The 72,089-nt window shown below is 38.1% G+C and overlaps 1 protein-coding gene across 2 annotated transcripts; it reads right to left on the bottom strand.

The window, feature by feature from the left end:
- Positions 1 to 17,295: 17,295 nt before the first annotated feature.
- Positions 17,296 to 68,739, bottom strand: CRISPLD1 (cysteine rich secretory protein LCCL domain containing 1). 2 transcript variants are annotated; one of them, XM_004011749.5, is made up of 15 exons: positions 68,337 to 68,739; positions 67,070 to 67,389; positions 38,193 to 38,311; positions 37,709 to 37,841; positions 36,480 to 36,595; positions 35,606 to 35,706; positions 33,745 to 33,885; positions 33,512 to 33,572; positions 33,341 to 33,407; positions 33,031 to 33,161; positions 30,837 to 30,880; positions 30,669 to 30,741; positions 26,833 to 26,908; positions 21,410 to 21,540; positions 17,296 to 18,402 (listed from the first exon to the last, which is right to left on the bottom strand). In XM_004011749.5, the coding sequence occupies exons 2-15, from the start codon at positions 67,325 to 67,327 to the stop codon at positions 18,351 to 18,353; spliced, it is 1,503 nt and encodes a 500-aa protein (XP_004011798.1). In that variant the 5' UTR covers positions 67,328 to 67,389; positions 68,337 to 68,739; the 3' UTR covers positions 17,296 to 18,350. The 2 variants fall into 2 exon arrangements, with proteins under 2 accessions (XP_004011798.1, XP_012039278.1); XM_012183888.2 differs by lacking the exons at positions 36,480 to 36,595; positions 38,193 to 38,311; positions 67,070 to 67,389; positions 68,337 to 68,739 and having other exon boundaries at positions 37,709 to 37,776.
- Positions 68,740 to 72,089: the final 3,350 nt, after the last annotated feature.

Genomic DNA, 72,089 nt, shown 5'->3' with positions numbered 1-72,089 from the left:
CTTCTATCACCAGTCACATCTACAACTGGATATTGTTTTTGCTTTGGCTCCTTCCCTTCATTCTTTCTGGAGTTATTTCTCCACTGATCTCCTGTAGCATATTGGGCACCTACTGACCTGGGGAGTTTCTCTTTCAGCATCCTATCATTTTGCCTTTTCATACTGTTCATGGGGTTCTCAAGGCAAGAATACTGAAGTGGTTTGCCATTCCCTTCTCCAGTGGACCACATTCTGTCAGACCTCTCCACCATGACCTGTCTGTCTTGGGTGGCCCCACTCAGCATGGCTTGGTTTCATTGAGTTAGACAAGGCTGTGGTCTGTGTGATCAGACTGGCTAGTTTCCTATGATTATGGTTTCAGTTGTCTGCCCTCTGATGCCCTCTCCAAGACCTACCGCCTTACTTGGGTTTCTCTTACCTTGGACTTGGGGTTTCTTCACAGCTGCTCCAGCAAAGCGCAGCCACTGCTTCTTTCCTTGGATGAGGTCACCCCTCCTGAATGTGGAGTAGCTCCTCTCGGCCCTTCTGCGCCCATGCAGCCACTGCCCCTTTAACGCAGGTTGCTCCTCTCGGCCGCCACCCCTGACCTCAGACAGGGGTAGCTCCCCATATTCTGTTATCTAGACAATGACAGAAAATAAATGTTGTTTCAATATTTATGTTAATTATGGTAATACTCTTAGAAATTCAATTATGTTTTACTTAGGTGATTATCCTATAATATTCATAAAATTTAAATTGCCTAAATAATAGCATATAGGCTAAATTTTGGCTCATAAACTTTAGAACAGACACTGTGCTTCCTTGTTTATAATGGTGGCATGTTTTCCAGGAAGTAACCCTTCATTTTGCTCTTGAAAAAGTTCTTCTAAGTGCAAATAACTTGCAAAATGTCAATAGTGTTGATACTTCTATCTAAACATTTTTCATTGTATTGTTTTGCTTTTAACATCTTTGGAAGCAACTGTTGTGTGGCTGTGAATTACACAGGAATGTTTCTTTGATTCATCATTCTAAAATTTTTTTAGGTTTTATTTTCATGGAAAAGAATTCTCAAATCCTTTCCCCTTGTTTTTCCCTGAACTTTTCCATTTCTCCTCTTTCACTCTAGCCCAAGTTTTCACATCTATATCTGTTTCTCCTTTCCAGTCAAGTGCTCCAACCGGTGGGCAAGGCTTGCCAGTAAGCAAAGATTTACTCAGCGTGTGAGGACGTGGAAGAGTATTTGGCTGGTGTGTGCCCAGGCTAGCTTTCTCTGGCAGTGCTAACTGAAGGCTACTGTCAAACAGAATGTCATATTGACCAAAAGAGCTGGGGAAGCGCCATTAGAGCCAGCAGAAATTATCTGTGGGTTGGTCTAATTTTTTTTTCCCCCACTGTGGAGGAACATTTCTTTTTTTCTTTGTGGATTGTTATACTTCTTCAATTGCCATAAGAAAAATGCTTAAATGTTTTAAAAAAGATGACTCATATAAAGAAAAACAGTATGTGCAATAAAGTTGATATTTAATAATACCTGTTGATAAAGAACACACAACAGAGTTCCTAATTTATATTCTGATTTCTCAAATGTTTGTCAGGTTTCACACTGATTGTATTACATGTCAAATGCTATAATTTTAACACTTTGTCATCTGTGGTATTGTAAGGCAACAGAGTATGTGAAGACAAAAAGAAAAAATGCATACATAAGAAATAAATTTATTGGTGTGGTCTTGTGATCATACATAAATTGTTTTTAATATGCACATACTATGTGTGTGTTCTTGTACACAAACCAAAAATGTACATGTATTTATAAGCTCTACTCTATGAATAAAAAATTAATGATTACAATATGTAAGTATTCAGTGAATCCCTGATTTATAATTAACAAGTCTCATAAAGGTTGAAATATCAATCATCAAAGTAGATACTACATAGCAATAGACTAATATCCTCTTAGATGATCTTAGGTGGGTCCACACCAGATCACATGCATCACTACTTCTTTTATACACAAAGCAATTAGAAAGTCAAGCATTTTGGTTAATAATACTATTTCAACAAGGAAAGGTATAGTGATAAATACTCCTGGAGTAACATACAAAGTTCAGTTTAGTTCAGTTCAGTCGCTCAGTTGTGTCTGACTCTTTGCGACCCCATGAATCGCAGCACACAAGGCCTTCCTGTCCATCACCAACTCCTGGAGTTTCACTTACCAACCTGGGGAGTTTCTCTTTCAGTATCCTATCATTTTGCCTTTTCATACTGTTCATGAGGTTCTCAAGGCAAGAATACTGAAGTGGTTTGCCATTCCCTTCTCCAGTGGACCACATTCTGTCAGACCTCTCCACCATGACCCATCCGTCCTGGGTGGCCCCACATGGCATGGCTTAGTTTCATTGAGTTAGACAAGGCTGTGGTCCATGTGATCAGATTGGCTAGTTTTATGTGAATGTACACAAGGTACACGTTTACACACTTACCTTTGTTGCACATGCATTTTCAGGGCTGCTGAACCATGCATTTTTTTTTTTTTTGACACCACAGACAAATAAACCTCTCCAGACTATTATCCTTTTCTGCATTATCACTGTTTTTGTATTTCAATTATGTTTATTTTACTTTATATTCCACACACTGGCCTAATTCATCAACCACTTAATTTCCCAACACTTTTGATCTTCCAGATCTTGGGCTCCCCCTATGACCTGAAACTATGAAAGCTCTCCACTGTTAACCTGTTGTCAGCAAAACTTGATAACTCATTGACTTTTCAACCTAAGTGTCCACCCTATTTAGCTGACTGCAGTAACCCTGTATTTTAATATGGCATCTATCAGACGAATAAAGGATTTTCTCCATGCACTGATAGATATTTAAAATAGTCTCTAGTATATATCTGTTAACTCTGTGAAAAAAAAAACAGATATAAATGCATGGAAAATTTCAGAATCACTGCCATAGGTTCTTAATAAATGTTTTAATAAACAAAATTAGTAGCAATTACATTTAAAACAGAAGTGTTTTATTTTATTTTCAAATCATTTTGGAGTTCAGTAAGTAGAGTTTTAATCTAAAATCACCTAAAAAAATCATTTAACATCTCTGTTTCTGCTGTTTATAAAATGGAAATATAAACATCTATTTCATGGTGGTTTTGTCAGACTCAAATACTATAAGGGAAAAGAACCTGTAAGTTTTAAGACATTACTGGAATTTGAAGAATTATTATGTGATGCATTCATAAGACTAACAGAAATCAAATTAAGATCATTTTCCTCTATTAAAATATGTAAAAGAAAAATTAAGTATTAAATGAGCTTTTTGGTGTTTACTGCTTTCATAAAATATAGGTTGGAATCATAACTTAAAAGATTCGAGCTGCAAAGTTTTAGAATTTGTGTATATCCCAATGCAATGCATATTTCCAGAAGACAGAATGAGAGCCTGACACTGAGTGAAAACATTTGCTAAACAATTCTCAGTATTGAAAGATACTTGGTTACCTTACTCTTCTTGGTGCTGACTACAACTTCTTGTACAATATTTGTATCATGTACTCCTTTGTAACATGTTTTATGCATTCATGTCATCTAAGTTCAACTTGGGGCTTCCCTTGTGGCTCAGCTGGTAAAGAATCCGCCTACAATATGGGAGACCTGGGTTTGATCTCTGAATTAGGAAGATCCTCTGGAGAAAGGAAAGGCTCCACTCTAGTATTGTGGTCTGGAGAATTCCATGGACTGTATGGTCCATGATATTGCAAAGAATCGGACACGACTGAGCAACCTGCACACTCAAGTCCTACTTATAAGGGTCAGAGTTATTGTGTAACAAGACAGAAAGAGAAAAGGATGATCTCTCCCAAAAGGATTCTGCTGGGCAATGAGGATGTGTACAGGGAGAGAAAGAAAGTCACCACATCATGAAATGCATATGACATATGACCTCCCATCACAGGCTCTGGGGATCCCCAGAATCCTTTTGGGAGAGATCATCCTTTTCTGTTCACGTGAGACTAGCTGGGAAATTTTTTAAAAACGTGAGTAGTAACCCACACCAAACATTAAAATATATTACAAAACAAATTAATAAAACATGTTAGTACTGGCTGATAGATAGCTAGATCAATAGATCAGAAGATACAGGCAATAATTATATCAAATATTTATGGAAATTTAGTTCAAATAAGGCAGCATTTTCAAATTTATGTGGGAAAGGTGAATTATTCAAACAACACTGGTAGGAAAAATGGATAGCCATTTGGAAAAATATAGTTGGATTTCTCCTTCCTCAGTCCTTATACCAAAATAAATTTTAGATTGATCCAATATTTAAACATAATAAACAAAAACCTTAAAATGCTAGAAGAAAACATTGAATTTTTTTTAATATATGTTTGAAGTAAGAATTTCTCTTCTAAGCAGAATATCGGAACTCATTAAAGACAAGATCTGAGAAATTTAACAACACACAAATCTAAGTTTAAAAGTAAAAAGAAAAATGATTGGCAAAAATGTTTCAAATTAATGAGGAAATGTTAATTTCTTAGAGTAGCACAGTGGTTAACAGTTCACACTGCATGTATGCACAAATCCACAAATACAAACAAAGACTTGCAGAGCTATGATTGTTAAGCCATATGAGGCCTGGCTGAATTTATAAAGGGAAGCTGGGTGTCAAAATAATATAATTTTCATGATATAACTTTAGAAACTTTCAGTTTCTTTTATTCTTGTCATGGGTTACATTGCCTCTTCCAAATAAAATACAGTTTATAAAAACAAACATTTGTAACTTTTTGGTTCCAGCCAAAGTAGAATACCTCTTTTGGACTAACCTTCCAGCACAGAATAACTATAAAAGTGGGAAAAGATCTATAAAACATGGATTTGAAAGTTTTGGAAAGCATCAAACATAGACAGGGCTTGAAGGGCTAAAATCTTTGGGAAAAGAGAAGTGTGTAATGAAATAGTAGACCAGGGAGATAGCAGAAGCCCCAAGTGCAAGTCTTACTATCCGAGAAGACTGAGGCCAGAAGCTGGTGCTACCATACTAGCTCAGATTTAGTGGGCAATCACCAGGGGAGAAGAAAACCTCAGAGACACGGCTCAAATATTAGTATACAAATCTCCCCTAAATAACTGGCTGACTTCTACCGTGCACTCACAGAGTAAGACTCAACAAAAATTTTTTTAAACTTAGAAATAGCATCTGGGAGGTTAAAATGCTAAAGCAGAGATAGCAGTAGCCACATGATTTAGAGAGAAGAGGTGGAATTCAAACTCTGCCAAGGTAGAGTGGCTCTGGTTACTACCCAGTGCTTTAATTTGAGACCCCAGGAAGTCTATATTCTAATAGTAAGGGACACAGAGGATGAGATAGTTGGATGGCATCATCGACTCAATGGACATGGGTTTGGGTAGACTCCGGGAGCTGGTGATGGACAGGGAGGCCTGGTGTGCTATAGTTCATGGGGTTGCAAAGAGTCAGACACGACTGAGTGACTGAACTGAACTGAGAATAAAATGAAAAATAAAATAACTAGCCCTAACAAAGATAAACACCAAGCCTCAATAGAACCAAGGTGATCCAAGGATGCTCTGGTTATTTTCCAAAAGAAAATTTAGCCTACCTGGAGGAAGAGAACATCACTTAGAATTTCTACTATATTCCTCCAATCCAAATATATGAAGACTGCAAAAAAGAAAAGAAACAAATGACCCCAGATTGAATAAAAATAGGGAAAGATAAATCTATAGGTGATTTAGATATTTTAGTTACCAGTTAGTTATTAGTCTGACTGCCAAAAAATAAATATAAAGAGAAAATTTTAAGAGCAGCCACATTTTGCATTCAAAGGAACAAAAATAAAACTTAATGGACATCATCACTATGGAAGGCAGAAGACAATGGAATATTTTAAAGCGATCAAAAAGAAGAAAGACAAGTTACCTAGAGATTTCTCTCTAGCAAAAATGTCCTCCAAAAGTGAAGATGAAGTAAAGACATAAATAAAAGCTGAGCAGATACACAAGCAGTCAGCCTATACTACAGGAAATTATATTTTTATATTAAATAAATATAACCATATATGGAAACACAGAATTTCTGAAGTGAACACAAATACTGGAAAAAGTAAATACAAATAAACATTTTCTACTTCAGCGAATAACAATAATGTCCTGTAAGAGAAATCACAAATGCAGAAGTAAAATTTACAACAGCATGAGCACAAAAAGCAGGACTGGTGTTAAAGGAAGTTAAACTCCTGAAGGCACTGGCATTTAGAAGTGACAAATGAGCTCATTGAAGGCAGATGGTAATATAATAAAAAATGCATATTAGAGTCCCTATACATTTCCACTATGAGAAAGAGCTAAAAATGGAAAAGGAAAAATGGAAAAATTAAATACACTCAGCTTATCCAAAAGAAGACAAGAAATGAAGAATAAGGAATAAAAAACATGATCAAATGGAAAATATGTATCAAGTGTAGGGCATTTCAGAGCTAATCAAGGAACAATAACCACAAGGTGGCAGAAGCACACATACACTTTACTGGGCAGAGCATGGGTAGGTTTCCATGGGGTGGGAAACCATGCTCACAACAAGAAGCTTTTGAGTGGCTAAAATATGGGAGAGAAAAACAGGAAACTTACTTGTCTAGGTGATGTCCCTCACAGCCCGGTGAGGAGCTCGTTGGCCTGGTTATTGAAGCTTCCTCTACAACAGAGGACTTTCCAGGGCATTTGCTTACGACAAAAGTTATCTTTACACTTGGTACCCATTCTGAAAAGTGAAAGTGAAAGTGAAGTCACTGGATCGTGTCCAACTCTTTGCAACCCAGTGGACTGTAGCCTACCAGGCTCCTCTGTCCATGGGATTTTCCAGGAAAGAATACTGGAATGGGTTGCCATTTCCTTCTCCATCAGATCTTCCCAACCCAGGGATTAAACCCAGGTCTCCTGCATTGCAGGCAGACACTTTACCGTCTGAGCCAAAAGGGAAGTCCTCTGACAAGTATATGTGCACGAAAAGATTAGGCTGTCTATACACCTAATAAAAGATGCTGACTGAGGGAGAGAAATAAGTAATAAGAGCACAGAATCTAGAGCCATATTTTAGGAGTTCAGATCCTGGTTCCAATATTTATTTTCTGGGTGATTTTGAGGAATTTACTGACCTCTTATCAATCTATAAAATGACCATGATAATAATGACCCTTTCCTCACTGGATTGTAATATGGATCCTGTGAGTTTACATATGAACTGTTTAGGAGTGTGCATGGCACAAAATAGCTATAAAAATGGCTATTACTAGTACTACTCATAAAAGCACTTGCTAGGCCTCTTAGTATTTCACATAGCAGTATCAGTGGTCTGGCAGGTTTTTAATGTCTTAGAGTCTGAGTGTGCATGTTGTAATTTTTTTACCCTCCAAAAAATACGTTCTGATGCAACAAATGAATATGCTTCTAAACTGACACACTAAACTACTAATTAGGTTTATTTATTATTAGTGTGGTGCTCATCCTTACAGGCAGAGTGCTTGTAATATTAATATAATCACTGACTTCATACTTTGTGAAGTTTTCAAGGATGTATTCAAAGTATTTAGGCATTGGGACTTTTAATTGGGTCAGATGGCATCACTGACTCAATGGACATGGGTTTGGTTGGACTCCCGGAGTTGGTGATGGACAGGGAGGCCTGGCGTGCTACAGTTCATAGTGTCACAAAGAGTCAGACAAGACTCAGGGACTGAATTGATTGGTTGAAACTGGGTCTGTGTGCTTATTTCTGGCTTTATCTCATGGAAATAAAGAAAATGTGATTAGAAATCTGAAGATATTTAAAATCAGTCAAAGCTCTATAAGACCTGGGCCAAAGCAGTGTATATTCAATTTTTCCACCTGAAAACTGAGAGGACAAATGGTAGTTAGATGAATACTAAGACATTTATCCAACACACCATCAATCTAAGAAAAATGTAAATGTATACACACAGAAATTCATTCACAACAGAGGCGGAGGTTATCCAACTATAATTCTCAAAGGAACCTAAGATTTGTTTTGTTTTGCTGATTAAAACGGTACCAAAGTTACAGAACAATTTCCAGCTCATCTGTTCTGGATAATATTATCATAATTACTTCCTTCCATTGAACATCTCCATTGCACCAGAATAAGGAAACAAGTAGGAGTAAAAAAATCTTACTATTAAGCAGGGACTACAGTCCCCTAATTCTTTCCTTCTCTGATGTTTGATAACTGAAGTCCATTAGAAACTTCTGGCGGGATTCTTTAAGTTAAAAGAGGAGCCTGGCAGGCTACAGTTCATGGGCTCGCAGAGTCGGATATGACTTAGCCTAAACAACAACAAAGGTTATTTGTATTTAATAGCTCTAAGGGGATCACACACCTCCGAGGTTAAATGCAAATACAGGATTTGGCCTATTTTGATGATTACAGGGTCCAACAGGCCAAGATCCAGCCCGTTGCCCAGGCGGATCTGGGCAGTGGCGGGAGAGGCTGGCCTATAGGCTGGGGCTTCTGGGAAAAAACGCTGCCAGGATCCAGCCCACCTCAAAATACAGATGCCTGTTTCCCCGAAACCTTACCTCAGGTGAGCTCCTCAGTCTTGCTGTCCAGGGACACGTGAGGAAGAATCCTCCGTTGCTGAGAGATGCCTGGGAGGCCTGACTCCCAGAGGCCCCGGTGTATCTTCCTGGCACCAAGAACGTTCCCTTCTTCGTGTCAGGTGTGGAAGAGGGTAACCGCTGGCCCCAGGAAGACGGACTGGGGACTAGCCCGGCCCTCTCCGCACAGTCCTAGAGTTCCGGAATGCCTGAGAGTAGGTGCGGGGCGCTTGAGGCTGAGGGCGCACGTGGGCTTAGAGGAGCTCGTGGGCCAGAAATGCCGAACTGCGCATGCGCCTCCTGTCGACTCAGCATCCTGGCTCTTCGGGAAAGTGGTTGCTCAATCATGTCCGACTGATTGTGACCCTATGGACGGTAGCCCACCAGGCTCCTCTGTCCATGGGATTTTCTAAGCAAGAGTACTGGAGTGGGTTGCCATTTCCTTCTCCAGGAGATTTTTCTGACCCAGGGATCAAAGCCGGGTCTCCAGCGTTGCAAGCAGATGCTTTATCCTCTGAACCATCAGGGAAGCACCTCCATCGCAAATCCACACCTCATGGGTATGGGTTAGTATGTAGATCCAACCAGTCCATCCTAAAGGAGATCAGTCCTGAGTGTTCATTGGAAGGACTGATGTTGAAGCTGAAACTTCAATACTTTGGCCACCTGATTCGAAGAACTGACTCATTTGAAATGGCCCTGATGCTGGGAAAGATTGAAGGCGGGAGGAGAAGGGGACGACAGAGGAGGAGATGGTTGGATGGCATCACCGACTCAGTGTACATGAGTCTGGATAAACTCCGGGAGTTGGTGATGGACAGCGAGGCCTGGCGTACTGCAGTCTATGGGGTCATGAAGAGTCTGACACAACTGAGCGACTGAACTGAACTGAAGTGTGGACAGAGGAACCTGGCTGGCTACAGTCCATGAGGTTACAGAGTCGGACACGACTCAGCACTTGTCAGCAGCAGCAGGCCACAGGCAGGGACTTTTAGCCAGGCCTCTGGGGAATTCCTTTGGATCCCAAGCAGCACCAGGAAGTTGATTGATGAAAACTACCTGGGAAGCCTGACTCAAACAGGCTGTGTGTGTGCCTTCATAGCACTGCGCCTTGAGTCTGACTGCAAAGACATTCCTCTCTCCTCTTCCAGAGTGCAGTTGAGGGAACTGCTATCTACCCCAGGAAGATAACGGGATGGAAAGAGTGGCCCAGATTCACAAATTTTCATGGAACTTCTCTAGTGTTTGCTTAATACTAGCCTGACTCAAAAAGAGCCATGAGAGAATAATGAAACCATTTCCAGAGCTCCCCAGGACCCAGGAAACAAGCTCTGATCAACCAGAGTGGCTATTCCTTGCGTATCAGTGGAAGCGCTTAACAGAGACCTGAGAAAGATTAGATCTTAGTGACTAAACAGTCTCTGCATAGTGATAAACAGAAAAATCTTAAAAGGTACCAAAGAAAAAAGAACTGTTATGCAGAGAAGTGACCACAAAAATCTCCTCAGAAAATATGTTAAGCCAGAAGCAGTCAATGACATGACATCTTTAAAATGATAAAGGCAAACAACTGTGAATGCATAATTTTATATCCAGTGAAAATAATTTTAAAAATTAAAGCAAAATAAGGACTTTTGGAGAACATCTGTAATAAAACACAAAAACCAGAAGAGTAAGTTGGATTCCATCAAATTTATATTTTCTGCTTTCCGCAAAACACCATTCAAAAAGTAAAAAATATATATATGTGTGTATCTATATATACACACATATATATATACTTTAAGATATATATCCTTGTATGTATATGACAAAAGCCTTGTATCCAGGATATATAAAAAACTTGCTATAATTCAGTCATAAAAAGATAACCAATCTAATTTTTCAATGGGCAAAATTTTTGAATAGACACTTCACTGAGTAGATATATAAATGGCACATGAAAAAAATCTCAACATCATTCATCAGGTAAATGCAAAATAAAACCACAATAAATGAGAGAGGATTACATGTGTGTTGAACAGATAAAATTAGAAAGATTAAAAAGAATCAAGTTTGCCAAACAAGCAGAGCAACCAAGAGCTCTCCTACATTACTTGTGGGACGGTAAAATGGTACAACCACTGTGAAAAAATTGGGACAGAAATCATTTAAACACATATTTGTTATGTAACCCAGAAATTTTGCTACCTGTGTATCTAAGAGAAATTAAAATATGTGTATAGGCAAAGTCTTATACCTGAGTGTTATTTGTTACCTGAAACATGGAATATTCATCTGCAGTAGATGAATGGATGAATGAATTGATGGATATTCATACAACAGAGTACTATTCAATGATTAAAAGTGAAAAACTACTGATGAATGTAGCAACATGAATAAATCTTACAAACATTATGCAGAGCAAAAGGAGCCAGACATGAAGTAGTATATACTACATAGATAATTATAGTTATATGAAACCCTAGAGAAGTTAAATCTATTCTTGATAAAAAGCACAACAATGATTGCTGAATCTGAGGGCATTTGGCAGATTGACTGGGAATAAGCACCACAAAATTGGCAGGGGGATATGGAAATGTTTTATATCTACTTATGATGGTAGTAAATGCAAGTGTATACATTTGTCAACACTTCTGTAGTTTAATTGTGTCCTCCAAAATTCACATTTAAATCTTAATCCTCAGTACTAGGAATGTGGTACCTTATTTGGAAATAGTCATTGCTGATGTCATCAGTTAAGATGAGGTCATTGTTGATGACTTCTGTACTTATAAAAAGGGAAATTTGGACACATGCACACACAAAGGAGATGTCATGTGTATATTGGGTTTATGCTACATGCCAAGGAAATGCACAAGAGTGTCATCAAACGAACAGAAGATAGAAGCGAGACATGGAACAAGTCATTCATTCCCTGGAGCATTCAGAGGGAACATGGCCCTGCCAGAACCTTGATCTGGGACTTCTAGTCTTCAGAACTGTGACTAAGTTTCAGCAACAAATTTCTTTTGCTTAAACCACTCATTTTGTGGTACTTCATTACAGCAGGATTAGAAAACTAATACAACTCATCAAAGTATATAATAAATGCATGTTAAGTCGCAACAGTCGTGTCCGATGTTTTGTGGCTCCATGGACTGTAGCCCACCAGGCTCCTCTCTCCATGGCATTCTCTAGGCAAGAATAGTAGAGTGGTTTTATTCCCAGTTTTTTAAGGAATCTGCATACTGTCTACCATAGTGGCTGTATCAATTTACATTCCCACCAACAGTGCAAGAGTGTTCCTTTTTCTCCACACCCTCTCCAGCATTTATTGTTTGTAGACATTTTGATGATGGCCATTCTGACCGGTGTGAAGTGATATCTCATTGTGGTTTTTATTTGCATTTCTCTAATAATGAGCGATGTTGAGCATCTTTTCATGTGTTTGTTGGCCATTTGTATATCTTCTTTGGAGAAATGTCTGTGTAGTTCTTTTCCCCACTTTTTGATTGAGTTGTTTGTTTTCCTGGTATTGAGTTGTATGAGCTGCTTGTTTATTTTGGAAATTAATCCTTTGTCAGTTTTTTTTTTCTTTTTGTCAGTTGTTTCATTTGCTATTATTTTCTCCCATTCTGAGGGTTGTCTTTTCACCTTGCTTATAGTTTCCTTTGCTGTGCAAAAGCTTTTAAGTTTAATCAGGTCCCACTTGTTTACTTTTGTTTTTATTTCCATTACTCTAGGAGGTGGGTCATAGAGGATCTTGCTTTGATTTACATCATCGAGTGTTCTATCTATGTTTTCCTCTAAGAGTTTTACAGTTTCTGGTCTTATATTTAGGTCTTTAACCCATTTTGAATTTATCTTTGTGTGTGGTTTTAGGAAGTGTTCTAATTTCATTCTTTTATGTGTAGCTGTCCAGTTTTCCCAGCACCATTTATTGAAGAGGCTGTCATTGCCTCATTGTATATTCTTGCCTCTTTTGTCAAAAATAAGATACCCATAAATGCATAGGTTTACTTCTGGGCTTTCTATCTTGTTCTGTTGGTCTATATTTCTGTTTTTGTGCCAGTACCATACTGTCTTGATGACTGTAGCTTTGTAGTATAATCTGAAGTCAGGAAGGTTGATTCCTCCAGCTCCATTCTTCTTTCTCAAGACTGCTGTGGCTATTCGGGGTCTTTTGTGTTTCCACATGAATTTTGAAATTTTTTGTTCTAGTTCTGTGAAAAAATGCTAGGAATAAAACCTCTATATGACCCAGCAATCTCACTCCTAGGCATATACCCTGAGGAAACCAGGGTTGAAAAAGACACATGTATCCCATTGTTCATTGCAGCATTATTTACAATAGCTAGAAGATGGAACCAACCTAGATGTCCATCAACAGATGAATGGATAAAGAAGTTGTGGTACATATACACAATGGAATATTACTCAGCCATAAAAAGAAACACATTTGAGTCAGTTCTGATGAGGTGGATGAACCTAGAATTTATTATACAGAGTGAAGTGAGTCAGAAAAAGATAAATATTGTATCCTAATGCACATATACAGAATCTAGAAAAATGGCACTGAAGAATTTATTTAAAGGGTGGCAAGGGAGAAACAGACATAGAGAATAGACATATGGACATGGAGAGAGGGCGAGATGTATGGAAAGAGTAACATGGAAACTTACATTACCATATGTAAAATAGATAGCCAATGGGAATTTACTGTATGGCTCAGGAAACTCAAACAGGGGCTCTGTATCGACCTAGATGGGTGGGATGGGGAGGGAGATGGGAGGGAGGTTCAAAAGGGAAGGGATATATGTATACCTATGGCTGATTCATATTGAAGTTTGACAGAAAACAACAAAATTCTGTAAAGCAATTATCCTTCAATTAAAAAAAGATAAAGAAAAGAAAAAGATATATACTTGAGTGTTTTGCCATTTCCTCCTCCAGAGGGATCTTCTCGACCCATGGATTGAACCCACGCCTCTTACATCTCCTGCAATGGCAGACAGGTTCTTTACCACTAGCACCACCTGGGAAGCTGTCAATAAGTGCAAACATTTTCTTAAACTACACTTCAATAAATTTGATTTAAAATGATTGAATCTAGTTCATTAAAATCTGAAATAAAGTCCTTGTAACTTTGGAGAGTTCTCATGGAGATAAGTTATATAATTTTTTAGAATCTGCATTCTAATACATAAATTTGGAAAAGTAATCTTGCCTCACAGGATTGTTGTGAGAATCAAATAATATATATGAAATGTAAAGCAGTGTTTCTAACACACTATTAGAGCTCAATACATTTTATTTCTTCCCCTGGAATGAATGAAAGCAGAAAGCTTCCCGGGGGCTAGGCAGAGAGGGGTGCTATTTTTTGTTCTTTTATTTATTTCTGTTTTTCATTGTATTGTTACTAACGAAGTTGTTCTCATATGACTGAAAAAAATATTTATTTTAGCATAAGTGACCATAGCCATGAAATTACAACATATTTGCTACTTGGAAGAATAGCTATGACCAAGCTAGACAGCATATTAAAAAGCAGAGACATCACTTTGCTGACAAAGGTCTTTATAGTAAAAGCTATGGTTTTCCAGTAGTGATGTATGGATGACAGAGTTGGACCATAAAGAAGGTTGAGCACTGAAGAATTGATGCTTTCGAACTGTGGTGCTGGAGAAGACTCTTGAGAGTCCCTTGGACAGGAAGATCAAACCAATCAATCCTAAAGGAAATTAACCCTGAATGGAAGGACTGATGCTGAACCTGTATCTCCAACACTTTGGCCACCTGATGCGAAGAATTGACTCATTGGAAAAGATCCTGATGCTGGGAAAGATTGAAGGCTGGAGGAGAAGGGGGTGGCAGAGACTGAGGTGATTAGATAGCATCAGTGGACAGGAATTTGAGCAAGCTCTGGGAGATAGTGGAAGTCAGAGGAGCCTGGCATGCTGCATGTAGTCCATTGAGTTGCAAAGAGTCGGACACAACTCAGCAACTGAACAACCACAAAAGATCAGGCTGGGACTTAACATTTTTAAAGTTATTTTACATCAACCCATACAGTTTTAAATATGTATTCCTGATTTCTATTTCATCTTACATGCATTTCTCTTTCTAAAAGTGAGCTTATCAGATGTAGTCTTGGGTAGGCCCTCTGTTTTCATCTTCATCAGTGTAGTCATAAATATAGTTGACAATTAGAGTTTCAATTAGAATATATTTTCAGCAATTGCTGAAAAATTAGTTTTCAAAATTTAATGATCTAGTACAAAGATATTTGCTTATCAGCATTGTTTTACACTCTGATTATTTTGCAGACTATGGCAGGGATTGGAGAATAAGAAGAAATGAGAATATCTAACTACTAAGCAAAATAGTAGATTTCTAACAAGTTTGTCTTTTAAAAATCTCAAGCATATAATTTAGCCTTTAATTCCAATGAATTAGTGAAGAAGGTTCAGATAATTTCACTAAACTATTTCTTCAGCTCCTAAATATTATGGAGCCAGGGATGAAATACCACATCAGATAAGGGTTTTAAATCAACATAAACAGTGTAGTTCTGTGTGCAATAAATTAGCTGAAACCCCAAATCAGAAGTTGGTATATTTGTAAAATTTATAGATGTATTTCTTTGCTTAGTTCACCATATTCTTCAAAAGAGTTTATATTTCTTCTAAGAACATTGTAGATATGCTAAAGTTAAGACTTCAAATTACAATAGTGAAATAGAAAAACTTAAAACATATAATTTATCAACATATTTAGGAAAGAAAAAAATTTTGACTACTTTATTCCGCTTGAAATGCACAAATGTTTTGTATTAGATGAAGAATATTAAAGTAATAGTTAACATGTGGTCTGGTAAACTTTGAAAGCTAAAATAATATTAATACTACTGTATAAGCATTACCTCTGTTTTAAGTCCACATTTAGAATGTTTTATCAATAAACTATTTTAATTAGCTTTAATATTTTATCTGCTGCTCAGCTAACATGCACAATGTCTACTTACATAATCAAGAATTAAATTTGGGATTGTTGAAATATTCATTAATACTGACTGTTTATAGAGGACATATACTGTTTCAGGAGTAGAGAGACAGGTTAAGAGTATCACCATTTTCAGGAGATTATCCTAAAATTTAAAGAGCTGAATACAAGGCAAAATTTTAAAATTAATATGGTTAAATTAAAAAGGCCTATTAGACAGCATTATTTCATTCTTACCAAGACAGTTGCAGAAAAATTCCTGGAGTATTTCACGTTTAGTTAAGTGCTGAAGGATCAGTACTATATTATGACAGATGCATAGTTTCACCAGGCTAAATAACAACAAATATTATTATAAAAATACTAGTGATAAAAACTAATGTATTGCTAACATATGTTAGTCAACTAACATATTGTTTAATGTTCTTTTAAGTAGGTTATACATGACATCTCAATTAATTCTTAGAGCAATCCCTATGAGGTATTATTTATCCCATTTTTCAGGTGAAGTAATTGAAGCATGAAAGTGAAGTGAAAGTCACTCAGTCATGTGTGATTCTTTGCAACCTCATGGACTATACAGTCCATGTAATTCTCTACGCAAGAATCCAGGAGTGAGTAGCCTATCCCTTCTCCAGCAGATCTTCCCTACCCAGGAATTGAACCAGGATCTCCTGCATTGCAGGTGGATTCTTTACCAACTGAGCTATCAGGAAAGCATAAAAAGGGGTATAACTTACTCTAGGCCACACCCTGTGTAGAAGAGCACAGATAGATAGGGAGCAAGACTATGAAGGGGATTAAATGCTTTTATAAGATGACTTGGTTTTCTTAAATAATGGAGTCTATGGAAGAGAGAAATAACAGTAAAAAATTAATGATGTACTGAGAAAGAATGGAGAGGAACCAAATGAAAAGGCTCCTCATGGAAACACTGCAATGGTACAGAAAACTGATGAGTAGCTAAACCAGAGTCAAATATAAAAATTTTTACACTGACAGAATTAATGCAGTGTCCCTGCTTGGGGAAAGAAGTGAGGAACAGAAGCTCAATCTGACTGAAGTTTACAATTTATATTTAAGAAGGTGTATGTGTCTTTCAGATAAAAGATGATCCTATAAAATTTGCTTTAAAATTCTCAATAAATGGATACTTTTTGATTACCTATATTTTGAACCAATTCACAGCCAATATTTGATAACTGATCATGATGTTAGTTTCTTCATCATTCGCTCTTCAGCAGCTATTTATATGAGCCCTTCTTTTCTTTCCATTTTTGGTATTATTCAGCTCTCTTGCTTTCTCTGATCCCTGCATGTAATTTATCTCTCTTTTATCTGTTCCTAAACGCCTACTCATTTCCTTTCTAAAAATATTTGAAGTATTTGTTATCAATTTTTTGTAAATACTTTGTATCTTTCGAATTATTTCCTTTTGACTTATAATCCTTTTAGTTTTTTTCCAAAATTTTCCCGTGATATGATGCTTCTAAATATATAATATACAATCATCTATCTTCTCTTTCACAAATACCTAAATAATCACAGTGACTTTGAGGACAGCTGGTATGAGGGGAGTTGCTTAGATTAATGTTAATAACCTAAATTTAAAAGATTCACATAATTTTGCCAACTGAAGATAATTTCTAAATCAAAATAAGGATACAAAACAGACTAAAGAAAATACTTTGAAACATGATTAATTTTAATATGTTTACAGGGAAAGAGTAGATTCACCAGCAGAAAAAAATTAACAAAATTAACATTTTACAGTTTTTTAGTCTTAAAGCACAATACATTTTCCATACAAACAAATATATCACCATTACAGATACAATAATATGGCAACATTTATTCACAAGGCCATTTGCCAGTAAGAAAATCAGTGGCAATGGTGATACAATACATTAGTTCATCTTTGTTAAATTTTTTGCTATTATACTTCCTGGCCTGCAGGAGTATTTGCCAGGATAACACTATAAATGTGTGACCTCAGTTTGAACAATACATAGAAGGCTCTGGTGGCCCATGCTTAATCCTAATCTATTATAGGATCACTAGAAATGACTTCGTACCACTACTCTGACATAATTCCATTTACTATTAAGGTCATTCCCAAGGAATCAAACATTTTAACAGATTCACTTGGATATTAAGAAATTATTTTATATAAAATAAGTGCAACATCAGGATTTAATATTCTATATACCTAAACTTAATAGAAGAGAAAAACTATACAGGTATTTCATTGAAAATTATTTGATATTATATGAAGTAGGTAATCATAGCACTGAACCTGGTAAAATAAAATCTTTTTCATCCTTAGAGTTACTGTTTTTATTATTGTTTTTAAATGCACCAGGTGATCTTCTGAGGACCATTCACATTCAATGTTTAGTTTCATCTTACTAGTGGCATATACAAAGCACCATATAACATAATATATGAAATGTAAAATAATTATGACTATGTAATACTGTAGAAATAACTGCTAAGAAAATATAGCAATATTTAACACAGGATTTCTAAAACCATTACATATTCATTATTTTTCCCAAAGCTAATAATGTCCCATGTTTTATTTTACAGATGTAGTCTATCAAGATTTATATGCTTTTGGCCCTTTGGGGGGACTGAAAATAGCTGATATCTTCTGTACAGTAATGTTACAGTTTTATACAAACTTAAGAAACGTGGTATTTGGAACAGTCTTTACAATCCTCTTCCAACTGTTCTGTTTCACACAACAGCAAATACTCTGAATGCCTTTCCTCCTGGAGGATTCTGTAAGCTGCAAAAAAAATACACAAAGTACATTGATGTCATCTCCATGCATAATCCTTCAAACAAATCATGCTTTCTTATGACAGTTAATAAAACAGCTCTGTGAATCCAGATGGTCATCTTTCTCAAAACTGCTAGAATTTATAGTTCTTGGAAAGCTTGAGTGGGGATGACACAATTCTTTAAATCATATGCTGGCTACAAGTTTACTAAAGAAATTTAAGGTGCACAGAAGTAATATTGGTACTTCATATTAAACTTCAAAGATTCCAGGTCATGTTTTCATACATTACCACCTTTAGTTCCAATAAAGTAGAGTTAAGCAGTTCTTCAGCCATTCTACTAGGGAAATACTAAGATCCAGGTTTACAACTGGCATGGTTGAAAGTTTGTGGTGTTGGTGTTTAGCCACTCAGTTGTGTTTGATTCTTCGGGACCCCATGGACTAGAGCCCGCCAGGCTCATCTGTCGTGGGATTTCCCAGGCAAGAATATTAGAGTGGGTTACCATTCCCATCTCCTGGGGTTCTTCCCAACCCAAGGATCAAACCCGCATTTCCTGTGTCTTCTGCATTAGGCAGGCAGATTCTTTACCACTGAGCCACCTGGGAAGCCCTATGTAGCTGGCATACTTATTAATATTTTAAACATATATGGTTTAAAACAAATCTTAGGAAATTTAATGGTCAAGTCTGGAAGGTTCTAAGTATTTCTTCACCAAAATGGAAACACGAACACAAACACAAATCACTCAATCTCTTTTCAGAAATATTTTAAAACAGAACTTCAAAGCAATGCAGAATCATTCCTTTTACTCTTTAATAAATTATTTATATGCTCTCTGACAACATTAATCAGGGTATGTTTTGCTTAAATGCCTCAAGTTAAAACCATTAATCATCATTTATTCTAATCAAATGTAAACTTTTGAAGTCTATACTTTTGCATAAAAGTTTATTTTCTAAACAATACAAAAAAGCTTTTAGAGATAAATACAATAAATGCTATGGGGATACAAAATGCAATTTTTTAATATATGTATTCATGTACTACAAAAGGGGAGAATTTTAAAATGAAGAAAAGAATGTTAGAACTGTGCACACACCACATTACACAATAACACACACACACAGCAGGTTTTGCATACAAGCATATGGCTAATTGAAAGGCATTTTTATTTGTAGGAAACAAATTGACAAAATGCCCTAGAAAGCATCTTTGTACAAACTGATAAACTGGAAAAATGTGTTATTTCTGAACTTACAGAACTAGTGATGAATCTGATTTCTGAGACTTATTAGTTATATGACCTGGGGCAAATCATTTAACCTCTCTGAGCCTCAATTAACATATCTGTAAATCAGAGTTTGTAAAACCAACTTTATAAGGGTACTGGTAGAGCCAAGTTCATATACTTAAAGGGCCAACAGCATCTGGAAAATTCATGGTAGGTGTTCAAAACTAGTCTCAGTTTTCTTAGGATATCATCTATCTTATTGTTTCTAAATAAATTTTTTAAATATGATAGGTGAATGAGATCACATTACTCAATTTAGCATATAAAACTGCATTATCATTCTCTTTAACTCAATCTCCTTTGAAGTGAAGTGAAAGTCACTCAGTTATGTCCAACTCTTTGTGACCTCAAGGACTATCACCCACCAGGCTCCTCTATCCATGGGATTCTCCAGGCAAGAATACTGGAGTGGGTGGCCATTCCCTTCTCCAGGGGATCTTCCCTACCCAGGGATCGAACCTGGGTCACCCACATTGCAGGCATATGCTTTACCATCTGAGCCACCAGGGAAGCCCTAATGTACTTTATATAACATATATATATAATAAATAAATATATATATGTATACGATATGATATATAAAATAGAGAGAGGGTGACAGACAGGGGAAGGGTGTAGGGAATGAGCCTGTTAACATTTTATTAAAGAAATTCTTAGATACTCCATGTTTGACCATTAAATTTCCTCATGAAGTTTTTTCTTGAAACCATAAATGTTAAAAATATTAGGAAGTATGATGGCAATACAATCTCAATTTTGTTCAGATTTAAGAAACAGTAAGTTAGTACTCTAGGGAGAGCCAGATAAGCCAGGTTGTTGAGAAGTCAACTTCTTAACAATAGCCTCTTGATGATACAGTCTCATTGGAAACTAGATGCTAAATACAAAGCTGTCATTTGATGAAGAATGGCACCCAGATGCTTATGTGAAGGCAATCCAGATAACCTGCATGGCACGTCCTTTGGTGTTCTTTAGAAAAACTTTACCATATGTGCAAACAAACCGTTGAAGAATTCAGTAAATGTTTAAAAGTTAGGAATTTTCCTGTATCTATACAAAACGCACAGACTTAATTCTACTTCCATAAGCACCAATGATTTGAAAAATCACTACAGGGTTTTTGTTTTTTCTCTTAACTTTTATTATTACTTGATAAAGTAAGTTACATGCATTTTTCTCAAACCACTGAAATATGTAATACCAATGAGCCAAATATAAGTTAACCTGAAAGGGTTCATTTATACCATACTAGGCATCCAACCTCCAATCAAACAGAGAATTTGGTTCCAGAGAAAATTGGACTCATTGTTTTTGTCAAATACTTTGTCAGATAACTGGATTAGAGAAATATTCAGCGCCTTGCTCACCTAGAAAGAATTACATATAAACACTAATCTAGAAAATCCGAAAGAGGATGAAAGAAATTTCTTTTTTATAAGAGCAGTTAACAAAAGAATGGTTCTGACTTGTAATCCGATTTTCATGTTGATTTTTATAAGCCTGCAGGAGACAGGCACCTCTGGTACTACGGCTCCTCCCATCCCTGGAAGATCAACAATTCTACAGCCTGTAAAGGAAGCATACTGGCTTAGACACGAAACCTCAAAGCCATGCAGCTTGGCTGTAAAGCCAGCAGAAAGGGAGAGATGATATATAAATGTATATATATATTATATATGTATGTTTATAAATATATATGTACACATATGTTAATTTACCTCTCTGAGAAGATTCCATTCTGAAAAGAAGCAATGTAAGTCTTTCTTTTGTCCACAGGCATCACATCAACATAACCCCCCTGATTCTGAACCACGCCAGCATGTACAGCAGCTCTGCAGATACTGGACAGCTGAGGAAGCAAGGAAAAACCCACCATCATTAGGAAATGCCTGCTGAATTTGTCCAGTCTTCTCTTCAATTGTACACAAAGTCACTGACATCCATCTCTCTATGGATTCCCAGTGAGCAACTATAGGATGATGCTTTGTGCATAAAGGAATCTTTCAAAAGTCACAAAGAGTTAGTTGATGAGTCATGTCCGACTCTTTGTGACCCCATGAACTGTAGCCCACCAGGATCCTCTGTCCTACCCATGGAGTGGGGAGCCATTCCCTTCTCCAGAGGGTCTTCCTGACCCAGGAATTGAACCCAGGTCTTCCTGCACAGCAGGCAGATCCTTTAACATCTGAGCCACCAGGGAAGCTCAATCAAATTCACAAAGTTAAAGCCAATTTTGATATAAGACTTGGTTTGTGTATTTTTGTAAATAGTGTGATTTATTTCTTGACCCATATGTAAATATTTAGAGTCTCATTTATTTAAAACTTTTTTGAAGCTAAGTTGTGGGTTTGGGGTTTTGTTTGTTTGTTTTGGTTGGGGGTGGGGAGAGGGAAGGTATTTTGTACTTTGACAATCCAGATAGATTTGGAAATCAACCCTGAAGATTCATTGGAAGGACTGATGCTGAAGCTGAAGCTGAAGCTCCAATACTTCATCCACCTGAATTTGAAGAGCCGACTCACTGCAAAAGACCCTGATGCTGTGAAAGATTGAAGGCAAGAGAAGGGGGTGACAAGAGGATGAGATTGTTGGATGGCACCATCAACTCAATGGATGAATCTAAGCAAACTCCGGGAGGTAATGAAGGACAGGGGAGCCTGGAGTCCATAGGGTCACAAAGAGTGGGACACAACTTAGTGACTGAACAACAACAAATCCAGTTGGAGATACCTTGTGGTGTAAAGCAAATGTCCTATTGAAAGAAATTCAAATATCAACAAAACTATTTCAGGTTAAAGCAGAAAATAAAAAAAAGCCAATGCTGAGCAAGTGGAGATCTGAAGGCCAATCTCTAGGGTGGCTGAATGGGTAAGATCCCTTCACCAGCTAACCGTGGAAACTGCAAACTTTAATACTATTGTCCAAGCAATAAAATGCAAATTAGCTCCTTTTATCTCGTCAAGGGCCTATTTATTATTCTTAAATTTCAGCCTTTGGGACTTGTCTGGTGGTCCAGTGTTTAAGAATCCACCTTGCAGTGTTGGGAGATACAGATTCTATCCCTAGTCTGGGAGCTAAAATCCTACATGTCACAGGGCAACTAAACCTACGCTCCACAACTACTGAGTCCGCATCACAGCTAGAGAATCTGAGTACTGCAGAGAGGAGTCCCACGTGCCACAACTAGGAACTGACGTAGCCAAATCAATCAGTAAATATTTTTTAAAAATTGAGCCTTTGCTAGTCCCCACTCCAGTCACTGACCAAATGTTCCCAGGCTGGATTATCTGCACCCCATTTATATTCAGTTTTGACTTTAAACAACTCACACATAGGTATGGATATCTCGATAGTCCCTTTTCCAACATATAAGCATGTATTAAAAATGGGGTTGCTTTTCCTATTAGATAATAAAATCTATGCAGAGAAAACCTGCCCAAAAGAATAACCCCAAGAAGAAAAATATGAAGTAACAATCATAGCTTCTACCTAGATGTGCAAGGTCTATCACTCTGATTTGAACGTTCTGACATGAAGTACTAGGAAAGTTCTATATTCGCATTCTACCAGTTATATAATCAGAATTGGATGAAATTTCTATAAAGGAGAGAATTGTTTCAGGCCCAACAAACACTTTCATTTTTTACACAACTTAATTCTAGAAGTCAACGCTTTTCTTTTGACCAAATAAGTCTTCTATAGATTTTAATATCTGCTTTCATCCAAATGTTCTACCAAAATTTGTCAATAGCTGAGTACAGCCTGAGGAAATCCCACAAAAATGAAACACTTGAACTGTTTCAGTATAAAGCAATCTATGCCATAGCCCCAAGGGTCTTTTCTGAACCCACTGGTGTGCTCTTTTCTTATCTCTATGCACATATGAGTGACTTAATGTGCTTTTTTAAGTTCACATAGGCATGTGCATCTTACGTGACCTTGCTTTATTACTGTGCTCTGAACTCTGCGGCATCAGTCAGTATTTATTAGATCAGAGAGACCGAATGCCAAGCTGTTTAATCCTTTTCGTGTTTTCGCTATATCACAAAATACCATACATCTAAAACCTTGAATCCTTACTCTGAGGAGTCATCTTATTCACCATTTAAAGTCCCTCACTGAATTAATATTTATGTCCAATAGGGTTCATAACAGATGGAATTAAAAGTAACTCTGTACACATTTCAGTACTTATCCTGTTCTGTTAAAAGGGTATTATCAGCATTTTTCCCAAGGCAATAAAAGTGCTTAGATATAACATTCACTAAATCCAAGCACTTAATATGGTTTGAAACTATTGTTTTGCCCATAACTCTGCAGTCAGCAGGCATTCCAATTTGAGTTCAAAGGTCAGAGAGATTTTCTTTTCCTGGTGACACTTTTTAAGAACTAATATATCACAAAAAGAAAAAAAATTTCTCTGTGAAATCAGTGGAACATTTTTAATGAATGCAGAAATTCACTTCATCTCTAACAAATGAGAAATAAAAGCTCAAAGAAAGAGGGTGTACAAGTTGTAACTCTATAAATGGAAAGAGAGAGAGAGAAAGATGGGGAAGGGAGAGAAGTTGGGAGATCATTTCTCATTTGTCCATATCTTGTATCTTTAAAGAGATAATGTATTTTGCAGGGAGAATGTGAAGATTATTTCATTAATGGTTGATTCTGTACTTAGCACATAAAAATATTTATATTTCTAACTTACTCTGCATAGTAATACACAATATTTTACCCCATTTCACTGAAATAAGATAAAAATAATCTCAAGCTAACAAATCCTTAACTGTATCAAATAGATGGCTTATAGGAATAAAACCGTATAAGATATTTTGAAAGATTTTCACTAGACATGAATACCATTAAATTCTTTTACTTAAAGGGACAATTCAGGAAGAATGATTTCTTTAGAAATGTCTGATGATTTTATATTTCTCCATTCATATATATCTATTAATTTATTTTTTTAACAAACTTTTCTATCCAAGGTGTTTGCTGAATCACTTGAATGTTCTAAGTTCTGTTAAAGCAAGATGTAGGAGCCACAGATTCAATCACTGGGTTGGGAATATCCCTGGAGAAGGAAATGACAACCCACTTTATAATACCGATGAGAACCTGTTAATTGCTGAATAAAAGGAAAAAACAAAACTAATACGGTTAAAGAAAAGCAACATCATACTTAGCTTCTTTACAGAGAAAGTGGCAGTAATTTAGGATGTAAAGAATGACCATGACCATGATTTTGACAGAAAAATCAGAGAAAGGATGTTTACAAACAGAAATAAGAAGCTAAGTACAAACAGTGAGGACCACTGAATTAAGACACCAGCAGGATTTAAGTTGCAGATAAGAAAACTGCAATTCTTCCCTGGTGGCTCAGATGGTAAAGAACCTGCTCACAATGCAGGAGACCAGAATTCAATCCCTGGGTCAGGAAGATCCCCTGGAGAAAGGAATGGCAACCTACTCCAGTATTCTTGCCTAGAGAACCCCATGGACAGAGTTGCCTAGTGGGCTACTCCATGGGATTGCAAAGAGTGGGAAATGACTGAGCAACTTTCACTACTACTACTAAGATGACTGCAAACTTGGAGCTGGAGAGAGACTTAGATTTGGAGAATAATTTCAGGGATAAAGGCACACTAGGAAAAAACAAACACACAAACCTGAACATAAATAAATTCACCAAGGGAAATACAGGGGTAACACACACATTTCAGGCCTCTTTTCCCAATCATATCCCCACAGTATTCTATTGAATAAGTGCATCAAGAATATACTTCTTAAATTTGTTTTTGAAACTCTTTGAATGAGATATTGGTGAAAGTGAAAGTCACTCAGTCATGTCTGACTCTTTGCGATCCAATGGACTGTCATCCATGGAATTCTCCAGGCCAGAATACTGAAGTGGGTAGCCTTTCCCTTCTCCAGGGGATCTTCCCAAGCCATCTGCCACATAAAATCTAAACTAATCAGCATGGATTAATATTTAGATTCTCCAACTACATGTTTCAAAAGCTGGATCTCTCCCTTCATCCCACACTAAACTGGCTGCAGCCATTTTTAGCTCTAATTCTCACCAGCTCAAATATAAGCAAACCTGCTATGACCATTTGAGATTTTGCCATGCCCACACAATTTGATGTGTGCCAGGCTGTAAATAAAACATGCTTTGTTGCTGTTGTTCAGTTGCTAATTCGTGTCCAACTCTTTTGTGACCCCATGTACTACAGCCCACCAGGTTCTTCTGTCCATGGGACGTCCCAGGCAAACATGCCATGCCCACTTTCAGCTCACTTGCTCTCACCTCCATGTCTCTGGAGAAGCCTTCTGCCCCATCTAGAATGGGCACTATTCCTCTTTACCACCTCACTTGAAACCTGGATTGGAAAGCACCATTTATCCACACTGAAGCCATGACAGCTACTCTTCCTGGTCCAGTGCTGGCATCCATTACAATACACTATCAACTTGTTCGTTTTTGTGTCTCTTTTAATGATTACCTGTTTTTGATACTATGCTACTTTTTAAATACTCATTTGGCAGTGGCGAAACTGGTTCCAAATTTGACAAACCCTTAACTATCCACTTTATACTTCAAAAACTGAAGAGCCAAAAGGAAGATTAAAAAAAAACAAAATGCTTTATCCTTCTCAAGAATGCATCCAAGCTATTTTAGTCTCTGATATACAATACAGTATGCAAAACAAATTTAGTCAACATAAATTATGCATGCATATTTGCATATGGATATTTATTTTCACTGCTGTTCATGACTGACTCTTTTGAGAATACGTATATCAACACAAGAGTCTGTCCTTCTTTTTGTATACAAATGAAAATATATACATTTAAATATATATGTGAGTATGTTTGCATGGATAGATAAATTAGTGCTGGCAGGCTTAGTCCTGTTTGACTCTTTGCAACCCCATGGAGTGTAGGTCACCAGGCTCCTTCCTCTGTCCTTGGAATTTTCCAGGAAAGAATAGTATTCTTGCCATTTCCTACTCTAGGGGATCTTCCCGACCGAGGGATCAAACCTGTGTCTCCTACATTGGCAGGTGGATTATTTACCACTGTGCCACCGGGAAAGCCCAGATATATAAATACCAAGACCTATATAAGTTAAGATACTTACATCAGAATAAATTCGAGTTCCAATTACACGAGCATAATGTGGATTTGCCTGCATACAGTTACGAGGACAGTATACTCTGAAAAATAAAGACATATTTACAAATACCAAGTAGCTGGTTATTTTAGTCTGTATTAGTAAAACCATAGATATGCATACACAAGAGTAAACTCAGAATTCTAAACCCTACTCATTTTTTTATTGAAGTATCGATGGTGTATAAAATACATTATAGGTATAGAATAGTGTGATACACAACTCTTATAGGTTATATCCATTTATAGTTATTATAAAATATAGGTTATATTCACTGTGTTATACAATACATCCTTGTAGTTCATTTCATACATAATAGGTTGTGCCTTTTAATGCCCTACCTCTGTATTACTCACACACTTCCCTCTCCCCACTGGTAGCCACTAGTTTCTTCTCTGCATCTATGAGTCTTTTTCTTTTTTTGCTATATTCACTAGTTTACTGTATTTTTTAGATTTCACATATAAGTGATATCATACTGTATTTGTCTTTCTCTGTATGACTTATTAAACTTAGCATAATGTCCTCAGGGTCCATCCATGTAGTTGCAAATGGCAAATTTTTATTCTTTTTTTTATAGCTGAATAGCTTTTTTTTCTTCTGAAATAGGTCAATTGTAGAAGCCAGACAGCAGACACAACTACTTCTACTTACTTATCCACTTCCAGCTTTTGGCACAAATGTGTTTCTTTTCTCTCTTTTTTCCTTCCTCTCTCTCTTTCAAAAGAAATTTAGCCAGAAAGCTTTCTAATTTGTGAATTCAAAGCAGAAAGATACATCAGGAAGTATTGTTCTCTCAGTATCTAGGAATTTGGTAACTAATGTGGGTACAGAAATTAACAAATATATAACTTGGAAAAACGGAACCACTGTCTGCCACATATATCTCATAGTTTCTTTTCTCTGTGATCGTATCCTTGGTATCTCATCCAGTTTCACAGTTTTCTTGACAATTTCACTGTCATCTATAAACTGCTGATTTCCAAATTTACATCTCTAGTTGGAGTCCCGTCTCTTAATTCTAAATCTGTATTTATATATCCTGTTGTTTATTCAATATCTCCACTTGTTTTTGTCTTTGTCCACTCGCTAAGGCATGTCCAATTCTTTGCGACCCCATGAACTGCAACATGCCAGGCTTCTCTGTCCATCACTGTCTCTCTGAGTTTCCTCAAAGTCATGTCCATTGAGTCAGTGCTGCCATCCAACCATCTCATCCTTTGTTGCCCCCTTTTCCTCCTGCCTTCAATTTTTCCCAGCACCAGGGCCTTTTCCAATGAGTCAGCTCTTCACATCAGGTGGCCAAAATATGGAGCTTCAGCTTCAGCATCAGTTCTTCCAAAGAATATTCACGGTTGATTTCCTTTAGGATTGACTGGTTTAATCTCCTTACTGTCCAAGGGACTCTCAAGAGTCTTCTCCAGCACCACAGTTTGAAAGTATCAATTCTTCAGCGCTCAACCTTCCTTATGGTCCAACTCTCACATCCATATATGACTACTGGAAAAATCATAGCTTTGACAATATGGACCTTTGCTGGCAAAGTAATGTCTCTGCTCTTTAAAATACTGTCTAGGCTTGACATAGCTATTCTTTCAAGGAGCAAGCATCTTTTAATTTAGTGGCTGCAGTCACCATCCACGTTGATTTTATCTCCACTTAGGCCTAATAAACATCTCAAATTCAGCATGTTTGAAACCAAATCCCTAATCTCCTCCAGTCCCCAAAATCTTCCTTCTTTAGGCTTCCTACAATAAATGTCAACTCCATGATTTGGTTGCACAAGCCAAAACCTTTATTCTAGCCTAATCTCCCTCCTTACCTCAACCTTATATTCAACCCACCAGCAACTTCTATTGGGCGTACATTGAAATAAACTCTGAGCATCCTGAAGTACCATGATCACTGTGACTCTGGACTCTATCATCTGACACCCAGCTCACTACAATAAGCTCTCCTATACTCTCTCTGCTTCCAGTCTTGCCCCTTCCAATCTGCTATCCCCACACACTTATACTGAAGAATACAAGTCCAATCATATCATTCCTCTGCTTCAAATATTCTAGTGGCTTTCCATCTGATTCAGAATAAATGACAAGATCCTTAGAATGACCAATAAGCCCTGAATATTTCCTTCTCGTTACCTCTCTGGCATTATATCCTACCCCTCTTCCACTTTCTCACCCAGCTCCAGTCACATTGACTTAATGGTTATTCTTCAAACATATGGAATAATCTTATCGTCTGGGTCACTGTGCTTATCTTTCCTCTGTATGGAATGCTCTTTCTCCAGATATCCTATTCACTTACTGATACCTTAGCTCATTTTTTCAAAGGTTCCAAAAGGTTTTTGATTTAAACATAGAGTTCAATTATCAGTGTTCAATCAGTCACATGACTAAAAAAAAAATCCACTCCCAGAAATTAAGAAACTGTCAAGTGGCACTTTTTAAAATTGATTGGCTCTTCAGAATTCATTCACACCCACCCACTCATAAACTAAAAGAAAATCAGAGCTAAGACTAGAAAAAAAAACATAATTCATTCTACATCGGAGTCTCAGCAAAACGCATGCACGTGCACTCAGTCATGTCCAACTCTTTGCAACCCCATGGACTGAAGCCCGCTATGCTCCTCTGTCCACAGGATTCTCCAGGCAAGAATACTACAGTGGGTTGCCATGCCCTCCTCCAGGGCTCAGCAAAATGACCCTATGAAAATCATCATTTGATGAAAGTATCAGTTATTTTCCTAAAAATATTGTAAAAAATATTTCAATTGCAACTATCTTTACCAATTGAAGCAGGTCTTCTGCAAGGCAGTTTTTAAGAAATGGCTACAATTCTTATTTAAATTTCATGTTCCTAAAGTCTGTATGACTCCAGAGTGTATACACTTCCTGTAGCATCTAAACCAGAGCCATTTAAATATAAGTAATATGTGAATCTGAGTTTTTATAACTTTGAATTAAAGGGTTGATTTTAATAAAAGATGCCTTCTGTTGGAGGAAGGGTATCCCCACTGACAACAAAACTGTTTTTGTATATGAGAACTGTTGGGCATTCCCTGTCCACCCTACAGGGACAAAACCACCTGCTCTGCCCTTAGGACCAGGCTGTGCAGGCTCTGCCTTGACCATACTTAGCACTTGGTTTGTGGAAGACCCAGGTCAAACACAGTTCAAACTGAGTTAGTTTCTATTTAGGTAATTTCAGTTCAAAGAAAGAATGTAGGAGCCTTTTGCTTGTTTGTGTTCTGATCTCCGGTTTTAACACCTTGTTATTATATACACTTGCAAGAATGTAGACAGTGATCTAGTATTTCTTTCCTTTGACTACAACTTGCATTAAGCTTGAATAAAAATGCTGACACATTTCAACAGTACCTCCTTTTACATCTAATCTTAAGGAAAGATGTTTGGCCCTGATGTGATTTGAATCTGTGAAAGAGTCATGCCATGACCTGACAAGTGACTGAAGTGTGTAACTTGTCACTCATTGGGTGGCCAAGCCTCCGTAAAGCTGTCAGAATGAATATATGGGTCTTTTTTTCCAATGTGGAAACAAATATTGTTCATAGCGATAAAGACAAAAAAAATGTTTAAACCTACATTTTTTGGACAAAGGACACTAAGAATGCCTGGAGTGCGTGCAGTGTGTGGTGTCCATTGCTCCTACCGCTAGCAGTTCAAGACCAAACACCCCCGAGTCCTAGAGACACCAGGGTCTCAGACAAAGGCAGCTGTCCAAGGTAAAAGTCCCCCATTCACGGGTTAAAAATGAAGAAAATATAAAACACAGTACCTCGGGCAATGCGAAGCAGGCTTATGGAAAGGACAGAGCTGTTCCACAGTTGTTTCACAAGTGACAGCCTGAACTGAAGTATTCAAACACAAAAAAATAAGTGAATCCTTTAGAAACAATAATATGCAACAGAGTGATAAGAAAATAAGATGAAAAAACAGTGCTCACCTGTTACTTTAGAGACTGTGAAGGAATTGGCAGACTGATATTTGCTAAAGACAAGAATATAAAAATTTCAATATCATCTTACATGCATTGACATCAACATAAATTCTTAAAATTTTAAGTCTGTGAAATTTAATTTCATCTTAAACATTTTTATTTAAATATCTATACAAGGAGTAGTATAAGAATTAATCGTCTGTTTTATGCCAAACCCATATGACCTTTAAGTATGAACCAAGTCAATACCATTCTTGATATCAGAGAATGACCTCTTTTCATTATCAATCTCAAAAACTTATAGGTAACAGCATGAAATAATACACATTTGTATCTATATATTTGTTTCTTATTAAAATTAAAATTCTCAATATACTCATACTCTGTCATCACAGAATCAATTTATTCTTTCAACATAGTCAATACAAGGCACTGTAAAAAGACTGCTAAATAATAAGTACCTTAAAGGACTGTGCATTATTCATTTTTTGTTCCCTCTAGTACTCCTTATATGCATTATTAAAGCAGGAATAAAAGAAAAGGCATACCATTATATATGAAATTTTTAATTGGTTTATCTATACCAGCTTTTCAGAAAAACATCTATTGCAAAAGGTAATGCTTATTTGTGATGGTACTTTGACACACTCTGCAAATTTCAAGAGAGTTTCTAAAATAAATAATAAAAAACAACTTAAGGGAAAAAAGTAAATAATAGGATAAATGTTCTCTTTTTTGTTCTGTTTTTTGTATTTTTTAGTAATAGGATAAATGTTCTTTAATGCAACACCTGGTGTTTGCCTTCCTAAAGTGATACTTAACATTGATTACTTATTGATGGTAATTAACAAATATCTGTTGGGTAAATAAGTTAATAAATATGTGTTTCTATAAAACTTTTACTTGAGAGAATAATTGCTAATGCCTGAAAAACACACATCAAGCCTTTGAACAAAACTATATATATATATACCACATCATCCCACCAGTTTTTAAGGATCTTTAATACAAAAAAATTCTTTCTAATCATTGTGAATTCCCTACTGTGGAGTTTTTTGCAATTGTATAGTTACAAAGAAAGGGCAACTATGTCATATTTCCTAAGAAAAGGCATCTCAAAATGAGATTCAATGTTTATTATTTTACACAGGAGAAACTACAAATCCTCCATTTCAAAAGTCTATATTTTTCTATTTTCTACAGAGACTATATGAAAATATTTTGTTTTAGAATAATATATTTACTATGTTTAATGTGACAAACATTTCAAAAGTTAATCCATGCTTTTGTTGTTGTTCAGTCATTAAATTGTGTCCAACTCTTTGTGACCTTGTGGCCTATAATGCCTGCCAGGTTCCTCTGTCCATGGGATTTCCTAGGCAAGAATACTGGAGTGGGTTGTCATTTTCCTTCTTCAGGGGACCTTCCTGACCCAAGAATTGAACCCATGTCTCCAGCACTGGCAGGCAGATTCTTTACCATTGAGCCACCAGGGAAGTCACCAGGGAATTATTCTTTTATGCGGAGTCAAATTACATTTTAAGGAGAAGAAAGGTGACATGATACATTACGTATTTAGAGACTTTTCAAAATGCTCTTTTATCTAGTACTTATCTTACTGACAAAGTTAGTGTTGCATAAAATAAATAATTATCTTTAAACAAGAAAGAAAGAATATGCAAATCAATTAGTCTTCTTGGGCAATTTCTATCACAGGTGAAAAATGCATTGTTTCATAATGGGAAAAACTATAAATTTTTACATTCTTAATGACACGAAATTTAAAATTTAGAGTTTTAGCATTATCTCTATAAGTTGGCTCAATGTTAACGAATCTGCTTGCAATGCAGGAGACACAGATTTGATCCCTGGGTCAGGAAGAGCCCCTTGAAAAGGCAATGGCAACCCACTCCAGCACTGCCTGGAGAATTCCATGGACAGAGGAGCCTGGTGTGTTACAGTCCACAGAGTCTGCAAAGAGTTAGATACAACTGAAGCAACTTACTTAGCATGTATAAGCAAAAGGGTTCAACTGAATTCAGAAACTTTTCCTTCTTTTGCCCATGGATATTATGTAGCTGAAATAAGCCTTTCTATCCTCTCTCTTTATCAATTAAATTCTTCTGTGCTTTGTTCTAAAAGAAAGTAACTCATTGTTGCAACTTAAAATCTCTGGTCACAAGATTATTCAGGTACTTACCCAACTGTTTGAACACCATTTCTATTGGATTTGATGAAATAATGTTTCCTTCCTTGTCTAGTGATATCCACCCAACCACCATCATTGTCTATTATCCCATAATGAATTGCAGCCCTACAGATACTGGATTGCTAGGAGAAAAGAAAGAGAGAAAAGATGGTGAAATAAGAATTCTGCATGGGATACCACTCTTTACTATTTATGGCTTTAAACATTTCTTAGCAAAATATCTATAAGTACATAAACTATTTTCCCATTAAAAATCAAATATTATTTGAAAAGAGTCTATCCTCAAATTTATAATACTTACCATTTCATAATGTACACTGCCAATAACTTTAGCTTTACTATCCAAACAGCCAGCAGGGCATTCATATCTAAAGGAAAGAAATGGGAAACAAAATTTAGCCTCTCTGAATGTCTGTATAAAATGAAAGTATTTTTGTATCTTGTCAATTAATTTTGAGTGCAATCATATTACCTATTACAGGTTGTTCCTTTGCACTGATCTCTTAATCTTACTTCACAAGAAACAATTTGAGCTAAAATTTAAAAGATAATTATAATTTAGTTGATGTACAGCTGCTCTGATTCAACCATACAGTCTAATGCCAAGTTTTTACCACTATAAAAATGTTCAAGATTAATAAAATACAGTTGAATATGTCAGCAATGTAAACTTTACAATTTTTGTAAATAATATGGAGGTCTTACACATTTGCTGTGTGCTTATGACTTCGTTTCTGTTACTATCATCTGCTACTGTCCGGATGTGGGTATCAGGGACTTGTGACTGCTGCCGTTCAATTTCATTTGTTTCTTCTTCTTGAGGAGGATAGTAACTATCTGATCCTTCTGTCAGAGAAAAGGATTTAAGAAATATGAGTTCATCTTAAATGTGCACAAATTATCAATAATGACACATCTTTATATGCCTGTATAACATTTAATACTACTAGAAAAATCCATACAGTATATTGGCACATGTTTTGACTTACAGTAGTGACCTTACATACTGCATTGGAGTAAATAAAGCAGGTGCATAAACTTTTGAGCCCTTGATTCATTTATGCTACCATTTGGCTAATATCAAATGGAATCATTTCTAAGCTTTCCTTATATTTTAAAGTGAAATCAATGATTTGCTTTCATAATGACACTGTGAAATATATACAGTGATCTAAATGAAGTTGAGGCTTAGTGAATTTTCATTTCTTTTCTCAAATGGAACCATATTTTTAGGAGGATAACACTTAATATTTTCAAAAGAATCACATTTAAAAGTCTCCTGAAAGGAAATTCAGCCTAAGAAGAACTGATATTTCCTTGTTATTTACCACAATATCAGTTTCCATGGAAAAGTTTCTATTGTAGAAGGAAATTCAATGTGCAGAAAGAAATTCAATGTGCAGAAATTTTAATTTAACAATGGAAAATATGCAAACATTGAATTTAGTATTTTTTCCCAGGTTGGCTTAATTGATGGGCACATTTTGAAAATGTGGCTATTTTCATCTATGTCCAAGAATTCAGAAACTAAAAAAAGGAAGTATGAATTCAGAGGAGAGTCAGCTTTAAAAAACATTGTGGTCACTGACAATGGAGCAAGCAGGTTGGAGATTTAGGGGTAGAACGGATGGAAAACAGACTCGCACACAAAGAAAAATATTTTTAGGAACTAAAAATGGCTCATATAACAGAGTGAAATATATGGTTACTTCTTGTCTACTTATTATACCTAATGAGCACCCAATCATTAAGGGAAAAAAGATCTCTCTCTGAGTCCTGAAAATTGGCTTCATTTACACATATTTTCTAATACACTTGGTCTGCATTAATCTTCATTTAGTCATCATTAAGAATAAAGTAGTACAAGAGAGTAAAATGTTCACTTGGATACCCAATAAGAGGATGACCTTCACAAAGGTTTGTCAGGTAAGTTTTATCTTCATGTGCTACAAATAAGACACCATGCATTTACTTTACATTTACTTTTGAGGACATCCAATGTATGTGAGACAGCACTTTTTACAACAGTTTTATAATATATTTTATGTATATATATATATGCACATATATTGTTATTTTGGCATGAGAAATTATATACTTTTGCAGTAAGAAGCAGAGAATTAGTATAATTCATTGGGCATGGTTCAATAAGAGTCACGGATAGGTATTTAGGCAAAAATTTTTAGAGCACTTAAAATAAATTTTGTTAAACTACTAAATTCTTCAAGAAAATTGACATTCATGGGAATAATTCTGGCCAACACTATATCAAGATGGTTTTTAAGACTGTAAATATACTCATCACTCTGGGATAATTTCAAAGTAAAATTAAGTGGTCATCTGAAGCAATCATGCAACTTTCCTTTAAATATAAATTAGTGTAATAGATTTATTAATGTTATAAATATTCTTAAAATATGTTAAGTGATTTCTTCAGAATATTTGAAATAGAGTTCTAAAAACTTTTCATGTAATAATTAAATGTGCCTTTTGGCTTTTTAAACACAAATTAATGTGGAAGTTGTATTAAAATATAAATCAAACTGAATGTTACAATGGCACACACCTTTGTAGCACAGATTTTCTCTACAGCCTCCTCCGAAACTCGGTGGGCAAGCAGAACAGGGCCGGCCATGTTTGTAGGGGGCATGGCCCCACCAGTTTCCCCTTAAAAAGATAATTCACTCCATTAAATGGTAGTTTATTTTTCCTATTTTTGAGAAATCTTTATACTGTTTTCCACAGTGGCTGCACTAATTTACATTCCCAGCACCAGTGTACAAGGGTCCTCTTTTCTCTACATCCTCACCAACATTTTTTGTTTGTATTCTTTTTAATAATAGTATTTCTGACAAATGTGAAGTGACATCTCATTGTTACTAAGTTTAAACATACATTGCTATCCCATTCTTTTGAAAATATTCTAAATAATGTGCTATATGTATTGTTAAGAATTACAAAACCAAACTTCTGCAAAACACTAACCTCTGCTATGGGATATTCATCTATATTCCATTTGTCTTAATAAAAAGAGATTTTTGACTTACATTTGACTGAAGTTTAGTTGTATAGTATTTTCAATGTAATTATTTGAAGGGTCTTTACACAGATGAAAATACATTTCTCAGTCTATAGTTTCCCATATCTAATAAACCCAAATTATTAAATATTTACACAATATAATAGTGCAATAAATAAAACTGAAGGCCTAAAAATATGATTCTTATCTTTATAAAGATCATAGTTTCAATTTTCACATTCCCTTTAAGCACCAATTTTATGCATCAGGCAACCATAATTGTTACCATATTAAGTAAAGTGAGTAAAACCAGTGCACTTCATAACACACACTGAAAATGAGAAAAAAAGTCAAAAATATAAAGTTATATCTACATTGTTAAGAAATATTTATATATAAAAGCAATGTTTCGTCTACTCACTTTGGGGAATAATTGCACACCAGGTAAACAGCTTTGGGCCATATTTGCCCCCAGATGTTCATGTTATGGCACAAATTAATGGCACAGCCTATTCTGTTACTTGTTGCCCACACCACCTACATCAGAGGGGAAAAAAGGCTCAGAGAAAGCAGGTTGAGATGAAATAAGACAACAACATATCTGAGAGAAAATGTATAGAAGTGAACTCGAGAACCAGCTGTTACCATTCAAAATGAAATGAGGCAATGTCCAAAAGGATATTTTTCTAGAGATTTTGGGAAGTCCTTAATTTAACTTAAAAGAGAGAGAGAGAGATACATAATAACTGCAAATGAAAGTGTCAGGTGCTTAGTCGAGTCCGACTCTTTGTGACCCCATGGACTGTACCCCACCAGGCTCCTCTGTCCATGGGGATTCTCTGCAAGAATATTAGAGTGGGTAGCCATTCCCTTCTCCAATTTTCATATATAAAACATAAAAATCTCAAATGTTACACATCTTCACAAGCCTAAATGGCATATTAATTTTTTTTATGAAAAAACCTACCAAAGAAAGGAAGAGAAATTCTCATCTTAAATCAGAAAGTACTGGAGCAAAAGTTTAGGTGTTCAAATTTCTCACATTTTAATGCGTCACTGCCTATTAGGGAACCTCCTGCTGATCTTAATCTTGGACATGCTAAGGTATACAGAAGCATGCTTTATATTCAGTAATAATTGGTCATAGAAAGTCTAGAAACTCAGATCTGTGGTGAGTTTTATCTAGTCAAATCTGCCATTAATTGGTTGATTTAGTAGTTTAGGACATATCCAATGGGAACACTGAGAATTTTTGTAAAAAGATAAATGCTGCATGCATCAAATATACTGAATGTCATGGTAAATAAAACCATATTTTTTATTTTTGGAAAATAAAAAATAATGACATCTGAATATAAAGATGGTAAATTTCCTCCCATCTGCATTTATCAGGGCTATATTAAAGTATTTTAAATGTAAAATCACTGAAATAATATGTTTAAGGAAATGTCTATACCTTTCTCTATTATTGTTTATAAAAATTTATAAGCCTATTCTACATGCATCTATAGATTTGTAATAGCCATACTAAATGATATAAGGAAGACAAATGCTCAGTACTCTATAAGTTCTCCTACAAAAAAAAACAAAGAAAACTTTGTTAGTTTATACAAATTCAGAGGAATAAGGTATAAGATACCGTAGACATACCTGTGTATAATGAGTACATACAGGACCAGAGCATCTGAATGGACAATACGGGTTACACTCATGTTCATACGGGTAGCTAAAGTCTCTGACTTCATCGTACCATGCTTGCACATGAAAGGTTGGGGGCCTGTATCTTTTTGAAAGAAAATAACCACAAAGATCAAGTAAGGCTGGAGAAAATATAAAACTAAACATTGCTGAAAGCACTGATAAAATGTGGCAGAGAGGCAGTTCTGTGGAATTTATTCATATTAAACACTTTTGCCCATTACGTTACTAATATATCAATTACTTGAAACAAAAACACGTCTAGGATACTGCTGATCATTCTGCTATAATATTTATTTTTTTCTTATTTGTCTTGGTGTGACTGCTTGTTTTCCTTTTAGGCACTAAGCCTCTGAAAACTTACAATGATGCATTAGTAAGTATTTCATTTCAAACTCTTCTGTTTTCAGAAACAAAAAGTTATATTTTAAGCTACCTTCCCCAGTGGGCTCCCAAATTCTGTCCAATTGACGGAAGCAAGCTTGCAGGTCCATGTTCCCACAAACAAGTTTCAGCCCAGGATTCTGCAGACCGTTCCAGTTCTACATCCCAGGTCTACGATTCAAAACAAAAACAAAATACAGACAGGAAAGTATAATGTATATAGAGAGTTTGGACATTTCTTTAGAGTATACAGTTAGTCAGTTACGTTTTCTTCTTTCTGACTTCTATGCAAAGACAGCATCTTAATCTGGGTTCTCGCCATCTCTCACCTAGATTTTTGCGCTAGCCTCCTAATGAATCTCCTTTCATCCATCCCACATCTCTCCAATCTGCTCTATAAGTGTTAAGAATTGCCTAAGTGGACACAAATACACTTAAGTGATTCCTCTGTCTAATCCCATTGAACAAATCCCAGTACACATAAAGTCCAAATCCTCGCTCGCAATATCCCCTGTCATAAAACCTGTTATTCCTTGCCTTTGTTAGCACTATTTCCTCTGCAGAACACATCCTTGTCCCAATTATTTGTCAGACAGATCTTTACTCTTATCATGGTCCAACTTTATGTAATACATTCTTGACATATTTTCATTTATCTTAAACGTAAGCCATTTCCTCCTTTGGACTCTGGAGCTTTGTTACGCTCTTTGCCATGTGGCACTAATAGTAAACAACCCGCCCGCCGACGCAGGAGACTTAAGAGACATGGGTTCAATCCCAGGGTCGGGAAGATGCCCTGGAGAAGGGAATGGCAACCCACTCCAGTATTCCTGCCTGGAGAAGCCCAGGGACAGTAGGACCAGGTGGGCTATAGTCCATGGGGTCGCAAAGAGCTGGACACAACTGAAGAGACTCAGCGCGGCACTGAGATGCTAGCATTCATCTGTATGTCTCTGTCACGGACTGTGAGTTGCTTGGGGACAGTTGTTTAACTCATGTTTGTAACTTCAGCTTATTATCTATGTCTGTCATATGGACAAACTGGTCAGTAAATGTTGGCTGAATAAATGAATGGTTAATGAATCTGAATTCCATAAAATAGAAATATATTTTTGTACACAAAAAATTCAACAAGAGTGACTAACTCACACTTTAAAAATACTTGATAAAGAAACATTTACAATTACAAAATCATTACCAAAATAATTTCATATGTCCCGAGTTTAATATTCAGTTTGTTAATTTGAAAATCAGGCAGCATAGTGAATGGGGTGGTAGAAACAAAGAATTTTCCAATACTGGGTTCATTACTGGTACAATTATAGGATTCTGGGCATGTTAGGAGGATAGAAAAATAGGCCTGGAACTAGAAAATGAGGACACAACCTAAGGTGAAAGCAGTGAAACTGGAGAAAAGCAGACAGACTGAAATAATGTTTAGGAATTTAAATTCCTAGAAGTTGATGGATGACTAAGGGCAGGCGGTGAGGGAAAGGAAAAAAAAAAAAGGTGAAGACTGATGAGATTACCAAACTGTGAAAAAGAAAAACAGAAAGAGAAATAGATTGTTGTAATAGAAGCGTATGTCTCTGCACTTCAATGCTTATTTCAAGGCTGATGGGTGAGGTGTCTGTGATACACACAGTATATATGTCAAGTGGAGAGTGGAGATAGACGATTGGGGTTCTGGGGAAAGAAATATACTCCAAAGACATGAAGTTATTCCTTCAGGAAGATGATACAGAATGAGAAAAAATGTAAAGAAAACTCTGGGGTTATCAAAATTGAAGAGGAGAAAAAAAAAGTTTAAGTAAAATGAACAAGGAAAAGTGGAGTCAAAAAGGCTAAGGGAAAACTGAAAGAGGATTAAATAACAAAAGGCACAGGACAAGAGATTCCAGGAGTAGAGAGTGGGCAATTAAGCTCAAATGTTACAGAGAAGTCGCAGAAGATGAGGTCAGCTCAGTACTAATTCATTATTAAGAGCAACTTAAGGGATTTCCCTGCTGGTTCAGTGTTTAAGAATTGTTGGAGGTTCATATAGGAACAAAGAATAAAAAATAATTTCGTTGGGAAATTAAAAAAAAAAAAAATCCACCTTGCAATGCAGAGGAGATGGGTCTGATCCTTGGCCAGAGAGCTGAGAATTCACATGAAAGCGTTAGTCACTCAGTCATGTCCCACTCTTTGCAACCCCATGAACTGTAGCCTGCCAGGCTCCTCTGTCCTTGGAATTCTCCTGGCAAGAATACTGGAGTAGTTTGCTATTACCTTTTCCAGGCAATCTTCCCACCCAGTGATTGAACCTGGGTCTTCTGCATTGCAGGCAGATTCTGTACCATCTGAGCCACCAGGGAAGTTCCTTTTAAAGGATGGAAGAAACCTAACCATGCTTATAGGTCAAAAGGACAAGATACTAGAAAACAAAACAAAAGGAAAAAAAAAAAGTATGTGTGAAGAAGGGAGGTTTCTTCATTCTACGTATAGTCTCCATATAATCTTGCAACAAACATTCTTGCTAATTCAACTGTGGATCTGAAATACATAAAATCATGCTTTCAAAGCCAGAAAAAGAAAAAGTATACAAAATTAGGAGAATACTGGAAAATCCCATGGACAGAGGAGCCAGGTGGGCTGCAGTCCTTGGGGTTGCGAAGAGTCGGACATAACTGGGCGACTTCACTTTCACTTTTCACTTTTATGCACTGGACAAGGAAATGGCAACCCACTCCAGTGTTCTTGCCTGGAGAATCCCAGGGATGGGGGAGCCTGGTGGGCTGCCGCCTATGGGGTCACACAGAGCCAGACACAACTGAAGTGACTTAGACTTAGACATCTTTATTATCTACCAAAAACACACACACAAAAAGAATATTTACATGCCACTAAAAAATTAACAGCATAAAAGTATCTGGATTTCATAAAAACTTGAATTTCACTTTGAATTAATATCTAATGTTCAAGATGACTGGTTTTGTGGTATAGACATCAAAAACGTATGCTATCAATAAGCATCGGGTAAACACTTTGCCAAAAGTGAACATACTATTAATTAAATTCATTACTTAAATTAGACCTAATTTTATAATTACATATTATGTAAGATGCAAAGGCATAATTCAAATTACTGTCATTATTTACCCAAACAAATTAGGTAAGAAACAAAGAATTTGGCTGAAGTCCCAAAAAATGAGCAAGATGCTGATTTCCTTTTGTATCCAGGTGGTCAGAGAGACAGTCAGTCTCAAAAGCAAGCTTACTTCTAGGAAGAGTTCCCTGGTTAGTAGGTTGTCCTTAAGAGACAAACAAATTTTTGCCTTCAATCTTGAAAATCAGGTTCTTGCATAATATCTTAGTCATACTCATGGCTCAGCGGTAAAGAATCCACCTGCCAATGCAGAGACTCGGTTCAACCCCTGGGTCAGGAAGACCCCCTAGAGGAGGAAATGGCAACCCACTCAGGTATTCTTGCCTGGAAAATCCCTTGGACAGAGAAGCCTGGTGGGCTACAGTCCACGTGGTGGCAAAAGAATTGGACACGACTTAGCACCTAAACAACACCACCACAGTGAAAATATATTTATCCATATGTTTCTAATCTAGCAACAAAGCAACCTCACAAAGAGCAGCCAGGTACCAGATGAAAAACACAAACATTCCTAGATGGAGAAGGAAAAAAAAATAAAAAGGCCTTGAAACCATTAGAATGGTTTTAAAACACTCTTCCCACGAAGGGTGGAGTTGAATTCCCTCCCCTCCCCTTTCGTTCAAGCTGAGTTAGATAGTGGCTTCCTTCTAACAAACAGAATAGCTTTGTGAGATTTCCCCAGCTAGGTTAGGAAATAAAGCCTCTATCTGATTCTTTCTCTTAAAAGACACACATCTTAAAAGACCTGAGTCAACAAATTAGGATTTCAGCTACCCAGAAGAGGTAGCTAAAAAAATAAGACGGAGAGACCACACAGAAACAGACAGAGAGATGCAAGAGAAGTCCCTACTGTTTGTGTTTTCCAAGCCCAGACACGGGACTTGTAAGTTTGCCTGTCCAGGTCACTACAGCCCCAAAAGAAGAACCACCCAGCTAAGGGAGTTCTTAAGGCCCTTATTCAAGGTCAATTTACTCTTGTGTTACACACAATTCTACAACCTTAGACGTCAGTTTTTCCTACAAAATTGATGGATTCTTTCGAGAGAAGATACACAACTATTTCCAAGTTCACAAATATGTTGTATATCCAAAGTTTGTTTACATATCTGTTGTGTAGAAACTGGAATAAAATCTACAACATATCATTCAAATGCTTCAGGCTATGTTTTCTTATTTGTAAAATATGTCAGTTGAGATAGAAGACAATTCAGGTTCCTTTAAGGACTAAAATTCAATTGTTGACTATATATTATGGACAAGTTGTTTTTACAGCATGACTTCTCTTCTATTTAATCCCTAACAATGGGGGTGGGGGACATCCCCGGTGGTCCAGTAGTAAGATACCACCATCCAATGCAGGGGGTGTGGGTTTGATCCCTGGTTGGGAAACTAAGACCCCACATGCTGCAGGATGTGGCCAAAATTAAAAATAAATCACACTCACTAAAAATAATAAAATAGGGAGTGGATCATATCAAATTAACTATGATAATGCTAAAACAGGGACAAACATTATTTTAATGCAAGAACTGAGGCAAAGAGCATGCAGCTAAAATTTGCTATTAATATTTAATAAATATTAGTGACAATTTTGAAAGTAATCAGTTGAAGAATCTAATCAAGCCTTGCTATTTAGGATAAGTTCAATAATAGGAATCAAGAACATTCTTTTAAAAAAAAAAAAAATCACTGAAAATATAGCTGTCCTGGAACAAATACTATCATATAACATGACAACAGCACAGAATATATATTTTTATGCTACAATATAATATTTCAGGTTTGAAGACAGGCAATAATTCATACCCATCCCATTTAAATGCAGGTTACTCTCTATACATTTCTATTTAAATTCAGGATTGTAAATTAAATCAAGATGGCCTAACCAGCTTCATTTTTTCTCTCTGAACTATTCACCCAGGACTAATTTAAAGCCAAGCCACACTTAAAATTACCATTTCTTTATAGAACGGGTACTTGAGGTGTGCAGAAATAAAAACCACTCTATTTTCCAGCTACATGAATAAACTGTTCCTTCTGAGAACATAGTAAAGTCTTCAATTTAAGTTTTATTACTAAAAGAAACATTTAGAATATTATTAACATACTTTGTCTCCGGGGTCATTTTTCAACCAGTTGAACATAATGGCTCTATCATTTCCTGTGTGTTATGTATATGAGAAACCTTAAACCTTGACAAAGGACTTTTAAAAGTAAACCCTGAAATTCATAGTAGTTTTAGCACTGAAAGGGCTTCCTTGGTGGCTCAGACAGTAAAGAATTTGCCTGCAATGTGGGAAACCTGAGTTCAATCCCTGGGTTGCAAAGATCCCCTGGAGAAGGAAATGACTACCCACTCCATGATTCTTGCCTGGAGAATTCCATGGACAGAGGAGCCTGGCAGGGCAGAGTCCAGTCCATGGGGCTGCAAAGAGTCTGATACAACTGAGCGACTTTCACTTTACTTCACTTTAGCACTAAAACAATGTGTTGTAAAATCTGAAAATTATGTACCTATCTAGACATATACAGAAAATTCCATTGACTGCTCTTCTTTGCGAAATGTGGTGAGCATACACAATTCATACTCCTACCAGAATACCTGTTATGCTATTATAATAACAGTCAATGATAGCTGCAAATCGTTGAGGAGTGGAGTTTTTAATAGAGTTAATATTGCTGGCTTACCAGAGGTTGCATCCCTATACATGAGGCAAAGACAATCATTAGTAACATCACTCTTTCTCTTTGATACTAAGAATAGCTCCTCTCTTAAAAAGGATTCAGTTCAGTTGCTCAGCTGGGTTGGACTCTTCGAGACTCCATGGACTGCAGCACGCCAGGCTTCCCTGTCCATCGACAACTCCCAGAGCTTGCTCAAACTCATGTTCATCGAGTCAGTAATGCCATCCAACTATCTCATCCTCTGTCGTCCCCTTCTCCTCCTGCCTTCAATCTTTCCCAGCATCAGGGTCTTTTCCAATGAGTCAATCTTTGCATCAAGTGGCCAAAGTACTGAAGTTTCAGCTTCAGCATCAGTCCTTCCAATGAATACTCGGTCTGATTTCCTTTAGGATTGACTGGTTTGATCTCCTTGCAGTCCAAGGGACTCTCAAGAGTCTTCTCCAACACTACAGTTCAAAAGCATCAAATCTTCGTCACTCAGCTTTCTTTATATAGTCCAACTCTCACATCGATATATGACTACTGGAAAAACCACAGCATTGACTAGATGGACCTTTGTCAGCAAAGTAATGTCTCTGCTTTTTAATATGCTATCTAGGTTGGTCACAGTTTTTCTTCCAAAAGATTTTCAAATATATTTTCTTTACTATTGTACATTTATAGTCACTAAGGTGTGTCCAACTTTTACAACCCCATGGGCTATAGACCACCAGGCTCGTCTGTCCATGTGATTCTCCAGGCAAGAATACTGGAGTGAGTAGCCATTTCCTTTTTTTAGCAGATCTTCCCAACTCAGGTATCAAACCAGCATCTCCATGATTGACATGCAGATTCTTTACCACTGAGCCACGTGGGAAGCCCATTTACGTAACCTTAAAATTCTTGTCCTGGAAATCACTGTTATTTTGCAGTGTCAAAATTATTGTTGCAGTACATTAAACCAGAGTTGAACGCAATGTTATTTAGTCACTAGGAATCTGCCTGAAGAGCATTTTCTTATAATTGAGGCTTCAAAATTGTTAGTACAAAAACTAAAGAGAATAGTAGAGTATTTTTCAAATAAAAGTTAAACATTAATTTGAACTTTTTAGTTAATTATTAGTACTAAAGATTGTATTAAACTGCATGGAGTAAAGTTTTGTGACATTGTTTGCTTGATTTCTGTACTTAGACTCCTCACACATAAATCCTCAAAGATGAGTGGTAGGCCAAGGAAACCAGAATTGAAAGAGACACATGTACCCCACTGTTCATTGCAGCACTGTTTATAATAGCTAGGACATGGAAGCAACCTAGATGTCCATCAGCAGACGAATGGATAAGAAAGCTGTGGTACACATACACAATGGAATATTACTCAGCTATTAAAAAAGAACACATTTGAATCAGTTGTAATGAGGTGGATGAAACTAGAGCCTATTATACAGAGTGAAGTGAGTCAGAAAGAAAAACACCAATACAGGATATTAACGCATATATATGGAATTTAGAAAGATGGTAATGATGACCCTATATGCAAGATAGCAAAAGAGATACAGATATAAAGAACAGACTTTTGGACTTTGTTGGAGAAGGTGAGGGTGGGATGATTTCAGAGAAGAGCATTGAAACATATATTACCCTATGTGAAACAGATCACCAGTCCAAGTCTGATGCATGAAACAGGGCACTCAAAGCAGGTATACCAGGATAACATGAGGGATGGGGTGGGGAGGGAGGAGAGAAGGGGGTTCAGGATGGGAGATACATGTACACCTGTGGCTGATTCACATCAATGTATGGCGAAAACTACCACAATACTGTAATTAGCCTCCAATTAAAATAAATAAATTAATTTTTTTTAAAAAGGATGAGTGGTAGGGATGGAGATGACATATGTCTCTTTATCCACAAAGATACTGATGACACTTCCTGGTCAAGGTATCATGATACTTAGTCTACCGAAGGAAATATTCTAAATGACACTGATTGGCCTGGGCAAAAAGTCTGTTCAGGTTTTTTCATAAGATGCTACAGAAAAAAATCTGAACAACCTTTTTGGCCAACTCAATAGTTTAGAATCACCAATGAAAAAAATATTATGAGTAAACAAATAAATTTTAATAGGAAATTGACCAGCATGGTCTGACACCGTTAAATGCACATAGAAATAATCTACTGACTGGAAAGTCTCACATAATTTAGTAACTGTTTAATGTCATTGTAAACAGGGAGAAATAAGACTGCAAGATTTTCTACCATTCCAGAAAACCCCATCTAAGTGGCTTAAGCTATGTTAAGTCTTTTCGAAGATATGCTGAGACATGAAAAGACATGTCTTTTTGAAGACATTCTTGCCTAGAAAATCCATGGGTTTTCAAGATAAATGCATGGTCCTTGACTATCTTACTGGACTTTTAAAATATGCACTGCTGTCTGGCAAAGTAACAACATCAAAGCACAATAGTGTTTTGAAAATGCAGTTACGCTGGACATCTAGACCTTGGCTGAAACCTCTGGTCTTATATTCCTACCAAAAACTATAAATTACAACGAAACTATAAAATTTGGAAATGAATTCCATGAACATCTGTCTTTTTTAGATGTATATATCTGCATATAGCTGGAGAAGGCAATGGCACCCCACTCTAGTACTCTTGCCTGGAAAATCCCATGGACGGGGAAGCCTGGTAGACTGCAGTCCATGGGGTCACGAAGAGTTGGACATGACTGAGCGACTTCATTTTCACTTTTCATGCATTGGGGAAGGAAATGGCAGCCCACTCCAGTGTTCTGATGACAATAGAGCTATTTCTTAACTAAGAAGCAAAAGTTGATTTGTGAATTTCAAGATTGCAAAGCCAAAGTGTTTGTTGCTCAGTCAGGTCTGACTCTTTGTGATCCCACAGAAGCTCACCAGGCTCCTCTCTCCCTGGGATTCTACAAGCAAGAATACTATAGTGGGTTTCCATGCCCTTCTCCAGGGGATCTGCCCAACCCAGGGATCAAACATGGGTCTCCTACATTGAAGGCAGATTCTCCACCATGTGAGCCTCCAGAGAAGCCTAATTATGATTCTAGAGAACTGTTTCTGAATCATCGCTATTGGATAAAGTTTTAATACTGTGCCAAACAGAGAAATAAAACTGAAAACCTTCAATAAAACTTCCCAGTAAAACTTCAGCGTAACTGAGTAAGACAAGAAGTTATTCTCAATAAACAGTTAACACCAGGTATCTCTTCAAGCTTAGTCCTGAAAACCCAATGATAAATCTTCAAAGTAAGGCACAGACTTTCACATGCAATTTTTCTACACAGCTAAAAGGATGATCAGGATTTTCTACCCAGCTCGTGAATGTACAAGCAGTTGAAGAAAATCAAAAACATATAGAACTATCTCTTTCTGCTGCTGCTGCTGCTGCTAAGTCGCTTCAGTTGTGTCCGACTCTGTGCGACCCCATAGATGGCGGCCCACTAGGCTCCTCTATCCCTGGGATTCTCCAGGCAAGAATACTGGAGTGGGTTGCCATTTCCTTCTCCAATGCATGAAAGTGAAAAGTGAAAGTGAAGTTGTTAAGTCGTGCCCGACTCTTAGCGACCCCATGGACTGCAGCCTACCAGGCTCCTCCGTCCATGGGATTTTCCAGTCAAGAGTACTGGAGTGGGTTGCCATTGCCTTCTCCAATCTCTTTCTAAACACCACCTTTAAAAGATAATTCTTATTTTGCCAGCCCTTCTGGAAAAACAGATTTATAAATATCCATCATATGTCAAAACAGAAATCCCTCTCAAACCACTGTTGTGTTTTCTATTTACATCAGAAAGTGCAATCCCCAAATCTGATGGAATAAGCCGTCAAGGTGATCTGCTCAACAGCAATTAACTGGAGCTCTAGGAAAGAACTTGTTTCTCAATGGAAGTAACATAGTTGACAGTTCACAATGCTTCAGCTTCAAATTCCAAAAATAATGCCTCATTGTAAAATCTTAGCCACCTTACACCCTGATGGTGGTATTATCAGAACTATAATGAAGAGCCAGACATCAAGGAGATCAATCAATCACTCAATCTATGCTAAAAGAGCCTATGAGGTTTTTGTGACAAAGTCATCTGGTACAAAAAGCACTGGAAAATAGTACATTCCTTACAACTCGGAAATTATCTCAGGTGTTTTAACTCCTGTGCTTCACCTGCTTTGAAAAGACTTTGTAGTCACAGGGAAAATGCACGAGGCTCAGATTTCAAAGGGAACACCTGTGTTTCTGGACAGAGAGGCTTTGCCAGGTACTGAGAAAATAGCAGGATCACCCCAGGGCAAGGCACATATGAGGGTCTCCTGGAAATGACAGAGATGTGAGGCAGATGTGGCAGTGTTTTACCTAAAATCGACTTCAAAACAAAGCCTTGGAAGTCTTAGCAAAGGAGCGACTTAATGATTGAGGAAACTGCCTCTTCAGTTTACTAAAATTAAAATAACTTTTGGAATGAAAATTTCATGTGTGGGTGAACTCACAAGATCATTTTAGTTACACCCACTGTTTTGACATTATACAGACAGACTGAACGCATGATGTAAGGCAAATTGTCCTCGTGACACTGCAGAGCCGTGAAATCAACAAAATCCTTACTTTTCTCCAGAATGTCTGCTCATTCGCATTTCATCTCCTTGCCTGCTGCTGCTGCTAAGTCGCTTCAGTTGTGTCCGACTGTGTGACCCCATAGACGGCAGCCCATCAGACTCCCCCGTCCCTGGGATTCTCCAGGTTGCCTAGGCCCTCCCAAATCTGGCTATAACTTACTTACCTACCTCACTTACCACCCACCCCTCCTCAACCTGAGCTGACACTACTGCTGACTCTACTGGAACATTAAAATGCCTGTACATCTTCAGGAGATCTTGTTAAAATTCAGATTCTGACTCAGTAGGTCAGGAGAGAAATCCAAGTTATGACATTTCTAACAGAAGCATACAGTGAATAACCATACTTCAAGAAGCAAGGTTCTAGTACCTGTCCATTCGTATTTCTCGGCCACTGAAGCCATCAGAAATTTTCCCCTATGAGACTGTTCTTTCATTCCTCCCCTCCTTGGTTACTTAAACTTTATCCTTTCTCCAAAGTCCTGTTAGCAGTCTCTCTCCTCTCAGAAGTCATTTCAACCACAATACGTATTCTATTTATCTCATCCTTCTCTGAATTGTCTTATTAAAGACAACAATCACTATGTGTTCTCCGACATCTGTTTCTACTTTGGATTTTAATTCTCAAAGAAGAATTTTAAATAAAAAACTGTCTCATACCTTTTCTGTGTTTTCCATGTCGCCTAATATAAAACTTGACATACAATATATTACCAATACGTACTCATTGATTTTCTCTAGCCTCAGCTGGCCTGGCCTGGGCAATAACTTGGATCACAAATACGGAACCTAATACCCTGCATCAAACATACTAGTGTGCTATAAAATCAGGTGAAAGGGTATTCGTGATGCTGCTGTTGTTTATTAGCTAAGTCGTGTCTTAGCTATTTTAGCTAAGTCTTTTTGCAATCCTCTGTACTGTAGCCCTCTAGGCTCCTCTGTAATGGGATTTCCCAGGCAAGAATTAGAGTGGACTGCCATTTCTTTCTCCAGGGGATCTTCCCATCCAGTGAGCAAACTTGTCTCTTTTACGTTGGCAGGTGGATTCTTTATCACTGAGCCACCAGGGAAGCCCAACTGATGACATACCTAGGCTAGGCTAAAGATAAATTTTTGAATAGTTGAACATGGATTATTTTTGTAAAGGCCACATCTATTTACTGACTTTGTGATAAATTCAAGGCTATAATGCTTTCATTGTTTTTGTTGCCATTTAGGAAAGAAGTTGTTAATCTTTCAGTTCAGTTCAGTTCAGTTCAGTCGCTCAGTCGTGTCCAACTCTTTGCGACCCCATGAATTACAGCACGCCAGGCCTCCCTGTCCATCACCAACTCCCGGAGTTCACTCAGATTCACGTCTATCGAGTCAGTGATGCCATCCAGCCATCTCATCCTCTATTGTCCCCTTCTCCTCCTGCCCCCAATCCCTCCCAGCATCAAAGTCTTTTCCAATGAGTCAACTCTTCCCATGAGGTGGCCAAAGTACTGGAGTTTCAGCTTGAGCATCATTCCATCCAAAGAAATCCCAGGGCTGATCTCCTTCAGAATGGACAGGTTGGATCTCCTTGCTGTCCAAGGGACTCTCAAGAGTCTTCTCCAACACCACAGTTCAGAAGCATCAATTCTTCGGCGCTCAGTTTTCTTCACAGTCCAAATCTCACATCCATACGTGACTACTGTAAAAACCATAGCCTTGACTAGACGGACCTTAGTCGGCAAAGTAATGTCTCTGCTTTTGAATATGCTCTTTAAGTTGGCCATGGCTTTTCTTCCAAGGAGTAAGCATCTTTTAATTTCATGGCTGCAGTCACCATCTGCAGTGATTCTGGAGCCCAAAACAATAAAGTCTGACACTCTTTCCACTGTTTCCCCATCTACTTCCCATGAAGTGACAGGACCAGATGCCATGATCTTCATTTTCTGAATGCTGAGCTTTAAGTCAACTTTTTCACTCTCCTCTTTCACTTAATCTTTAAGACTATATTTAAGAGACCTCAGTATTTAAGGAAACCCTTTAGTAATTGAGAAAGTACAATACCATCTATCAGTTTTCTAAGTCTTGATCTGTTAATATTCCAAAATCACTGCAGATGATGACTGTAGCCATGAAATTAAAAGACGCTTGCTCCTTGGAAGAAAAGTTATGACCAACCTAGAAAGCATTTTAAAACTAACAGCATTTCCTGGTTGAAACAGAATTAATCAAATCCTTTTTCATTCCACCCATTTTAGAATCACTGCTGAAAATCTTGTCATCTTTTTACTTTTTTATTCATTCCATTTGTTCCCCTTCCAATTAACATAAATGGAGCTCAGAGTACGTGTCAGCCTCTCAGCTGAGGAAATGCAGAAACTACTAAAGCACAGTTCCTTCCCACAAAGGAAGGTAAGGCAAGAGAAAGAGAAGGATGTAAATAACAGAGGCAGGGACAGGTATGAAATGCTGTAGAAGCCAAGGAACTGGGGTTAGAGTGTACCTAACTTTGGACAGGTGGGTTTAGACAAAAAAAAAGCAGATTAGTCTTTAGGTGAGACCTGAAGGAAGAGGAGAAATTCACTGGAGAAAAAACAAGATGCACATAAGTCATTCCAGCATCTGCAAAAGCAACGGCTTGGCAAGATGCCTACAGCCTAAAAAGCTCAAGGTATATGGAATAACGATGGAGATGATTTTATAAAAGAGCACTGCTTTTCATTTGTTTAGATGTATTCACTGCATTCACCGAACTCAAGTAACAAAACTCTTCTCTCAGCCTTTTCTTTCTAGACAGGAGTTCTGAGGTTCTTACTTCATCTTCATTCAAAAGCCTCCCCTCCCCCACCTCTTTCTTTTTTGGCTTTAGTTTCCTGTCTCTGCACAACACCTGATCTCACTATAGGTTTTTTTGAGCCCCTCAGTCAATCATTCAATATTTCAGATTTGGATTTGCCACGTCTTGAACAAACACAAGAAACAGTGTCGTATTTTATTCCTAGCACCTTTATTGGATTGTCTCCTGTTTAGATAAAGTTACCTGAACTGTTTGAGTTGCAACAGCAACACAAAGGGGAGAGTTATAAAAAGTATGCTCATTCTTGGGTCTTATCTAATAGCTCATTATCTGTTCTAGCTGACCTTTTCTATACCCCCATCTCTACCCCCACCCCTCACCTCTGTTCTTGCTCACTTCTGAATTCTACTTTCTTCCTTCTCATTCATGTGGCTTTCTGAGGTTATCCTGTCATTGACTGCACCTCTGTTTTCACTATCCCACAGAACTGTGCCATTAACTAATTTTGAGATTCCATTTTCCACCACTCCTCCAAGTAGATAGATTTAAACAGTGGGTCTTGGGAAATCTTATTGTTTAAGCTTCTCTGTCTTTTTGGTTTCTAAGCACTTCATGAAAGGGAGTGATTTCTATCTTCCTGCACTAATAATTAAGAGTTGCTTCCTTAATTTGGGAGAATGGCATTCTAACATGTATACTATCACGTAAGAATTGAATCGCCAGTCTATGTCTGACGCAGGATACAGCATGCTTGGGGCTGGTGCATGGGGATGACCCACAGAGATGTTATGGGGAGGGAGGTGGGAAGGGGGTTCATGTTTGGGAATGCATGTAAGAATTAAAGATTTTAAAATTAAAAAAATAAAAAACTAAAAAAAAAAATCACTATATATCTGCAAAAAAAAAAAAAAAAAAAGAGTTGCTCCCTTAGAAAAAAGAGAAAGTGAATGTGAGAGTTGAGGTGAAAAAGGATCTGGATCCTAGCGTCAATTTTTAATGTCTCTTTTTAGACTCCACTTCCTCTGGACAGCCTCAAGCTTTCTACTCAGAGTTCCATTCCCAGTGGCTGTGGGACCGCCACAGCGGCAGCCACATCACCTGGGAGCTTGGCAGGAATGCAGAACATTGGGGGCCACCCAGACCTCCTGAGTCATAATCTGCATGTTAACAAGATTCCCAGGGAATTCATATGCACAGTAAAGCTTGAGTGACCCTGGACTAAAGCACCTGATTTCTATTCCCCAAATCATACCTAGCTGCTTTTTCATGAAAAACATTTTTGCTACCCTTAATTTTCTGGTGATTGAAAATTTTCTTTGATTAAACACTTAAAACATAAAACCTGTCTAGCCTGTTAGATAATATCCATGTTCATATTTTGCCTTTGTGGTTGATGAGCTTCTAATAAAGAAAATCTGTTGCCTTTTTCATAATAAGCTATCAAGAAAAAGTTGACTTAGTTAACTTAATTGTATTTTATTGAGTCTGTTAATTAAAAGAAAAAGAGAAAAGAAAAAGTAAGATTCATTGGCTTATAGTTCTAGGTTCTTATATTAAACTCACCAGTTTAATAACCCACTAATCCAAGTCACATATCTGGATCATTCCCATAATTTATTTTTTGGAGTTCCCATACAATTAGTTGTATTTAACCTCCAGTCTGCAATTTGAACCTCAAACACATTATGTGGTCTGTATCTGTACTTGATTTGTATTACAGAATATCTGAACATTTTTAAAATCAACCCCCTTCTCCCACCTTGGCTAACATGACTTTAATCTCATTCACGTCTCTAGGAGCTGCCTAGTCAAATGTCCTCAGAGGTCAAGCAGGTGACACCACGTGCAACAGCTGGAAAGAGTGGTGTGACCGATGGCAAACCAGAGAAATTATTACCTTAAATCTTCCTGCTTTTTGGAAATACTTGACTACTACATATGATAGGGGAGAAAGCAATGGCACCCCACTCCACATATGATAGGAATACATACTGTAGTAAACTTCCCTATCAGATTTTGTAACTTAAAGCATAGTGAAATAAATGAATACAAAGTACCTCAAAACATCTCATGCATTTGACTCCACAGAGATCTTTATGTAATAACCCCCAAAATACCTTTTCATAATATCCCATCCTCACACCACACTCCATTCCTGCGCTCTCAATCTCAGCTGGCAATCTTGCTCCATACTTCACTGGGAAAAACAGAATTATTCATACGAAAATTCTCTTTTTCCACTAAATACACCAAATGTACCTACAGCCTCAGCCCTTCCTGTCAGAAGGAAAAAACTGACTCTGCATTTATATTTTCTCCCTCTCATGTCAAGCGCTTTTACAATTTGTGTATTTCCACCAACTTCCAAGCACACTCTTTAAAAAACAAAACCAAAAACATTGCCATATACCCATGTAGTGCTAATTCCATTCCTCAAATCGTTCTTAGCTTTCTTTGCTTATTTCTCCTTTCTGCTCAACCTCTACATATTGCTGGGCCATGGCTCAATTTAAAGCATTCAACCTTCATCCATAAAAATCTTCTTGGATGGTTTTATCCAGTCAGTTAAGATGGTTCTTAACAGCATCCATACATCATTTCCACACTTTTATTTCAAGTCCCACTTCTCCACTGACCATTAAACTCAGCTGAGGATAACAAGGCAATGCAAAATAAGCTTTGCCTAAAGGAAACCCCTGATTTCATCCTTACCTTCTCTTGTTTCTCTTCCTATCTCAGTAAATGCTTGTTATCCATCAATATGCTTAAGTAAGCATATTGGGCTTCCCTGATAGCTAAGTTGGTAAAGAATCCACCTGTAATGCAGGAGACCCTGGTTCAATTTCGGGTTGAGAAGATCCATGGAGAAGGGATAGGCTGCCCACTCCAGCATTCTTGGGCTTCCCTTGTGGCTCAGCTGGTAAAGAATCTGCCTGCAATGCAGGAGACCTGGGTTCCATCCCTGGGTTGGCAAGATCCCCGGGAGAAGGGAAAGGGTACCCACTCCAGAATTTTGGCCTAGAGAATTCCATGGACTAATGTAGTCCAGGGGGTCACACAGAGTGGGACACGACTGAGGAACTTTCACTTTCACTTTTATGCTTAAGTAAAAATCTTAAAAAAGTCCTCCTTATCTTTCACCCTTCATATTAAATTTATCAAAAACCCATCAGCAATGCTATTTAAACAGACTTGAAACCACCCACCTCTCTCCATGTTTACCACTGTCACCCTGGCCCCAGCCATCATCATCTCTCATTAGAATATACCAGTGGCTTCCTACCTATCTCTTTGTGCTTTAACTATGAATCCTCCTGCAACCCATTCCCCAAGGCACAGAGTAATTATATAAAACTGGAAATAAGACCAAAGGTCAGTCCTAGCCTTCTCTGTGGTCCCTGAAGACTCCCACCTCATTTCGGACTTAAAGACCTTTTACCTGATATTCCTGTTGCCTAGATCTCTATAGCTTTGTTTAGTTGACTCAGTATTCTAATTTAGCTCTCAGCTCAAAAGTCATTAATTTAGAGAGGTCTTCCCCAACTACTCAGTATGTTAGCCCCCCCTCTATCATGCATGCATGCTAAGTCACTTCAGTCGTGTCCAATTCTGTGCGACCCTACGGACTGTAGCCTGCCAGACTCCTCTATCCGTGTGATTCTCCAAGCAAGAATACTAGAGTGTGTTGCCATGTCCTCCTCCAGGGGAGCTTCCTGACCCAGGGATCAAACCTATGTCTTCTATGTCTCCTGCACTGGCAGGTGGGTTCTTTACTACTAGCGCCACCTCGGAAGCCCCCACATCTGCCATGCTCCATCATCTCACTTTGCTTATTTTCATTAACTTGTTGAACTTTTTCAAAAACAGTGCCTGGTACAAAAATGCTCAATCAGTATTTGTTGAATTAAATTCTTTGTAAATCACAAACTTATCAATTAGAATAAAATATTGTTTTACTCAATTACAAATGCCTTTCTGTACCTTCTTGAAATTATGACAGCAACAGATACTTAGGAAAATAAAGAAAGGGTTACTTAAACATACTTACTGTTACACCTTCACCAGACAACTCATTACCACTTGAATTTTCACATTTTCTTCCAATGAACTATATACTCTATGTAACATATGCATATATTGTGTTCATGGGGTTCTCAAAAAGAGTCAGACACAACTTAAAGTGACTTAACAACAATTTATATATTATACATGACAACACAGAAAAGCATAAAATGCTGGTTTTATAAACTTAAATTCAATTAGTAAAAATCATTAAAAAGATGAGAATTTAAGTTTTAAATCCTGTATAATTACTTGGTTGCATAAATTCCCAAGATAAGTATGTGAGAGAACACAGGTGAACAATAGCAAAGAATGTTCTTGAACTGTCATTCTTAATTGTTATATAAATGATTATAAATGACCATGTTGCTTTTAATGGAGGCACTCGGTAAAGGTAACTAAGAAACAATTAAGCAAAGAAACTGCATTTCCCTACCAACTATAATTATAAATTTGGGATATGTTCCCAAACTGACTTACATCTTCTAAAACTAAGCTGAAAACTTTGGATTGAAAAAGAGTTAAGGCTGCAGATATCACCTGGCCCAGAGGAGATAGTTCATGTTTTACGAATGAGTGGGTGAACAAGCTTGATCGTGTCTCCCATCCATTCTTCCCTGAACCATCCTTGGACTACTAGGATGATACCCAAACTGTTTTATGAGACCTCCGGTATAGCCTTCATATCTCAGAATTCAAGGGTCCTCATCTTACTTGATCTTTATAAGCAACATTTAACAGAGTTGATCATCCCTTCTGCCTTTCTTCATTTGACTTCAGGACATCTTACTTCACTGTTTTTTCCCTAATTCTCAACTCCATTTGATGTTCCTCCTCTCCTTCCCTAACTCTACACTGTTAAGTATGTCATGGGATCACTTTGTGACTATCTCTTCCTTCTACGGTGGCTCAGACAGTAGAGAATCCGCCTGCAGGGTGGGAGACCTGGGTTCGATCCCTGGGTTGGTAAGATGCCCTGGAGTAGGGCATGGCAACACACTCCAGTATTCTTGCCTAGAGAATCCCCATGCACAGAGGTACCTGGCAAGTTGCAATTCATGGGGTTGCAAAGAGTCACACAACTGAGCAACCAAGCACAGCTTCCTTCTATACTCGTTCCCCTGATGACTTCTCTCCTGTGGCTTTATCATTACCTAAATTCTGATGAATCCTAACTTTACGGTCAGATTAGACCACATACATCGAGTTGCACACATGAAAAGTTCACATGGATATTTAAGGGAAATCTCAAGTTTAATTTATCCAAAATTGAGTTCTAGCTTTTTCTACCAAAAGCTGCTCAAGCCACATTCTTCCATATTAAAAAATGGTAACTTCAATACTTCCCAGTTCCTCAGGCAAAATCTTTTCAGCTGTACTGAGCATCCAAAATATGTCTATGTTACCTCCAAGATGGAATCAAATCCCAGTGAGATACCCCACGATGGTGCAATGGATGTTTAATGAACAGCAGGAACTAGGTCACTGTCTCTTTCTGCTAAGGTTCTCACTTCCTCTTGCTTTTAGAGGGAATGGGAGAGTAGAGTGGAAGTGAGGGCAGACCACATGAGGAAACAGCAAGCATTGGTACCCTGGGAAGTGAGAAGACAAAGTTTGTTTCCATCTCTTCTCCGTTCTTGGAATTGGGTGGGTAAAATGGCAACGGGTAACCTGCGGATTTCCAGAATCTCTGTAACCATTTCAGAAGTCAGGACAAGTTGAAATTTCCCCATTGATTTTCTTTTTCTTTCCTTTTTTTTTCCCCACTGATATTCAAACCAGGATGGAAAGTACCACCAGTGTTCAAAAACTGCAGTCCAGGCTCGGGTGGATTTAGACATTGCACTAGTTGAAGGAACTTGGCTGCCTGGCTGGCCAACCCAATTGCACAAGTCTTGCAGCAAGGTTTCCTTGAATTAATCAAGTTGATGTCATGACTACAAATGAGATTTAGTGTGGATTCACACTATACCACTTCTCGTCACTTTCAAGGCTACCATCCCACTCCTAGCCACCATCAACTACTGGACTGGTTACTACAATAGCCTTGAATCCCTGCCCATACTATGGCCCCACCTCCCACCATGTAAAGTCTATTCTCAACAAATTCAAGTTGATTCTGAGTAGTGTAAGTATTAATAAGGTCATGATATTCCTCTGTTCAAATGACTTCTTGTCACTTGGACTCAGAGGGAGTCTTTACAATCACTAGTGACGTGTATCTGTTCTCCTCAGTGAAAGCTGGGACCTCTTTCTCCTACATGACTTTCACACTTGTGTTAGCCACACAGGCCACTTGCTGAGTTGGGAGAGTTAGGGTTTTTACACCTATTCTAGGCAAGTTAGAATGTTTGTTGTATTTACAGCTGGGCCCTCAATGGTGCCCAGCATTTGGTAAACTAATACTTGTCAAATGAAGGAATAAACAACATTAACAATTTAAAAATTCTGTGACACTTTTCTGGCTCTGGGTATTGCACTCTCCTGATGAAACTGTTTCTCATGTCTTGCCTTTCTAAGATCCTAGATCTGCTGCTTTCATTTAATGAGGAATCTTTAATCTCCCAGAATTATAGGGTAGCTAACAAATTCAACAGAACTGAGCTGTAATGTCACTCTCTTCCTACAGGTATTGCCATTTACAAGCGCAACTTTCAAAAAGAAAATTACATTAATTTGAAATGGCAATGCTAAAAAAAAAAAAAATGCTATGTATCCAAATTAAGGTTTTAAAAACTTTTCCATTCTGTAGACAAATTAACCAAAACAAACAAAAAAAAAGCTTTATTATATCTAAATAATATTAGTGAAGTGAAATAAAAACTGTTTAAGAAAATTAAATGTTATTGTAAATCAAGAAGAAAGAAACTTTAAAAACTTTAAATAAGACTAACATTGAGTCAGATATTTCATGAACCTTTAAGTGCATATAGATTACACTGCATACTCTTAAAAGATGCAAATATTTAACTTTGAAAACTACCAGGCAAGTGCCAGTACATAGAAAAATAATCATTTTAGGAATTAACACTTGAAATAAGACCTCACTTGCAGTGAATTCCTGCCACTTTTAGCAAGGTAAGAAATTTGTCAACATTAAGCTCTAGGTAAATGAGTTATGAGGCCATCAATTTATTAATTGCATTTATTCTGGATATTGTATCAGTGTATTTCAGTCGCTCAGTTGTGTCTGACTCTGCAACCCCATGGACTGCAGCTTGCCAGGCCTCCCTGTCCATCACTAACTCCCGGAGCTTGCTCAAACTCATGTCCATTGAGTCAGTGATGCCATCCAACCATCTTATCCTCTGTCGTCCCCTTCTCCTCATGCCTTCAATCTTTCCCATCATCAGGGTATTATATGGATAATAGAATATCCATATATTATTTTATTCAGTAACAATGATATATGTCATTGGTGGCAGATAATGTCAAAAAATGTACATTTGTAAGAGTTGCTTTGTGAGAGCAACTCACAAGCTAAAATTAACTTTTTTTAGGCTTGGACTCAGCTACAGCTAGTAGCCCTGACTAACATCACCCTGGGATGGGGGCTACATTGTCCCTTGACCAGTTTCTGCAGTTATCTGCTGTACAGAAGAAAAATCTGCACAGAAGAAAAATCACTTCATTTCCAGTGTTAAGCATGGCCATATAAAGAATTTAAGTGACAAACTGGTACTAGGCCGTTGTTTGTATCAAAACATGTACCATGGACTGCAAGTATGACTGGATGTTGGCTTGGAGCCTCTGGTTGCCCAGTGGAAGGACAGGTAGCTAGATGTATTTTGTTCTACATTCGGAAAAATGCTGTGCAAAACTTCTGTCCCTAGTCTCATCATATGTGAAGTAACAGCAAGCAGGTACAGCCATCAACCCTCCCAGCAGAGTGTCTGTCAACTGTTCTGTGACTGACATGGAAATAGTTATAATACTGGGAAATAGCTTATATAACTGTCATTGTGAGACATGATCTTTGGGTCAGGAAGATGCCCTGGAGAAGGAAACAGCAACCTAGTCCAGTATTCTTGCCTGGAGAATCCTCATGGACAGAGGAGCTCGGCAGGCTACAGTCCATAGGGTCGCAGAGTCGGACACGACTGAGCATTTACAAAGGCAAAGGACACATATAAAATTTTTAGGGAATATGGCCTAATGTTGCTAAAGGACATTCTAGTCTTAGATACACTTTCTATCACAGTGAGCTGTTTTGGATTTTAGCCAATCTATAATTTAAGAGACTTATTAAAGAGTTGTTACAAGAGATAAATATGCATTAATTTATTATTTAAATTCCAGAGCATCTGAACATCTTTACCACTGTTCAGCAGCTCTATATTATAGGACAATTTTTAGTACACCATGAATATTTTTAAAACAGAAAAAATAATTCTGAATTACTTGATTTATTCTTCATCTCTGATATTTCCATCTATCTCTGGTGTTGATGACATCCTACTTATAGAATTTTTCTTATTTTAATTCCTCTTTCTTGTCCTTTATATTTATCTCATATAATTTTATCTATTTTCCATCCATGCCTTTATTCAACACCTATTTACTGAACATTCAACAGTATTCAATCAACAAATATTAATATTTACTGAGTACATCTGTGCATCAGACATACGGTTATAAAGGTAAGAAAATCCTATCCTTCCAGGAAATTCAGTCTTGAAAGGAAAATGGACTTGTATATATTTAATTGTAACAAAGCTTCAATACTATAAACAGGCTTGAATAAATTACTTTGGCTTCCCAGGTGGCGCTAGTGGTAAAAAACCCACCTGCTGATGCAGGAGACGTAAGAGATGCGGGTTCGATCCCTGGGTCAGGAAGATCCCCTGGAGAAGGGCGTGGCAACACACTCCAGTTTTCTTGCCTGGAGAATCCCATGGACAGAGGAGCCTGGTGGGCTACAGTCCATCGGGTCACAGAGTCAGAGACAACTGAGTAATTAAGCACAGCACACGCACAGCAAGAAAGACCCAGCACAGCCAAATGAATTTTAAATAAATAAAAAAAAGAACAGTAGCTTAATGTGAACACAGATTCAATTATATGCAAGGGAGGTGAGCTTTCAAACTGTGGTGCTGGAGAAGACTCTTGAGAGTTCCTTGGACAGCAAGGAGATTAAACTAGTCAGTCCTAAAGGAAATCAACCCTGAATGTTCATTGGAAGGACTGATGCTGAAGCTGAAGCTCCAATACTCTGGCCACCTGAGGCAAAGAGCCAAATCACTGGAAAAGGCCCTGATGCTGGGAAAGATTGCGGGGAGGAGGAGAAGGGGACGCCAGAGGATGCAATGGTTGGATGGCATCACCCACTCAATGGACATGAATCTGAACAACAGCAGCAAAGGGAGTCAAGGGCTATGGGGCTTACTGGACTAGACTTGCCTCCTTTTGTAAGTTCTTCAAGATGGGCTTTAACTTGTGAGCAGCCAGAAGTTAACAGAAGCTTTGGACAGTTAAGTAAGCACCAGAGATTTGTTTGAGGGAAAAGACAGATTGTGTAGCAGTGAGAAAGGTAGATTAAAGTAGAAATAACGTAAGACTAGATGGTATACTCTTCTGCTGGGGAAGCTGTGATGCCCATCTCGGGGAGACAAAGAACACAGGTTTTGATGAAATAGAAGAGATGGATTCAAACATTTCTAAGACAGAATCTAAGACTCTGGCGAGTAACTGTGTATTTGTATTTGTGTGTACATATTACATGGAAGTGGACAGAGGGAATGAAAGCAAGGCAAGAGTTGAAGATGTCCCTGATGATCTGTTTTTGTTTGGACAGGATGTGGCCGATGTCTATGACATTCACTGAGAAAGAATGCAGGGAGGGAAGGAGGACCATGGGCAAGAGTGGAACAAAAGCAGCTTGTTTTCTTTTTAGACATCTTAAACTTGAAGCAATATTACAATATTACTTTAAGATTCAAGAGATGACCCAGTGGGCAGTAGGACACATGAAAACAATGCTCAAAGACTGTCAGATGGAGTGTCACCACGGAGCCATCAACAGACAGAAGGCATTTAAAGTCAAAGGAGTAGATAAAATTCCCCAGGAAGGGAGAAAACCAAAAGTAAAACCATGGGGGCCAAAAGTAAAGTTTGAAGAGATGAGCAAGACCCTTGGAAAAGACCCTGATGCTGGAAAAGACTGAAAGCAAAAGGAGAGGAGGGTGGCAGAGGATGAGATGCTTAGGCAGCATCACCGACTTAATGGACATGAACTTCAGCAAACTCCAGGAAATAGAGGAGGATAGGGAAGCCTCTCGTGCTGCAGTCCATAGGGTCACAAAAAGTCAGACACGACTTAGCGACTGAACAACAACAACAACATGATGAAGAAATAACCACAAAAAAAAAATAAAAGAACCAAGTGATGGGGCTAATACCCACAAAAAAGAAAGGCTTGAAGAAAAATAACAGTAGACTCAACAGGGTCAAATCTCTTATCTCACTGCAGCCCGTAGGCTATATATTTCTAAATCTATATACATAGGAATATATAGCCCATGGGCTGGTATAGAATTGGTATCCCTATACCAAGTCTACCAATGACAAAAACAATGCCCCAAATCGTTGCTGTCAGACTTCACATGCCAGTAAGCAGCAGAGACAACACAGGTCTAAAGGCAATGTTTCCTCCTCAAATATCCACTGCCTCTTCAGTAACAGCTTCATTTGATGACCTAAAAGCTTCAGTTTTTCAATGTACCCTGAATTAAACACTGGTAATCCCTCTGCTTAGGTTACTGGTTTCTATAATTAATAATGCATTTCTCCTTTCCCTGATTCTACCACAGGGCTTTGCTTTCATCAACCTACTCTGCTTCTGGTTTCCTACAAAAACAGTCAGCCACTCCACTTTGTCGATTCCTCTTTTTTTTTTTTTTTAACTTCATTAAAATACAGCCAATTAACAATTTTGTTATAGTTTCAATGGACCCCATAGGGACTCAGCCAGACATATACATGTATCCATTCTCCCCCCAAATTCCCCTTCCATCCAGGCTGCCACATAAGACTGAGCAGAGTTCCTTATGCTATACAGTAGGTCCTTGTGTGTTATCCATTTTAAATATAGCAGGGTGTACATGTGATCCCAAACTCCCTAGGTATCCCTCCCCACCAGCCTTCCCCACTAGCAACCAGTAAGTTCATTCTCTAGGCCTCTGAGTGTGTTTCTGTTTTGTAAATAAGCTACTCTGTATCTTTGCTTTTTAGATTCCACATGTTGGTTCCTCTTCCAGCTGAGACATGCCCTTCACTCTTGGCCACAGCTCGTGGTCCTGACCATCTGCCAGAAGCAACATATACGTCATCTTCCCCATTGATTAACTCTCCTGTAGGAATATTCCAATATTCTGTGATCCCCTGGCATCAATCACACATGTGAATGAAGAATTTCGTGTCCCTGCCTACATGAAAATTTTCAAATGTGTCTATTCTTTCTTATCAACCAGCCTATAAGCTCTTCCAGCGAAGACGTGACCTTCTGGAGGTCATTTTTAACCCTATTAATTAATGAGCCTTAGAGTGGGGGCAGGGTTATGATGTTAAAAAACATGGATGTGGCTTGGCTGCAGTATTCAAACAAAAAAACAGACTAAAATAAGCACCAAATGTACATAACGTAACCGGCTATTCGAACTTTCAATGCAGTATAACAGGGTATAGGATTTCTGTGTTAGCTCAGCTAGTAAAGCATCTGACTGCCACGCAGGAGACCCAGGCTGCATTCTTGCATCGGGAAGATCTCCTGGAGAAGGGGAGTGTAAGTGGCCAAAAGTGGCAGCACTTACCACATGTCACTGCAGATTCTATAGGAAGTGGCTCTTTAGCTTTTCATTTTATCAAAATACACTGTTTTAAAAATATTTATTTGGTTGCAGCATGTAGAATCTTTAATTGAGGCATGTGGGATCTAGTTCCTTGACCAGAGATTGAACCCAGGCCCCCTGCATTGGAAGCATGAAGTCCTAGCCACTGGTCCATCAGGGAAGTCCCCTGAAATAATTTTTTTAATCTTTTTATTTTGTATTGGGATATCCCCGATAGCTCAGTTGGTAAAGAATCCACCAGCAATGTGGGAGACCCGGGTTCCATTCCTGGATTGGGAAGATTCCCTGGAGAAGGGAAAGGCTACCCACTCCAGTATTCTGGCCTGGAGAATTCGATGGACTGCACAGTCCATGGGGTTGCAAAGAGCCAGACACGACTGAGCGACTTTCACTTCACTTCATAGCCAATTAACAATGCTGTGATAGCTCAGGTGAACAGTGAAGGGACTCAGTCATATAATGTACATGTATCCATTCTCCCTCAAAAATACACTTCAGTCAACTATTTGAACCAATTTTCTTTCCATGGGTCGAGCAACATCTGTACTTACATTATTACTATATAAAATATAAATCAACAGTATTTCAAATAAAGCAGTATCGTTCTTTTAGACTTCCCCTTCTTTGTGTATTCTAGAAAACGTGTTCCTGTGTTACCATCGGGAAACAAACTCCTCTGCAGCCAAGTTATTAGCCAAGACATAGTTCTTGTGTTCATAGTATCTAAGGGCAACACAACATAAACCTTGGCTGGTTTCTGAATCTACATTTCAAGGATAGAATGAAAGCAATGAAATTGAAAAGAAATGCATATAAACATTCTAGACCAGACATCATACAATAGGCACTTATTTTCTTTGGAAGTCAGACATAGAAATCGAATCACAGAACTGTTCTTTCATTACTTCCATATTACTTAAAACACACACAAATATTCTCAGATTTCTTTTTGTGGGTTTGAACTCCCAAGTTCTTCCTTATTTTGAATAAAATGCAACTGAGTACCTATCAACATGGAATAAGCATAGGGTGGCCTACTTGGGAAAACTCCATAATTAACTGGCTCTTTCTGTTTGAAAGCTCACAGATGAAGAAGTCAGAGAATCCTGTACTTTGAACAAACGTTTTAAAATAGTCAGAAGATGGAGACATTACTGATGTCATATCATGCATGGCACAGAATTTTGAAAAGAGCAAACAAATTTCAGATGGGCTATTTAAATGGTATTAAGGAAATATAATATTGGTTTTATGTCTTAGTGATACTTACAGGGACCTTGTAATTGCAACATGGTTGATAATAAGCTAAACTTCACACAGGTCATCTCATTTCTTACATAATCCTCACAACACCCCTCTGAGGTAAGAGCACGTGTTAGACACGAGGAAACTGAAGTAGAGGGCAATTTAGGATTTGCCCAAAGTCACACAGCTAGTGGGTGCGTGCGTGCATGCTCAGCTGCTTCAGTCGTGTCTGATTCTGTGTAACCCTATGGACCATAGCCCGCCAGGCTCCTCTGTCCATGGGATTCTCCAGGCAAGAATACTGCAGTGGGTTGCCATGTCCTTCTCCAGGGGATCTTCCCAACCAAGGAATCAAACCCATATCTCTTATATCTTCTACATTTGGGGGATGTCCTTTTCTCCCAGAGCCACTTGAGAAGCCAGAAGTGGGTATCAGTGCCAGAATTTAAACCCCTACAGCCTGATGGTTGGGACTGATTCCTTATCTCTGATGACTTCTCTTGCGTACTACCTACATTCTTTAGGGTAAAATATTTTTCTAGCAAAAGTTAAAATAATATAAGGAAATATTTTGTAATATATAATGTGAACTTAGAATTTCCATGTTTCATCAAAGTTACTTAAATAGAAAATTTCTATCCAAACTAATATAAGTGGGGAAAAAAAGGAAAAACTAGAATATATTAAAATTGACGGGACCCTGCAATGTGTCCAAAAGAGAAATGTTAGCATTAATGTTCATTAAGTTTGCTGTCATCAGTGAACATTATTGGTCTTTGCTAGTGCATTCCTAATAAGTAGTAAGATTTTTGAAAAATTTTCTATGTATTTAGGGTATGAACTATTCTAATATTAATGAGTTACAGTCTTGAAAAAGTAATATTTAACAGTCTTTAAAAAGTAATTTTGTTTCTCAAACTTACTGATTTACTCTCAGAATTCACATAAGGTTATTAAGCATTTTATGTATTTTTATTGAATCCTTTACCCAAACGTATTTTCACACTTCGAAGTTCACAAATAAATTTAGAGGGTAAAAAGTTACTGCCAAAGTATTCCTTAACATAAAGCAACCACAGAAATGTATACTTTACAACATGTCATTTGCATACTTCTAAGAAACAATGGCCCATTAGAAACTATATATATATATACTTTATGAACATGAGTGCATGCCAGTCACATCTGACTCTTTGTGACCCCATGGGCTGTAGCTCCACCAGGCTCCTCTGTCCATGGGATTTTCCAGGCAAGAATAATGGGGTGGGTTACCATTTCCTCAGCCAGGGGATCTTCCCGACCCAGGGATCAAACTTGTGACTCTGTGTTTCCTACATTAGCAGGTGGGTTCTTTACCACTGCACCACCTGGGAGACCCTATACCTATCTATCTATTATCTGTCTACATACACATATGTGTGTGTGTATATATACACACCCATCAGTCATCTGGAAAGTGTCTTCAAATTATTCATCCTTGATTTTTTTCAGGTCCACCATTCATAAGAAGATTCCATCAATTAGGAATTAGGAAACAATTTTTCTACTAAGTCAGTTAAAAGCAAATAAATCAACTGTTCAGCATTTTGGGGACAGGAATCTTTTTCCTAAGAGCAGAATTTAAAGCACTTAGTTGGAACATTATATCTGAAGGTATTTATTTTACTCTGAAATTTAAAGAGCTCTTAAAATGAAAGGAACACTGATAGAATATGTAGAAGAATATTTGCTGCCGCTGCTGCTAAGTCGCTTCAGTCATGTCCGACTCTGTGCAACCCCATAGACGGCAGCCCACCAGGCTCCCCTGTCCCTGGGATTCTCCAGGCAAGAACACTGGAGTGGGTTGCCATTTCCTTCTCCAATGCATGAAAGTGAAAAGTGAAAGGGAAGTCGCTCAGTCGTGTCCCACTCTTAGCGATCCCACGGACTACAGCTTACCAGGCTCCTCCGCCCATGGGATTTTCCAGGCAAGAGTACTGGAGTGGGTTGCCATTGCCTTCTCGGAGAAGAATATACAGGACCTGGGAATTCCCTGGTGGTCCAGTGGTTAGAACTCCATGCTTTTCCTGTCCAGGGCCTAGGTTTAATCCCTGGTCAGGGAGCCAAGATCCCATAAGCCTTGTGGCATAGTCAAAAAAACAAATATACAGGACTAGACCACTGCTTGTGTGCAGTAACAAGATTGGAAAATTGCAAAGATGGATTTTAATCAAAGATGGATAAAAAAACGGTGGTACCAGAGAACTTGACTCAATACTCTGTAATGACCTATATGAGAAAAGAATCTAAAAAAGAACAGCTACATATATAAGTGATTCACTTTGCTATACAGCAGAAACTAACAACATTGTAAAGCAAAAATAGTCCAATAAAACTTTAAAAAATGAAAAAAATGGAATATGCAGAAGAAAATACTCTTGAAGAAAATCTTTTTAAAAGTTTTATACAGGACAAATGTTAAAATATTAAATACCAGCAGGATGGATTTTAACCACAGAAGCTAAAAGCATCATTAAACATTTCTATGTACATACCATTTGAAAAATGTTCTTACCATATACTCCATATTAGAAGCTGTAGGATATACCTGACTTCGCAACTTATTATGAAGATCCAAGATACTCTGCATGTCATTGTCTGTGATGGCCCTTTTCCCTCTTTGCTTGGCTATCCACCACACACCATCCTCATCCATGTACTTTTCCAAAAGTTTTTCCAATAAAGTGGCATTAGGAACCACCATGGCTGGAATCGCTCGGGCCATGAGGAGCACTGTGGTTACTCTGAACCACTCCCGCACGGTACACTTCATAATGAATGCTCTCAGGATTTCCCCGGGAAAATCTCCAACACCGGCTCTTCCACTCCTTTTGGCTATAAGGACATGTAGTGCAATTAGGGTGAAAAATCCTGGCACACATTAATTTTCTAACAATAAAAATAATACAACAGTCACAAAGGGATGGAGCCAGTTTGATTTGTCTACATAATTCCAGGAAATGGAATAAATTTTGAAATGAATTTTCTCCAATCCATTTTTACTCCAGAGGACTTTTCACAGTGCACCTTTTCTTTTCCACAAAACAAAAAACTGCATTTTCCAAGATAATGTACATGATGCTAAAAACAAATGGCAAAAGCAACCCAGAAGAATTAAAGCTTGAAAGAGATTTCTGAATTACAAATCTTTAAATGGCTATTTATGGCACAGAGCCTGCAAAGGATCCTAGAATGTTTTAGCCTACAATGTTTTATCAGGCAATCCAGAGGTCCAGGTTTCTCTCTCTGTTTCAAGGTATTATTTTATCTCACCGCCCCATCTCTGGTTCAAACATTCAGAATGTCAACAAAATTATGAAATCGAGGGCGAATGCTTTAAAGAAGTACAAAATTTTACGCATACATATGTCCACGGAGACTTCTAAAGGGACCAGTGAATTAATGCAAGAGAACAGTTAAGGTCACTGGGGGAATTATCTTCGCATACAGGCACAGGTCAAGAAGAAAAAAATCATTATTTCCTAGAAAGCTTGTGCCTAACCTGTAGCCCGCACCCGATGAAGACAACAGCCACGGGCGGTTTCGGAGCCTCTCCGGCCACACGCCGCAGGCGCACACCGTTCACCCAAACCAAAGGAGGTGAAACTCACAAACTCACTGAGAAGCAGGAGCGCCCAGAGTTCTCCATCGTGGCTGCTTTCCGAGTACACACCCACCCCTCCGTGATCGACCGTTCTCTGCAAGTGGATTTTTTTTTTTTTTTTAAGTAGAGTTTAAGAAGAAAAAAGTAGATAGAAGAGGGTGGGAGCTTGACGACTTACCTCTCCAGTGTGAAGTTCCCTAAGATGGATCAGCAGAACCAGACGGCCGGCCTCCCCAGCCGCCTGCAGCCTGCACACAGACGACCCGGTTCGGGAGGACCCGGGCGTCGCACGTCCTCCGGCGCTGCCTGCAGTGGGATTGCTATCCTCGGCCTCGGCGGCTCCCCTCGGACCTGAAAGCCGGAGCTGGGCAAAGCACGGCGAAGTTGGGAGGCCGAGGCTGGGGTGGAACGGCAGCGGCCTGGTTAGCTCTGCAGGGTGGGCGCCCGAGCGTCTCGGAGCAGAAGCTGCAGGAGTGAGAGGGGCGGGGACTCGGGTCAGGCTGGGCGGCGAAGGCTGCAGGCGACCCCGCGCTCCCGCTCAGTGCAGCCGCGGCGCGCAGAGCTAGGCGCAGAGCGCTTCCGCCGCTCCCGTGAGCGCCGGGGCATTTATTGCGGTCCCCGCGCGCGCGCACGTGACGTGAGCGCCCCTGCTCGCCCACCCCCACCTCTGCCCAGCCCTGGACGCGTGCCCGCGGCGGGAGCGAGGAGAGGCCGCCCGGCTTCTCACCACCCACCATCCCAGCACCCCGCCCCCCGGCCCAGCGCCGTCAGGACGCCTCGCCTTTGTGGCGGTAGTTTGGGCTTCAGGGACCAGAGTGGAAGGTCTGGACCCCGTGAGAGGCCATGTGCAAGGAGGATCAAACTCCCAACGTCCCCTCCCAGTTCCGCCAACTTTCGAGAGAGCCGTCTCCTAGTTCCTTGCAGATTCGATGCTAAACAAGGAGCTGTCCCAGAGAGCGCGCGTAGCCGGTGAAGTGGGGTTAACACTTTTGGAAACTGGGAAAGGTAACTGGGGCAGGGGAGCGTAGGGTAGGGGAACGGAAGTCTTGTCCTTTTATTTTCTCCAGGGAATCACTTCCATTACCAAGACCAGTTGTCTAGAATTAGAAAGGTTTTTTTTTTTTTTTTTTTTCTGCGTTAGGACATTGATGATGATGAACAAATGGGACAAGGATTTCATAGAGTGACGGATGATCTGTGACTCAGGGTTGGCTGACAGTTGAGAGCCCCACTTCATCCTTAAAATATGTTGCATTCGCTTCCTAAAGTGACAGCAGCCCCTTTTTTTTTTTTTCATTCTAATGATGTAAACATTTTTGGAGTTGATACAAAGAGTGGCCTCAATTTATCAGAGCTACCTTGACAGGAATTCAATACCCAAACCTAGAAGTGATAGTGAAATGAGAGTCAGTCTCCTAGATGTTCATGGTAAAATTCGAAGTAGGAAAATTACTAATTTTAAGTTCATAAAGGCTCGCCATAATTAATGTGGTGCTACAAGTACATTTTTTATTAAGCGTTTATGTATTTACCTTTACTTTCCCTCTGTGGGCTTTCCTTGTGGCTCAGATGGTGAAGAATCTTCCTGTAATTCCAGAGACCCAGGTTAAATCCCTGGATTGGGAATATCCCCTAGAGAATGAAATGGCAACCTACTCCATTATTTTTGCGTGGAGAATTCCGTGGACAGAGGAGCCTGGTCGGCTACAGCCTATGGGGTAGCAAAGATTCCGACACGACTGAGCAACTTCACTGCTGCGTTGTGGGCAGATTCTTTACCACCTAAGCCACCAGGGAAGCTACAGTCTATAGCATATGATCAAATAAAGTAAAACTCTGAAAGTAATTCCCAAATCCCACCACGCAATTACTTCATCAAACCAAAAAAATTCAAATCTATGCCTCTGGTGAACATGAGACCTTGCTTCCTCTCAAATGAAATATGGCCTAGCAGAAGAACACAGAAGGTGAAAAGCATTGATGCACATAACCAGTTTCATAGAAGGTGTCATTTTTAGCAACTTATTACACTTGCACTTTTCAAATATTTATAACTTTTGGCATTGATTTTCCCTCTTGAATACTGATGAAAGACCCCAAATTATGTGATACAAGAATTTTCATTTGTCATATCAGATGAAGAACACTTTTATATACTGCAATTTTAATGTACCAGAAATTATGTCTGTATGTGTGCCCAGTCGCTCAGTAGTGTTTGACTCTCGCGACCCCATGGATTGCAGCCCACCAGGCTCCTCTCTCCATTGAATTTTCCAGGCAAGAATACTGAAGCAGGTTGCCGTTTCCTACTCCAGGAGATCTTCCCTACACAGGAATCAAACCTGTGTCTCCTGCATTGGCAGGCAGATTCTTTACCACTTGAGCCACCTGGGAAGCCCTGTTGAAAAGTATACAGAGTATCATATAAAAAAACAGCTAAGAGTAATAACATTACTTGAAACATTTTCAAAGAGAATTTAAGTTGGGAAAAACGGAATTAAGATGTTAAAAATGAAGTTAAATGCATTGACTCTTGAATGTTTCCGTCATAAAACTTTCCACAAAATACACAGATCACACACCTAAAGGCTTACATTAAAGAAAATTAACTTTGGTTTTAAGATTTTAATTCCCAAACTTTCTCCAGGCAAAAAAATAAAAGTTTGCATTCCTCGTCTTAGTGTTTCTGTTGGCTTCTAATCTGCTCCTGTGGGTCATATTTTTATATAAAGGGAATGATTTAAACATTAGCAATATCAAACATTAACACTTTGATAATATGTCATATCTCATGTATATGCTGGGAATGTCATTTTAAAGAGTAATCAAACACAATGTTCTGGAATAGTCTAAAATGATACTGTTCACTTTTCAATTTTTTGTTGGGAAATCCGTGTGGAGATGAAAGAAAATGTCAGAGAATTCATGTATAAGGTGCACTTTGCTTTGAGGCTAAGACTGATACTTGTAAAGCCACGGTTGTTTTTAGCATTGCTACTTTCTCGTGGCAGACACTGTGTTCGCCTAACCCAAAACCAGCCTTCCACCCCTTTTCTTCCAAGCCCATAGCTGCCAATTTACTGGGGGTGTTCACTTGCTCACATTCTGTCACACTATCCTCAGAAGATGAACATTGACTAGTGAAAAGCAATCTTCACACTCTACCAGTAGTTGACTTCAGTTCAGTTCAGTCGCTCAGTCGTGTCTGACTCTGCAACCCCATGAATCGCAGCACGCCAGGCCTCCCTGTCCATCACCAACTCCTGGAGTTCACTCAGTCTCACATCCATTGAGTCCGTGATGCCATCCAGCCGTCTCATCCTCTGTCGTCCCCTTCTCCTCCTGCCCCCAATCCCTCCCAGCATCAGAGTCTTTTCCAATGAGTCAACTCTTTGCATGAGGTGGCCAAAGTACTGGAGTTTCAGCTTGAGCATCATTCCTTCCAAAGAAATCCCAGGGCTGATCTCCTTCAAAATGGACTGGTTGGATCTCCTTGCAGTCCAAGGGACTCTCAAGAGTCTTCTCCAACACCACAGTTCAAAAGCATCAATTCTTCGGCGCTCAGCCTTCTTCACAGTCCAACTCTCACATCCATACATGACCACAGGAAAAACCGTATCCTTGACTAGACAGACCTTAGTCAGCAAAGTAATGTCTCTGCTTTTGAATATGCTGTCTAGGTTGGTCATAACTTAGCTACCAGTAATTGACTTAGTCTATATGTGACTTGCAACCCTAGATCCTAAAAGGAAGGAAGAAATCTGCTTGGGTGAAGACAAAGGTTGGTAAGGGTTTTATTTTGTAATAAAAAGAGATACAAAAAGAGAAAATGTCCTTCAGGTGCTAATGTATGAGTTTGTGAAATTTAAATATGCGCCTGTTATCGTACAAAGAGGAACAAGCCTAAAGACAGGCTTATCATCTTGGCTGA

This window comes from Ovis aries, chromosome 9, assembly GCF_016772045.2.
Source record: "Ovis aries strain OAR_USU_Benz2616 breed Rambouillet chromosome 9, ARS-UI_Ramb_v3.0, whole genome shotgun sequence".
NCBI classification, from domain to species: Eukaryota; Metazoa; Chordata; class Mammalia; order Artiodactyla; family Bovidae; genus Ovis; species Ovis aries.
This window is presented reverse-complemented; position numbering and strand designations above follow the sequence as displayed.

Bases quoted from the DNA above. Each gene is read 5' to 3' on its own strand.
- CRISPLD1 (XM_004011749.5), bottom strand. From the start codon at position 67,327: ATGAAGTGTACCGTGCGGGAGTGGTTCAGAGTAACCACAGTGCTCCTC. The intron at 38,312-67,069 runs GTAAGAACATTT...TTTGAATCGTAG, and splicing joins CTTCTAATATGGAGTATATG to ACCTGGGATGTAGAACTGGA. The intron at 33,573-33,744 runs GTAAGACCTCCA...TTTAAATTTTAG, and splicing joins CATAAGCACACAGCAAATGT to CTCAAATTGTTTCTTGTGAA.